Source organism: Myotis yumanensis, unplaced genomic scaffold (genome assembly GCF_028538775.1).
Source record: "Myotis yumanensis isolate MYYU_CA2020_CCGP unplaced genomic scaffold, mMyoYum1.0.hap1 SCAF_1, whole genome shotgun sequence".
NCBI lineage: Eukaryota > Metazoa > Chordata > Mammalia > Chiroptera > Vespertilionidae > Myotis > Myotis yumanensis.
In genome coordinates, this window is record NW_027223752.1 from 79,572,181 (window position 1) to 79,644,269 (window position 72,089).

Here is a 72,089-nt window from a genome sequence, read left to right on the forward strand (position 1 = left end):
CCATGGGGTCAGGACCTCGGCAGGCAATTGAGTGAGGGGACGGCCAGCAGGGCCATTCCTGCAGTGGCCAGTTCATGACCAACTGCCTGAGACTGGCTCGTTCCTGGGCTGGGGGGTTTCATGCATCTACTCCGTACTGCCCAGGAGTGTGCTGCACGTCAGGGCTGTGTGTAGCTTACAGGGAAGGCACAGACTAGGGAGTTGGAGCCTTGATCCCCTGCAGTAACCAGATCTGGGCATTGGGAATGAGGCCAGTTCTCTGCACCCTGAGTCACCCCACTGTTGCGTCCCTGGAGCAGTCATGGTGCCTTCTTCTGTCACGGTCCCCTAAACTCGCAGCGATGGAGGTGTGCTGTCATAGGTTTGGGTGAATGGAACATGGAAGACCCCTGGGTGATAGCAGGCGCAGGGTGCTGGCTGGGGAGGCGGTCGTGTGGGTTTGCGTGAAGTGCTCACAGTCACAGCTTTGGAAGCCTCTTAGTTTCTCAGAGAGCTTGGTGGTGAGGAAATGCAGGTCTCATCCTGTGTTGCGGTTTCCGTGGGAAACCATGCCATTGGGGGTGTCAGAGGGGTTGGCCAGGAGCACCTGTGGCAGAGACACCCTTCTCCAGTACCCTCTTTGCAGGCGACTCGTCGCCAGATGCCTGGGAACTGCTCAGCAGAGCCCTGCTGTTCCACAGAGTTCTCTGAGCAGCCTTCCATCTTCCGCGGGAAGAAAGGTGTGTGCTTGTGCACAGTCACTTCCCGGCCCTGGGTGGGCGGGGGCACCCCGGGCCCCGGACGTGTTCTCCCCCTGGGTTTGCAGAGGTCAGGCAATTGTTGTCCAGAATTCCCTTGTTTAACAAAGAAAGTTAAGTTCCCAGTGAGGCCCATGGTTAGGAAGGGAGGGGATTAGGGAGAGGAGGAGGAGCCGAGCTGCCTCTTCCCGCCTGCTGGGGAACACGTGATCTCCCAGTACATAGATCGATGTGTGACCACTGAGCTAGAATGTGCTTTCTTAAATCAGAACAAAACAAGCATAGTTAACAGAGCATGATTAATATTTCTTAGTGATATTTCTTATAACTAATATCTAGTCCCCAATATTCTATTTCTTCCCCTAATATAAGAGATTTTCAAAGAATATCTATATAGCACAAAATAGTTTCATAATCATTACACCTTTCACTATAAAATCCTATCTAATAAGGAGGGAATATGCTAATTGACTGCCACGCCCTCAAAGATGGCGGTGCCCAGAGCCACAAGATAGTGGCACCCAGTCCCCTCAGCCCCGCCAGGGCAGCAGGTGCTTGACACGGCCAGACCCACCCCCAAAAGGGTTTAGCCATTCTGTGTGCCTGCCTCCAGAGACACCCAGTCCCCTCATCCCCCCAGCCGCCCAGGGACAGCCCAAGGCACAGGCAAGCCGCCAATGGCAGCTGTCCAGCCACCCAGGGCCGCCCGAGGCTCAGATAACCAGGGTCAGCCGAGGCTTGTGCTGACAGCAGTGGCAGCAGCAGAGGTGTGATGAAGGCATTTCCTTCCCCTGATTGCCGGGTTGCATCCCGCCCCTGAGGGCTCCCGGACTGTGAGAGGGGGCAGGCTGGGCTGAGGGACCACCCTCCAGTGCATGAATTTTCATGCACTGGGCCTCTAGTATTACAATAAAGTTTCATTTTACAAGGTGTTGCTCTGGTGCACTTTGCATCACAGGCTTCAAAGTGCATTTCAATAACTTGGCAAGAAAGCATGTCATGAATAAATTTTAAGTTGGTTGACATCTCTGTCACTTAACTCCAAACCTTTTTAAAATTCCAGTCAAATTTACCACTTAACCCATAGATTGATGTGGATATTTTTCATAGATATTGCTTTTATTATGAATCATTACAGTTGATGAGAAAACATAGGCAGTAAAATCTCAGATATCTCTTGCAGCAATATCTTTGCTGATATATTTCCCAATGCAAAAGAAACAAAGGAGAAAATAAACAGATGGGATGACATCAAACTAAAAAGCTTCTCATAGCAAAGGAAATTATCCACAAAATGAAAAGGGAACCCACTGTATGGGATAAAATATCTGGCAATGATACATCTGATAAGGGGTTAATTGCCAAAATGTATAAAGAACTTATACAACTCAACACCAGGAAGACAAACAACCCAATTAAAATATGGGCAAAGGACCTGAATAGACACTTCTCCAAAGAGGACATACAGATGGCCAATAAACATACAAAAAATGTTCAAAGTCACTAATCATCAGAGAGATGCAAATTAAAACCACAATGAGATATAGCCTCACACTTGCCAGAATGACAACCATCAATAAGTGCTGGTGAGGATGTGCATAAAGGGAACCCTAGTACACTGATGCAAACACTGTGGAAAACAATATGAAGTTTCCTCAAGAAATTAAAAATGGAGCAGCCTTTTGACTCAGTAATCCTACTTCTGGGAATATAGCCTAAGAACCCTGAAACACCAATTCGAAAAAATATCTGCACCCCTACGTTCATAGCAGTGTTATTTACAACTAGAGGCCCGGTGCATGAAATTCTTGCACAGGGGGTGGCGGGGGAAGAGGGGTTGGGAGGGTCCCTCAGCCTAGCCTGCGCCCTCTTGCAATCCGGGACCCCTCAGGGGATGTCTGACTGCTGGACTTCCCTCTCGAAATCTGGGACTGCTGGCTTATAACCGCTGGCCAGCCTACCTTTCTGATCACCCCTAACCCGTCTGCCTGCCTGCCTGATCACCCCTAACCACTCTGCTTGTCTGCCTGATGGCTCCTAACCACTCTGCCTGCCTGCTCACCCCTATCCACCTCTGCCTGCTTGCCTGATCATATGTAACCGCCTCTGCCTGCCTGCCTGATCAGCCCTAACCATTTGCCTTCTTGCCTGATCGCCCCTAACTGCCTCTGCCTTGGTCCCATCACCACAGCTTTGTCTGGAAAGACGTCTGGAACGATGTCCGGAAGGTCATTTGGCTGTCTGGTCTAATTAGCATATTATGCTTTTATTATTATAGATAGCTAAGTTCTGTCAACAGCCAAAGTGCCCATTAGTAGGTGAATGGATAAAAAAAGCTGTGGAAACGGAGCAAAGATGGTTGCTGACAGGAAGGCAGACTGCAAGATAATGTATGAGTGAGAGAACGAAAGGAGAGTGTGTGGATGTGCGGAGAGTGTCTATTTGTGAGTGAGGGACATCTATATTCCAAGGGACTGATGGGGACTGCTGACCAGGCAGCCTCCACTGCTGCAGAAATCTCTCCTGGAGCAACCAGCTCTGCTGCAGATACTGTGCCATCTTGAAGGGGAGAGTGGCTGTGATCAGAAGCCTAGCCTTACCTTTAATTTGGAAGATTCGGATACCTCCTAGGACCCTACAACCACAACACTCAGGGACCAGTTGGGAACCCACAAACACCGGGTCTCAAGCAGCGCGAATACACAGACTCGGAGGAACTGTGCACCTTCTAAGGGAAAGGTCAGATTTCGCCCAGAGAAAGGTGAAGTCTGCGATCCAGGCTGAATGGAGAAACGCGCTCAGTGGAATCTGGAGGTTCAGAGGAAGTCTGTGCTCACAAAATCTGCGTACGTAGGGGCCAGCATAGTCTGCAAATGTGGAAGCGGGTGCACAGGGCTGCTGGAAGAAGGGAACTCTAGAAATCAGCCTATAGCTGGGCTGGGCACAAGAAGGCAGCCTGAAGCTTTATCAGGAAGCCGGCTGCTCTGTGCCAGGGGAAAAAGACTTGCACAGAGACATGAGCAGAGTCATGCTCAGTGCAGGGGCGGAAAAAGTCGCAAGTTCACGCACTTACTCTGGCTCTTTTTTCTCTTTAAATCCTTGCTTTTGATTACTAAGCCTAGTACATAGGATGGCCCAATTAAAAACAGTCTCAGAGACTGCAGGGGAAAGTTGTTTTTGTGAAACCTGGGGATCAGAGTGGGGAGAAACGATCAGAAAACCAGCTCTGAGGCAGTCCATACCCCCAAAACAGAATTTGTAAACAAATTCTAAATACTGGATAGAGAGGACTTATAGCCCCAGATGTCAAAACAGAAACACTGCCACCCAGGGGTTGAATCACAAACTGACTTTTGTGTAAATACAACCACAGGCAGGCTGAGTAACAAAGAAATACAGGGTGCTTGAAAACAAGATTGTGGCTTAAGACACAGAGGAGCTGTGGAATGCAGGGAACTTCAATACTGTCCTGACTACCTAAGAGGAAACAGGCGTGCCAAACAGAACAGTAGAGAAAGTTAATGACCTTCCCTTCTGCACATTTTTATTTTTTATCTTTTACTTAAGAAACTAAATTTTTTTTCTTTTTTCTCAATTGATTTTATCCTTTTAATTATTATATTTTTTATTTGTAATCAGTATTATTACTACTACTATTTTACCTTTTTTAAAAGTTTCATTTTATTTTCTCTTTATTTTATTTTATTTTATTTTATTTTGGAATTAGTGTTCTACATTCTATTATCATTTTTCCTTTAGTATCATTTTACTCTATCTCAACTTTACCTTTATTCCAACACTCTCTTCTTCACTTTTCCCTTTCTGTGGTCCTGTTTTTCTTACCCCATTCCTGCTTTAGATTTTCCTTATTCCTTCTTTTTACGCCCTGTTAAAAATTCATCATGGTTATATATCTAATTTCCGATACCCTGCTCCCAGTCCATACACACTTTTCTATTCTCTTCAACTATCCAAATTTTTTCTCTCTTCACTTTTTTGTTGTTGTTTTTATTTATTTATTTATTTTGTTTTATTTTGTTTTGTTTTACCCTTCTTTCTCTCTGTCCTATTGTTGTTGTTAGTTTGATTGTTGATTAGAATGTTTGTTTGTTTCTCTCTTTTTTTTTTTTTTGCTTCTGTTTTTCCTCTCCTCACTTGATATTAGTTGTTATTTGTAGTTTGCATTCATATCTGGGTATTAGTTGTTTGCATTGTTTTTTATTAGCTGTTCTATTGGAGTTTTTTCCCCATATATATAGTTTTTCTCCTTTCTTTCTTATCCTCTTTCTTTTCTCTCTTACTTTTTTTCCTTTTCTCAATATCATTTTTGAACTCTTTTTTTTAATCCCCAAATTCTCTTTTCTCTGGTGGTAACCTTTATTTGGGGTTATTAGTATCGTGAATACATGTGTGTTCAGTGCCATGTGCATTGTGCCTTGCTGTGTTGTATTTTGTACCTTTAAATCAATGCAGGAGAGAGAGAGCTACATAACCAGAAACCCAAAGAGGTACTGGTACTGGCACAAGAACAGACATATAGACCAATGGAACAGAATAGAGAACCCAGAAATTGACCCAAGCCATTATGCTCAATTAATATTTGACAAAGGAGGCAAGAGCATACAATGGAGTCAAAACAGTCTCTTTAATAAAATGGTGTTGGGAAAAAATGAAACTAGCCAGTTTCTTGGAAAATACAACCCACATTCATTAACTCAAAATTTTTACTAAGTATTTCCTCTGAATTCCAAGTTTCTGCCAGCTAACTCTTTGCTTTGCTCTCTGTGTTCTCTTAGTAATACTCTTATTGCCCTTCCTCTGCTATCATTGTATTACCCTAACTCCAAACTGATCATCAGGATTCCAACAATAACTCTACTTTTCACCTAACTTAGAGGTAGTAACCTATCTGTATCCCTGGTTAAGTACCACCAAGTAGCCATTTCATAACTTGTTCATGCAGCTTAATGGTCACTATCTGAATCTCAGTTATTCTGTACTCCAAATCTTTTTTCGCTGAGTCCCAGTATGGTACCCAAGGGAGAGTCTTTCAACAAACAATATAGTAGAATATAAAATTTTTCCAGTATAAAAATATTAAATTAATGATCTCAAATCATAAAAATTATAACATAAAAGAAGTGGAAGTAACAATAAAGCACCTGTAGTTTAATCCATTCCTTTAAAAAAAAAAGAAAACTAAAATGACTGTGGTTACATTATTTAAGTTTAGAATGAGATATTTTTCATTATATTGACCAGTAATAGAAGAATGCAGGTGTTTACTATTTAGTTTGAACAAATACAGAAATTATTTACACAGCTTTATTAATTGATGATTTTTGTGTATTTGGATAACTAAAAATAATATTTCTAGTTTAAAATCACTTCTTTACAGAGCTTAGAATTAGAAGTTGAACCGTGTCTGAAAAATAGAACACTAGTTATTGTAGGGAAAAATTCACATTTAAGGCTCAGTCTGTTTAGTGTTGGGAGCTAATTCCAGAAGGGCCACATGATTATCCATTGATGGGTTGAAAGAAATTAGTATCCTATCAAATAAAATAGTAATATGCAAATTAACCAGCACTCCATCACTCAATCACAAAGATGGTGGCGGCTACAAAGTTTCAATTATAGAAGATAAATAAATCCCAGAAAAAAAAGAGAGTCTGGGAGCTTGGGTCTCCCAGGGGCATGGCCAGCCTGGAAAAGGCCATCAGCCCCTCACCCAGGCTGGCCAGGCACCCCAGCGGGACCCATCCACCCTGAAGGGGCTGTGGCCATCCTGCAAACAGCCATCAGCCCCTCACCCAGGCTGGCCAGGCACCCCAGTGGGACACCCACCCTAATCCGGGACACCCTTCAGGGCAAACCAGCCGGCCCCCACCTGTGCACCAGGCCTCTATCCTATATAATAAAAGGTTAATATGAAAATTGACCCTAACAGCAAAATGACTGGGAATGACTGGTCACTATGACACACATTGACCACGAGGGGGCAGATGCTTAATGCAGGAGCTGCCCCCTGGTGATCAGTGCGCTCCCACAGGGGGAGCTCTACTCAGCCACAAGCCAGCCTGACAGCTGTCAGCACAATCGTGGTGGCCGGAGCCTCTCCTGCCTCCTCACCAGTGCTAAGGATGTCCGACTGCTGCTTAGGCCTGCTCCCCGCTAGCAAGTGGACATCCCCCGAGGGCTCCTGGGCTGCCAGAGGGATGTCTGACTGCCAGATTAGGCCCGATACCCCAGGGAGCAGGCCTAAGCCAGCAGGTGGACATCCCCCGAGGGGTTCCAGACTGTGAGAGGGCACAGGCCGGGCTGAGGGACGCCCCCCCCCCCCCAAGTGCACAAATTTTTGTGCACCGGGCCTCTAGTTTTATAAATATTTATTACATGTATATTGTTAATTACATATATGCAAATCAGTGCATTTTAATTTTATTCTTTTTAAATATTCATAATATATATTAGTTATAATGGTATATATACACTTTATAAGTAGGTATGGATATATTTTAGGTATATACTCAAAATATTTTTTGTTATGGGTATGAAATGTTCTTAAAGTTTGCAAATTGATAACCTACAGAAAAATACGATATAATGCATACCAATGTTCCCCATACTATTTAACTAAATAGTGCAGTTGTTTTAAGTAAATTCTATGGAACATAGGGTGCAAAGAGGAGGGAAATCTTTGACAGAACATGTTACTGAGTCAATACTTAGAAAATAAAGAAAAAAAGAAGGCTGAGAGTGAGAAAGAAAAGAAAAGAAATGTAAAAGAAAAAAACAGTAAGTCTGTACAATGCATTGTTAAAGTTACATCTTTTAGAAAACATTAAAAGTATCTACATTAACTATCCCTAGTTCTGAATAGAGTGGTTAACATATGTTTCCATGTACTACTACTAGCAACCAGAGGAACTTATGAAAGTCATACCTCAACATATCAACAGATATGAATATAAACACTACAGGCACGTGCACACACACACACACACACACACACACACACACACGAGGGGCTGGGGAATGAACCCTACACAAAATTTTAATTAAAAAATATTTTATTAGCTCTCCAATTAGCTTCTCTGTTTACTTCTTTTCTCCATTGAGACAGCCATTTTTCTCAACATTGTTCCATTATCTGCCTATAAAAATACACTCAAAATGATAATCAAGAGCCCTCTTCTTGTGAATTCTATAAGCTCACTCAGAGCGGTATTTCATGATGTGTTTTTGTTTAATAATATCTCTAAGACATCAGAGGATTTTTGAAGGGCTTTGCAATTGAAGGTTATAGGCTCTTCCACTCTTCCCTATCTTTCACCTGTTTTTTCCACTCCTATATAACCAATGGGATTCCATACTACCTAACATATTTGATCTATTTTCTTTCCACCTCCCATGCTCACCTTCTGTACCTGTGATTCTGAAATTGTGGTTGTCATAGAGAGAATTTTTCTAGGTAAAATAAAGTGTTTCTTTAAAAAAGTTGACAAATTACAGCCCTCTTCAGACTAAAATATACAATTTTTACCAAATTAGTGGGAAAAATGTCAGAAAAGGCTGAAACAGAAATTAAAATCCTTGATACTACATCTCTAAGTTTCGTTGCTGTTTAAGCTAATTCAGAGATTCATCTGACTCTGGCAATAATGATACAGTAGAGGAATAGAAAGGTGAGGGAGATGGGCTCTCCTTATTCTTAGGATGGAGACAAAAACATTTGCAGGCAAAACTGGGCATGCCTGGAGTACAAACAGTGGTCAGACCAGCTCCTGGAACCAGGTGTTTAGAAGAGACCCAAGGAGTACATTTCTCCATTTCTGTGAAACATTTCCTCATGCGTCCTTCCTAATTTTTCCTCTTCCCTTTCACTCATCAATAAGCCTATATTTTACCAATTTATTTTTATGTTTTTTGGTTATATTTTCCTGTTGATTTATTGTCTCTTATAGTCCCCTAATTTTCTTTCTCTATTTGTTTTGTTTTCTTTAAATCTAGCTCTATCATTTTCTCTTCCCTCTCCCTATCATTTAATCATGTTCTTGCACTCCGAAAGTTTTTCACTCCTTCTACTTGTCCTCATGTTCATTGTTACTCAATTATATCCCATGCCTATCTTGTCATCATTTCTAAAAACAGAAACAAAACAAACTTTACTGTTGATTGCTTTCAAGCAATATGTGTGCTTCCCACCATCTTCCATTCTAAACATTTGATGTATAAAATAAAAATGTTCAATTTATTCTTCAATACTAACTATTTTCTCTTGAATGGTATTTTTCCTGCATATAAGTGAAACTCATAAAATGAGATATTTTCCTTTTTTTGTTTTTGGACTTTACTACCATATTTAGAGTCTAGCTTATTATTTTTTGCATATATTTTAATGCATAAATTTCAAAACTATGACTATGTATGTAAGTTTTTTAATTATTATTTTTTATTTATTAAATTAATTAGGGTGACTTTGGTCAACATGAATACATAGGCTTCAGGTGTGGGTTTCTATATTGCACTGTATGTCCACCATCCAGAGTTATAAGTAAATTTTTATGTACATTTTCCCCCCACCATTTGAACATACCTTTAAATCATATTGACAAGAAAAAAGTCTGTGTTCTAAATTAAATTACAGCATCTGGAGAATGAGAGAGAGAGTGAGCAGTTAGCCTGTTAATACCTGAGGTCCAGCTGACAAAAAACTGCTCACATTCCTAAATGAGTGTTGGAGCTTTGAATCAACATCCAGGAGTCTAGTGGCTCACCACTAGACCACCACTGCATCCTGCATATGCATAAATTTTCAGGACTGTTGCCTGTAACCAATCAAAAGTAATAAATATTCCTTCCTTACAGGCGGTGCTGCTATTATAAAACTGACCCCATTTTACCTTATCCCATCTCGTCCTCTGTAGCAAATATAAATTCTTTCAAAGCAATTTACATGTTTCTTCCCCCAAAACATAATGTATAAAAAGCACTCCTCCGCCCTGGCCAGGTTGTTCAGTGGGTTAGAGTGTCATCCTGATACACCAAGGTTGTGGTTTGATTCCTAGTCAGGGCACATATAAAAACATGAATGCATGAATAAGTGGAACAACAAATTGATCTCTCTCTCCCTCTCTTTCTCTCAAAATCAATCAATCAATAAAAAATTTGAAGTGCTCCTCAACTCTTTCACAATGGACACATTGCCTTTTCTACCTACTGCTGCTGCTTCTGGTTTAGACTTCATGTCCCAGGACCTGGTCCTTCATGGCCCAATAAATCCTTTCTTTAAAAAAAGGCTTTGCCAGCAATTGTTTGTTGATTTATTGCTGGTAATCATTCTGGCAGGTGTGAGGTAATATCTCATTGTGGTTTTAATTTTCATCTCTGTGATGATTAGTGATGTTGAGCATTTTTTTCATAATGTCTATTGTCCATCTGTAAATCCTAGACACAGGCAACAGTGTGCTGATAACCAGAGGAAAGGGGGAGTTGGGGTTTGGTGGAGGTGGACAAAGGCAGGGAAAATAGGGACATCTGTAATAATGTCAATAAGAAAAATAAAATTAAAAAATTAAAAGACTTTCAGTCATGGAAGTTAAGATTTTGTTTAACAATATCTTGCACCTTATTTTTAACTTTCCATGTATCTTGGGGAATTTTCCATGTTAATGCTTACAGAGTTTCTTAACTCTATATGGTTGATTATTATTCAATCGATAGCAAATTATTATCAACATTTCTATTCCTGTCATGTCCTCCATGATTCAGGCTGGCTTATTGCTTTCTAGCATTCCAAAAGTTTCCTTCTCTTTCTTCTATTTTAAGTTCTTAAATCCATATGTTATTGTGAAATTAGTAAGATTTCATTACTCTAAAATTATGTTGTTCATGTTTAGTGCAAGTTGGAAGCAATTTTAAAATATATTTTTATTGATTGCAGAGAGGAAGGGAGAGGGAGAGAGAGATAAAAACATTAATGATGAGAAAGAATCATTGATTGGCTACCTCCTGCATGCCCACTACTGGGGATTGAGCGCGTAACCCGGACTGGGAATCAAACCAGTGGCCACTTGGTTCCTGGGTCATTGATCAACCACTGAGCCACACCAGGCTAGGCAAAAAATTTTAAGTCCAATTTCTCTGTAGTTATATACACTGGTGTTTGATAATTCAGTCAGACAATGGAATTTAATCCTAGTTAACTGAAATACAGGGTGACAAAATAAATAGTAGTCTATCTTCCTTATATATGGAGATGTGATATTAGGTAAAAAGACAAAGGCAGAGCCCAACATTTTTCAGGGGTCCTCAAACTTTTTATACCGCGGGCCAGTTCACCGTCCCTCAGACCGTTGGAGGACTGGACTATAGTTTAAAAAAAACCTATGAACAAATTCCTATGCACACTGCACATATCTTATTTTGAAGTAAGAAAACAAAACGGGAACAAATGCAATATTTGTATTTGCATGTGGCCCGCGGGCCATAGTTTGAGGACCCCTGATTTAGATGTATGCACTTATTTTTCCTTTTGTTCTTTCTCTTTGTTTAATTAGATGGATGTTTGAGCCTATGGCGAAGTCAATTACTTTTCCATTTCTAGGTAAGGAGAAGTCAGTACAATAATAATTCAATTTAATAATAAATAAGTTAATTAAATCATAAATCAAAACCAGCCTTCAAGTTCTTAAAACAAAAGTCACCTTAGTGTTGAAGAATGAAGCAAATCATCATAAAAAAAGAATAAACCTTAGCCTGGTACTAGCACAAGAGGAGGCATATAGATCAATGGAACAGAACAGAGGATGCAGAAATCAACCCAAGCCACTATGCTCAATTAATATTTGACAAAGGAAGCAGGAGCATACAATGCAGTAAAGACAGTCTCTTCAATAAATGGTGTTTGCATGAAAAATGAAACTAGACCACCGACTTACACCATACACAAGAATAAACTCACAATGGATAAATGTAAGCTGAAAAACTATAAAAATCCCTGAAGAAAACATAGGCAGCAAAATATCAGATATCTCATGTAGCAAAATGTTCACTGATACAATGCTGAGGGCAAAAGAAACAAAGAAAAAAGGAAACAAATGGGACTACATAAATAAAAAGCTTCTGCACAGCAAAATAAGCCAGCATCAAAATGAAAAGGAAAACCACTGTATGGGAGAACATATTTGTCAATGATACAGCTGATGAGGGGTTAATAGCCAAAATATATAAAGTACTCATACAACTCAACAATAGGAAGGCAGATAACCCAATAAAAAATAGGCATGAGATTTAAATAGACACTTCTCTGAAGAGGACATACAAATGGCCAAGAGACTTGAAAAAATACCCAAAGCCATTAATCATCAGAGAGATGCAAATTAAAACGACAATGAGGTACTGCCTCACACCTGTTAGAATAACTACCATCAATAAATCAACAAATGATAAGTGCTGGGAAGGATGTGGAAAAGGGAATCCTAGTACACTACCAGGTTGGAATACAGACTGATACAGCCACTATACAAAACAATGTAGAGTTTCCTAAAAATATTTAAAATGGAACTGCCATATTCCTAGTGATCCCACTTCTAGGAATATATCCTAAGAAACCCAAAACACCAATCAGAAAGAATGTATGCACCCTATGTTCAGAGCAGTGCAATTTATAGTGGCTAAGATCTGAAATTAGTTCAAGTGTCCATCAGTAGATGAGTGGGTAAAAACACTGTGGTAATTTATATCATGGGATACTATGCAGCTGTAAAAAGAAGGATCTGTTACTCTTTAAGGCAGCATGGAGGGACTGGGAGAGTATTACACTAAGTGAAACAAGCCAGTCAGAGAAAGACAAGTATCACATGATCTCACTTATATGTGGAATCTAATGAACATAATACCGACAAACAAAATAGATCCAGACACATGGAAGCAGGCAACAGTCTGAGGATCCTCAGAGGGAATGTGGTAGGAGAGAGAAGAGATCAACCTAATAATTTATATGCATATTCAATTAACCCATGGACACAGACAATAGTGGGGTGAAGGCCTAGAAAGGGGTAGGAGTGGGAAGGATGGAGGTCAATGGGGAGGAAAAAGAGGGACATCTGTAATGCTTTCAACAATAAAGAAAAATTTTTAAAAAGAAGAAATCTTGTCTACCACCATTCTACATTAGAACATGAGATACAAATTAAGTTCTCAATTAATATAATTAGAATATATTTAGGTAAATGGAACCTCTGGGATTCTTCTTGCTCAGCATTCATCTTTGTTTAAAATGAAACTAGAGGCCCAGTTCATGGGATTTGTGCACTAGGGGGCCCGCTGCAGGAACAGCCACTCATTCTGGTTAGCCAAGACATTTTGAACCTGCCCCCTGAGCAGCTTCTCCTGCTGTGGGAGCACACTGACCACCAGAGGCAGCTCCTGCGTTGAACATCTGCCCCCTGGTGGTCAGTGCCCAACATAGCGACTGGTCGTTCCACCATTCAGTTGCTGGGCTTTTATTATATAGAATTGTGACATGAATCTATTTTGCTCAAAAGTTTGACATATTACCTTGTCAAATAAGAAGACTGAAGCTCTAATTAGTCATATTTATTTCTTTATTAGTAAATATATATTGAATGCCTATGTAAAAGTGTCAATGATTTTATGTCTGTTTGCTGCAGGCTGCTAATTATCATTATATGCTATAACTGCATTGTGATCATGAAAAATATTTTATTATTAATTTTTTCTGTTCTGGTTATGATTTTAACATAAGAAGAGTTAAACCATGTGTTATGTATAATCTATTCAAGTTCTGTTAGCATAGCATTAGAAAGTAGTATTAATTTTATTGTGCTTAAATTTAGAAGTTCTGCATAGAGCTAACAAGAAGGAACCGTAATTTTCTCATGGCCACTTGCATTTTCTGGTTTCTCAGGGTATAAATAATCGGATTCAGGAAGGGTGTGATAACAGTGTAAAATACAGAAAGGATTTTATTGCCTGCAAAACTATTGAATGGCCAGGCATAGATAAAGATACAAGGTCCAAAGAACAGAGTGACTACAATGACATGTGCAGACAATGTGGACAGAGCCTTGGAGAGCCCTCCAGATGATCTTTGCCACACAGTGACCAGGATGACAGCGTAGGAGACAAGCAGGAGGATGAAACAGATAAGTGAGAGCAGCCCACTGTCAGCAATGACAAATAGTTCCAGGGTATATGTTTGGATACAAGCAAGCTTAATCACAAGGGGAAGGTCACAAAATATACTGTCTACAACATTGGGGCCACAGAAAGGCAAATTCACTATTAATACCATCTGGCTCATGGTGTGTATAAACCCAATTATCCACGAAAGTATCACAAACCCCTTCAGCAAGCGATAGCTCATGATTGTCCTGTAGTGCAGAGGTTTACATATGGCTACGTATCTGTCAAAGGCCATGACTATCAAAAGAGTCATCTCAGCACCCCCGAAGAAGTGCATAAAGAACATCTGGGTCATGCAGCCCCATATGGAGATGGTCTTGTGTTCAGCGAGCAAGTCTGTGATCATCTTGGGTGTGGTGACAGTGGAGACACACATGTCCAAAAAAGAGAGGTTTCCAAGGAGGAAGTACATGGGAGAATGAAGGGTGGCGCTAAATGTCACTGTGACTATAATGAGGATGTTTCCCAATGCAGTAGCACTGTAGACCAAGGAGAATGTCACCAAGAAGAAAATCTGAAGTCCCCATTGTCCAGAAAATCCTAGTAAAATAAATTCAGTCACTACAGATTCATTTTTGAGATCCATTTACTCAAATCAGAAAAGTCCCAGAAGTTCTTTCTACAAAAAGAATAAAGAAAAGTAAGCCACAGTTAGCACCAATGTTTTTCTATTTCTAGTTAATGAATAATAGTTGGTGATAGGAGAGCATCTGAAATATATCAGCACATCACTATTTATAATTAGAGATTAGTTTATGGGTCACATCACTTAGTAACAATATTCTTATAGTTACTAATTAAAGAGCATTTGAAATTGTGAAATTTTGTTTTCTACTGTATTCTATCAAATAATACTCATCAATTGATCATGACTTTGTCACTAATGTGTTCATGTGAAAAAATTAGATAAGTAACTAGATTAATATTTATTTTGCATTTTTATTATAATCTCATATATGTGTCACCCTTTGAGATTACGTTTCCTCAATAAATGATATTAGGATTTGGAGATGAGGGAACTGTATTGTCCTATATCTTTGAAGTAATTTGCTAAGGTTATTCTATCATTCTAAAATAAACAAGTGTACACACACAAAATTAGAAACTAATTTATACATGTAAATGAGTCTTTGGATTCATTAAAAATAATTTTGCTTCTTAGTTTCTGTTGTGTAGTATACTGAGAAACATGGGCTCAGTCTCAGATATTTTTCAGCTTGTTTTCAGTGAGGAGTGTGTGTATTATGTGTAAGTGTATATATAAGTGGTTTTTTAGGAATAAATAATGAAATAATTCAATCCTAACATATAGATTTTTCCAGGTTGTAATATACCATACTAAATTGTCTTTACTCAACTTTTTAGACATTGTTCATGAGATCTAGAGTGATCAGAATCGATTAGTAACATTAGATGAACCTATACATTAGGGAAAATAAAGATGAAGGTGACAACCTTCAGGGGTACAGGGAGTGGATGCTGAATGATGGACTGTGGGCCTGGAGGAGCACACGAGGACCGCCCTCACACCATGCCTTCTCTGAAGGGTTGTGCTGCATTATTATCATGTGAGTGAGCAGAAATTTTGATGTTGAGACTTTTGTGACAGTGGTTGCAATAATTAGAGAATGAAAGTCTTGATAATTATTAGATGGAATGAATATGCCAGTTATAATTTGGGAATGAATACTTTTGTTACATGGAATTTTATGCCCCATGATACAACAACAGAAAAACTCGGCTCAGTGCCTGGAGCATGGGCCCAAGCACCGAAGAGTTGTGGGTCATTTCCTGGTCAAGGGCACCTACCCAGGTTGCAGGTGCGAACCAGGCCCCAATTGGGGCATGTAGGGGAGGCAACCAATCAATTGGTATCTCAGATCAATGTCTCTCTTTCTCTCTCTTTCTCTCTTCCTCTTCCTACTTCTCCTCTCTCCCTCGCTCCCTCCCTTCCACTCTCTCTAAAAATCAATGTAAAAAATATTCTTGGGTGAAGATTAACAACAATTAATACAATTAAGTATAAATTGATTGAGAAATATTTTATTGTGTCATTTTACCTGGGAGGGAAAGCTGGCATTTATTTATGTGATGACTTTCCCAGCATTTGTTTCTCTTCTTCCTTTGTCAAGCAAGCTTTCTAAAAATATTTCTTTAGTTCTACACTCTATATGCCTATTCTTATACTATGAGTATACAAAGGCAATATAAATAAAAGGAAAGAAATAATCATACAGTTTAGACAAAAATTCTATTAGGGAAGAAAAATTTCTTTCTTTTGAATAATTAATTGTACATTTTATTTAATTACTTTTACTTGATTTTTGATGCACTTTGGATAATAATATTAGAGTTAGGAATGAAATTAGTAATATTTATTCTCCATCCCTTATTTAGTAATTAAAAATTTAAGATCCACATAATTAAGTAAATCCTCACAAGTCTTAGAGACAGGACTACCCCAAAGGGATGTGGTGAGTATAAGACAAGATAATACATGTATAAGCTCTTGGTCAGGCTCAGAATGAGTGCCTAGAGGGTTTGTGTTGAATTTGAGTCATTCATGCAAATCCAAGATTACAATCCTTGGAATTTTCCATATAAATCTCTTTTAGGAAAGGAATGAGCCAATACTTGTTTTATTAAGTACTTGGATATGAACATTTTTGTTCTTGCTCATGCATTAATATACAAGCAATTTATTCAAGTAATTATTTCCTTCCTCTTTCATTATAGGCAATTTAAGAAAATCAATACAATTTTGATCTTTATTTGATTTTATGGTTTTTAAAAATTATAAATAGTTATGCTAAGTTACAGATGGACTTCAAAAACATAACGCTCAGTAAAAGAAGCCTGGCATGATAGACCACATGTGGTGTAATTTCATTTATTGGCCTTGGTAACACAAATTCATAGAGACAGAGGTATAGTGGTGGTCACCTTGAGCTGGGGATTGAGTGAGTTGGGGATTGAGGGCACGATTTTTCTTTCTGTGATGATGAAAATTATTTAAAATAAGATTGCAGTCATAGTTGGATAGCTATGCAAATGTAAAAATCATTAAAATGTGTACTTAAAACAGGTAAAGTTTATACCATGTGAATTATATTCAATAAAACTTGAACTATTATTTTACTTTTGCTCTTATTCTTAAGTTGAAATTATTTATGCAAACCAGAGCTTGAGCTAGAAAAAAAATCTATGATAATATTAAAAAAATAAAACCTTAAAAATTTATTTTTAATATATTACTTTAGCATTTTAAATTCAGCGTTCTAGAATGGTCCAGCAGCTTGTACTCAAATATCTTGCAGTAGAAGACAATCAACAACATACTGCAAATCCCATCCAATCTAGTTTTAAAGTTTCTTAGTGTCCCCTATTTAAATTTATGTTTTTTACTGCCCTATGTATAAGGAAACTTGCTATTCTCTGGTTTTGTTTAGCAGTATTGTTAATACTTTCCCGACTAGTTAAAATACTCATAATAAGTGTCCTGAATTATTTTACGTTTCCCTAAATTTGAACATCTTGTAAGGACTTCTCTCTCTTTACTCATTTAAGATCACATTTATATTTATGGTCTAATGGTAAGTTTTATACAGAGATTTTTCCAAATATCTAGCTCTAGTCACTAATTCTCCCTCATCAGCTCCTTCTCTAATATGCTTACTTACATGTTCTGTCAACACCTGAAACTTGATAAAAAGAAAAATATTCCTATTCTGTAAATAATTATGAGTTTCTAGCTTTTGCATTATTTTTGATGATGGCATGAGTTATCTGGATGCTCAGGATTTACTTTCCTTAAATTTAGTCATCATTCCTAATAACTTACCACCTACTGTCAAATTTTACTCTGCTACGTCACTTTGAGAGCATATATCCTTTAAATTTTCATAAAAATTGTTGGTTATAGCTCATTGTGAAATAGAATGTGACCTCCCAGTGAGAAGATTTCATATCTCAAAATCACATCCTTTCCTTTCAGCAAACACAAAATTAACTAAAACAGCATCTTCAGTACATTAAACGTCTAATGAATTAACTCTCTAGAATATTTTCTCTTACCTGTTCTAAAGGCATAGTATGAGGCACGACATGTTCACAGGATTATTTAATATAAAAATCTACCTTTCACACTCTGCGGTGCACTGTATACTACTCTGCATACTATGATCTGCCTCTTTTGTAAAGATGTGAACCACTTTGGAGGCATATCTGTTGGAGCTCTGGGAATCCAAATTTCAGTGGGAGTTGTTAAAACACTGAAGCTGCTGCCCTAGCATGACCAGGAGAGAGGTTTATACTTAATTTCGGGCCCTGTAATATGCTGCTGTTGTCTCTGAGCATCGGCATGATTAAAATAGGCATGAGAGTATTGGATGATTCATTGCACTATAGTAAGTATAGACATTTTTTATTTAATGGATCCCTCCTTTCCCTCACATGACTCCCAAACTATCATCTCCCCTCCTTCTGACAACTTTGTGGGTAATTTATTAGATGAATAATATCCAAAATATTCTGAGCCTAACATCTCAATATAACAATTGATGTACATATGTTATAGATTCATTACTAAAAGCATATATTAAGTACAACATTAACATATGCAGAAATTAGAAGTTATAAAGAGAAAATTAAGATATGTTAAGTAATTTAAAATGTGATATACATTAATGGTACAATGAACAGTTTTATGCTCACTAAATTATTAATAATAATGTTTTTATTTAGGTATCCTGCTATTGAAATCAGACAACCAATGGGTCAGAGCTGCCTTTCACTATTTGAGCCAATTAAGCAGAGACAGGGTGGAATAATAGATGAATGGTTATCCCAATAATGCTGGCAGTATGAACGAGCAGCAGGTCATCCACAAAAATCTGCTCTCTATCCCTCCCCCCATAAACCAACTGCTTATATGGGGTACAAGGACAAAGATTACAGGGGGGAAATGGGCAAAAGGAATAAGAATGGATGTAATGGTTATACATTATAGGCAATGTGGGCTGAGAGTTTGCAAAGGGCCGGGGTGGCATCCAGGGACTCCATTGTTTCCTTTCCACAACAAAGTTGTTCATCTTTCCATGATAATAGGCAGCTCTCTTTTGGGGAAAATGGGACACATTTCCAGGTGAGCTTCCAGGTCCCATATAACTCGCAACCAGATTAGAATGTGCTTTCTTTTTCTTTAAAAAAAATTGATTTCAGAGAGGAAGGGAGAGGGAAAGAGATAGAAACATTAATGATGAAAGAGAATCATTGATTGGCTGCCTCCTGCATGACCCACACTGGGGATGGAGCCCTCCCCCGGGCATGTGCCCTGATGGTGAATCACGTGATCTCCCAGTTCACAGATCGATGTGCAACTGTTATATTGTAAATCAGAAGATGCCTTAATCAATAAGCCAAAATAGTTTGGAGTCTTTTATTATTACACTAACACTAGCAGGCTCAGAGTAGAATGTCTCTGTCAAATTCTGGGCCCCAACATGGTGGAAGTCTTCTCTATTTATACCTTTTTCAGCTCTTTGCCTCCAAATTGGGAATGAGACTTCCAGACCTTCTGAGAAAAAAGTCCTGTGTGCTGGGACTGGGCCGTGAGACCATATCTCAAGGCCTAGCCTGGCACCAGCATTGACAACTCTGTCTGGGGCATAGTTTATGGCCTCTCTGGAATGGGGAGTAGTCTTATTTTTCCCTATTATTTAAGCAAACAAGCATTTACAGAAGCTAAAATAGTAGGGTTAAAATTTCAAACAGCAGTTTTTACACAAGATGGAGGTTACTATGCTTCACAACCACTGAGAATATGGTGGCTGCGCTAGAATGTGCTTTCTAAAATCAGAACAAAACAATCACAGTTAATGGAGCATGATTAATATTTCTTAGTAATATTTCTTCTAACTAATATCTAGTCCCCAATATTCTATTTCTTTACCTAAAATTATGAGATTTTCAGAGATTATCTATATGGCACAAAATAGTAACATAATCATTACACCTTTCACTATAAAATATTATAATAAAGTTTCATTTTACAAGGTGGTGTTACTCTGCATCACAGGCTTCAAAGTGCATTTCAATCACTTGGCAAGAAAGCATGTCATGAATAAATTTTAAATTGGTTGACACCTCTGTCACTTAACTCCAAGCCTTTTTAAAATTCCAAATTCACCACTTAACCCATGGATTGATGTGGATTTTTTTCATAGACATTGCTTTTATTATGAATCATTATAGTTGATGAGAAAACATAGGCAGTAAAATCTCAGACATCTCTTGTAGTAATATCTTTGCTGATATATTTCCTAGGGCAAGGGAAACAAAGGAAAAAATAAACAGATGAGACTACATCAAACTAAAAAGCTTCTCATAGCAAAGGAAATTATCTACAAAATAAAAAGGGAACCCACTGTATGGGATAAAATATTTGGCAATGATACAACTGATAAGGGGCTAATTTCAAAAATGTATAAAGAACTTATACAACTCAACTCCAGGAAGACAAACAACCCAATTAAAATATGGACAAAGGACCTGAATAGACACTTCTCCAAAGAGGACATACAGATGGCCAATAAACATGCAAAAAATGTTCAACGTCACTAATCATCAGAAAGATGCAAATTAAAACCACAATGAGATATAGCCTCACACTTGCCAGAATGACTACCATCAATAAAGCAGCCAAGAATAAGTGCCGGTGAGGATGTGCAGAAAGGGAACCCTAGTGCACTGATGCAACCACTGTGGAAAACAACATAAAGTTTCCTCAAGAAATTGTGAGAATAAACAAGTCATCTTTTCTGTCAAAAAACAGTTTAGATAGCTGCCATTTTGAAATGCTTAACTTGGCAGCCACCATTTTGGCCGCATGGCGTGCAGCTCCCTGGGGGTCGCCATCTTGAAACGGCAAAGGCCAGTCCCTCCCTTTGAATTAGCAAACCGTGAAAGACTGTACGCCTGAGCTCCAATCAAGAGTAAGGGACAGGTCACATGCCTCAGAGATTATAAAGCTGACCAGACCGCCCAGCACATTGCCTACTTGGTGTGTGCGTGCTTCCAGACTATGTGTGCATGCCCTTCTACGTAGAAGTAAAGATATTTGCCTTGCTTCCTGGCTCCCCAGCATGTTTTGTGTTCTATCAAGACCCCTGAATTTGGGGGCTTGCCTTATTTCTAACAAAATTAAAAATGGAGCAGCCTTTTGACCCAGTAATCCTTCTTCTGGGAATATAGCCTAAGAATCCAGAAACACCAATTCAAAAGAATATCTGCACCCCTATGTTCATAGCAGTGTTCTTTACAACTAGAGGCCCGGTGCACAAAAATTTGTGCACTCGTGGGGGTCCCTCAGCCAGGCCTGTGCTCTCTCACAGTCTGGACACCTCAGGGGATGTCCACCTGCTGGCTTAGACCCACTCCCTGGGGATTGGGCATAAGCTGGCAGTCAGACATCCCTCTGGCAGCCCAGGAGCCCTTGGGGGATGTCCACTTGCCAGCGGAGAGCAGGCCTAAGCTGCTGAGGAGGCAGGAGAGGCTCCCACCACCACCACCACTGTGCTGGCAGCCGTCAGCCTGGCTTGTGGCTGAGCAGAGCTCCCCTTGTGGGAGCACACTGATCACCAGGGGGCAGCTTCTGCATTGAGCGTCTGCCCCCTGGTGGTCAGTGTGTGTCATAGGTGTTAGATCCCACAAGGTGTTTCTGACTTTTTATATCTACCCAGTGAGTTTATGTCACATCCCTAATTTCTTCTCAACTCTCCACCTTTCTTTGGCCAGATCCATGAAGATGGATGTGGCCCACTGCACTATCTGTTTAGGTACAGAAATCCTGGGGTTTAGCTGTCTAGACTGAACAATCTGAAAGCTTGATATGTTAGTGAAACTTGAGTGAGAGGAGCTGCCAGTTTCTGTTTTCCACAAACTATTGGCTTTTTCAGGAAGTCATAGATTCCAAATAGAATTTGGGGAATCATTTATGAAAGTCTTTTTCTTATTTAGAAATAAGATAAGTTAAATACAGAGTTTCCAAAATATAATTTGAAGACTGCCTGTATTAAAACCACCTAGGAAGCCTTTAAAGATGCAAATGATGTGATTGTATCATTGATCTGCTGAATTTGAATTCTAGAAACCAACAGAAATGATTTGGAGTTTATGATTGATGATGATGATATGTCTCCATTCCTGGAAGGTCTTGAAGGAAGGCTACAGAGAAAGACACAGCCCATTCAACCAGCTGATGAACCTGCAAAAAAAGCTGATGAAGCAATGGAGCATTAAATGATAATTCCCCAGTCTATATGTTTATTATCAAATGTGTAAGAATGCAGGAACATGTACCGATGACAATAATCTATACTTTGAACCAAAAGTTGCAGTGGTGGAATGGTATGTTTTAGGAATCAGTCCAAATGTGTGGTTTGGAATTCCAAGCATCTTCACTGAAACCATATAATGGGATTTTTTTTTTGGAGGGCGGGGAGGGTATATGTAATCATTTTCTAGGAAGTATAGTTATCTGTATCTATACTAATGTTTTTATATGAAGAACATTTGTGGTTTTAAAGACAACTGTGAAATAAAATTGTTTCATCTGCTTAAAAAGAAATGAAAGCAGCCTTCGAAAAGGATAAGAAAAAAGCAATTTAAAATTGCTAGTATGATTAACAATTTCTGAGTATTTTTATATATATGGAAGCAATACTTTTTTAATATGTCTGTTTTCTTGAGAATTTCTAGAGATATTTATTTCTATTTAAACACATATTTCATTTAGCCTGTAGAGTTTATATTTATATCTGTTTCTATATTTCTTACATTTCCTAAGAATAATGATTTTATATTACAGGCTTTTTGTCTTCTCCCTCTACTCCAAAATGTTGCATAATTTTTATAAAATTCCTAAGTATTACTTTTTTCATATATCATTGATTAGTGAGAAATGTCCAGCATCAATATTAATCTCTAGTGAAAAACCAACTGGATTATTTATGATTAGTTGCCTCAATTCTGCTGAATTTTGATCCTCAATTACCTCATCAGTTGGTAATATTGTTAATAAAGTTCTGACTGAGGATTCAAGTATAGACCTCTCTGATTCCATAGTCAAGTCTCTATAGATGAAGGCACATGAGTAATAGTTGCTTTATTATGAATTAAATTTCTTAATTATCTCTTTTATATTGAGATATCTACCTGACTTCACTAACAGTGGTGGTATATCCATAAGTGTTTTGATTTGTTCTTGCTTCTGTAATATCTCTCAAAATGTTTTCTAAGTCTCAATGAAATATTTACAAGTTACCTTTCCAAGTATGGGGAAAGAAAACAGCTGTGAAATATCTCTTTCCTAATCATTACCACATTGATCAGAGAATATATAAAAGCCTCCTTCATTTGTTCAATACATGTTTATTTTATTTTAAGCATTTAAAAAAGTGTTGGGAACATTAAGATAATAAAGACAAAACCTCAGTTTTCAATGGATTTACCTAACATTTGTGGCTTCTGTCTTCATCACCTAAATTAGTTGTTGAAATTGCTTCTATAATCCACCGACTAAAAAAAAAAGCTAAAGCAATGCAAATAATTTATAGTACATTAGTATTTTACATTCATATTTTATTTGTGTCTAGTTCATCATAAACTTGACTGCTAATTTAATTTTCTTACCCTTGATTATAAAATCTTAATAAGCAGTACACAAGCTTATGAATTAGTCTTACTATAACCCTGAAGACAACCTATGTCAATGAGAAAATTTTTTATGATAATGGTGACAGAATATAAATTGTGTTCAATAATTCATACAGGAAAAATATCATGACTCATTTTTATACACTTTCTAACATCCTTCACAAATTGCTTATAGACCATGCCATTGTTTCACTAAAGCAAATCAACCAGTTTCAAATATCACCATCTATATCTTCTGTCATCGAAAAAAAACAACTTTAATAAATAAATAATAGTGAAGCTCTGTTATGAGCTAGGCACCAAACTAGATAGAGTCATATCTATTGTAATTTTTACCCTCCAAAAGAGCACTGAGGGGTAGGCATCATTTTGTGAATACTACAGATAAGGAAATTATGGTTCCAATAATTTCATTAATTTGTCTAGATTCAATTGGCTTGTAACTCACAGATGGGTACTTGAACCTACACTATTAGGCGATTGATCTGTCAATTATACTACTACATGGTTGTTAGCAGTATGGAGAAGTGACAAAACTAATATATCCCATTAGTTTATTGTTCAACAGTCATATAAATTTGATTCACCCTAGTTCATCTAACTGATACCCTTTAAATATTTTGTGGGAATAAAAACATATATAAATTCCTTATTCAGTTCATCTAGTTTTATTAAGACATCTAATTTTTAAAAAGCTTAAAAATCAAGAAGAAAATAAAAACTGTGGCAAGGCAAAGAAAAAGTAGTGAGAGTTTGGAAAGGGTAGTTTGTACCACTGTGTAATAGCAAACTGAATAGAAAGAATGGAATAAAATTTGATCAAATGAAAGGATAGAATGAAAGAACACAGACTGATAAAAACAGAAAATAGATTTGCTTCGGGGAAGAAAAGGAAGCAGGAGATAGGAAAATTCAATATGAAAGGAGTTTTCCTGAGTTTAATGTAATTATAAAGCCATAACTAGAAGTATTACAAAAGAAAACAGAACAACTAGGCTCTCATCTCCTAACTCATTAATACAGAATGAATTATTTTAACCTCAGATTCTTTGCTTTCAGAAACTCACTTCAAATTCTTAGGGCCTCTGCTTTTTCCCAGGAAGTCCACTCCTACCCCACAGCTTCCGCATGGCTGACTTGACCTCTTTGTTCCGAAGTGTGTAGATGAGGGGATTCAGCATAGGGGTGATAACATTGTAGAGTACAGACACCACTTTGTCCACAGAAAAAATGGAGAAGGGACGAGCATAAATGAAAATACAGGGTCCGAAAAAGAGTGTGACCACCATGAGGTGGGAGGCACAAGTGGAGAGTGCCTTTTGTCTTCCCTCCTTGGAGCGAATCTTGACAAGGATAATGGTGTAGGAAGAAATCAGCACCACAAACGAGCTGGTAGAGATCAACCCACTGTTAGATACCATTAGTAATTCAATGACAAATGTGTCTGCACAGGCAAGTTTGATGACAGGGGGAACATCACAAAAGAAGTTGTCCACCTGGTTTGGCCCACAAAAGGGCAAACGGGTAGTGAGAATGGTCTGGACAGTAGAGTGCACAAATCCTCCCATCCAGGAGGCAGCTACCAACACACAGCATAATCCTCGACTCATGATTGTGGTATAGTGCAGGGGGCGACAAATTGCAACATAGCGATCATAGGCCATCACTGTGAGCAGGAACATCTCAGCTGCCCCTACAAAATGCAGGAAAAAGAGTTGCGCAATGCATTGGTCATAGAGAATGAGCTTTTTTTTATCAAGCAAGTCAGCCAGAAGCTTAGGAGTAGTTACTGTTGAATAGCAAAGGTCCAGAAAAGAGAGGTTGCCAAGAAGAAAATACATGGGTGATGAATTTAAATTGTTATCAGAAGCCACTGTGACCATGATGAGGACATTGCCTATCCACGTGGACACATAGAAGAAGAGAAATAGTACAAATAGCCCTGCCTCAATAGATGGTTTCTGTGAGAAGCCTGCCAGGGCAAATTCTTTCACCACTTCTGTTTGGTTTTCATCCATTTGAACTGGCTCCACCTAGATCCAAGAAATTAAACAAGGGACATTAGTAATAAAAATGCATGAGATGTTTTACACAAAATGCAAGAAACTTTTCATTTTCAAGAGATATGTTTCCCTAGAAAATTTTGATTAGCTGGAAGAAATTCTTCTCTCCTTAGCTAATATAAAAATATATTCTCCAACCAGCTCCAACTTTGAGACAGCCAAGATTTTCTCAGAGCATGAAGTTGCCTGGTCCCAGCCTTTAGCTTCAACTTGATGAATCTCTCTTCCATAATTCACAATTTTACTTCTCTTTTTTTACATTGTCTCTAAACATATGTTACATTTCCCTGAGATAGTAACATATACATATGTACATATGTATATATTAAGATTATTAAAATTTTAAGTGAGGCTTTTATTTGAAATTTTTAAAATGAACCAACAAATTATGAAAATAAAATGTTATCTTCTCCAATAGAACATAAATTGTAATTGCAAGTCTCATGTGGCAATATTGGCATAATTTAAATATATATATATTGTTGACAGTCTTACAGATGTCCCCCAATTTGCCTTCCTCTATTCAGCCCCTACCATACCCAGGCCTTCACCACACTATTGTCTGTGTCTATGGGCTATGCATATAAGTTATTTGGTTAATCTCTTCTTACCCCCCTAACCCCCAAAACCTTAGGAAAAAATAAAACTTGAAGGTAGAATTTAAGATTCGACTAAACAGGCATAAGCTCTGTAGAGGTTGTATTTGGGATAGGAAATCACACTATGTAGATGATCAGGCTACAATAATTACCCCGCACTCTTTTCTATCAAGATCACTCTTGTGGGTCTCGGCCCTGTGCAAATGGCTGGAGAAAGGATCCCATTCCACTTTGGGCTTCTTGCTAGTTCATTGACCCTCACCTAACTTTCCTAAATGCCTGTCCAGCCTATTATCGTCTATAACACATTTCTGTCCAGGTTATTATTGTCTACAATACATTTCTCTTCTTAAATCAGCTGTGAACATATAGGCATAGGTTATGCTTTTAATGACCTAAATAGAATCATAAAATAATTATTCATGCATTTAGGTGATTTTTTTCTTTTGACTATCCTATCAAATTTGGCAAAAGTAAATTATTTCTCCGTGGTAAAAAAAAATATTAGCAATCCAGGTAGTGTGTGTGTATGTGTATGTGTATTTTACCCATTCGTATGAGCAATGGCTAGAAGAAACTACTGCATTAAATTAAATGGGTGATAGTCTTTTGAAGACTTATGAAAGCTGCTATTGACTCAAGTTTTACAGTTCTAATACATACAGAGCAAATTTTGAAGTATTAGGATATAGTAATTTAAAATGAAAGACAATAAAATATTTATAAATTTTGACTCTGACAATTGGGACTTCTTTACTTATTGATAGTTTTTAATTTTTTTCAATAAACTCAATTATACTTATGATAAATATATAAACCTGTGAATTTCTGTGGTTATGCATATCCACTTATTTTATGACTTACTATTTTATTTTTATATGAAAAATAAATATTTGAAATTTGTTCTCTTTCTTCAATGTAGCTATTATTTACATATAGTTACTAAATTTCAGGTAAAAATCACCCTTAATTATAATCCATGCAACTTTTTTTGAGAATAATAGTTGTTGTCTAGAAAACATCAAACCCAGATTTTCAGAAGCAAGTTTTTAACAATGGATTTGTTTTGCAAGATGTATTTTACTATTTATTTTTTCATATTTTTTTCTGATTACAAAAATAATGAATGCTTACTGCTGAAATTTGGAAACATGGAAAACATGAAGAAAATAATTATTCCAATATCAAAGGTAAACACTGTTAACTTTAGCTAGTCCATATATATATATACTGAGTGGCCAGATTATTATGACTGGCCAGATTATTATGACCACCCCATCAGTACAATGAAGTGAATTAGTTATGCAAATAATAATAATAATAAAACCTTGAGAGTATTTGTTTAGGAAGTTTTCAATATTCAGTATTTTTGGAAGTGTCAATGAAGTACTGATGGGGTGGTCATAATAATATGGCCAGTCATAATAATCTGATTTCAGAGAGGAAAGGAGAGAGAGATAGAAGATAGAAACATCAATGATGAGAAAGAATCATTGATCGGCTGCCTCCTGCATGCCCCACACTGGGGATCAAGCCCGCAACCCAGGCATGTGCCCTTGACCAGAATCAAACCTGGGACCCTTCAGTCTGCAGGCCGATGTTCTATCCACTGAGCCAGACCAGCTAGGGCGCTAGTTATATAGTTTAAAAATCATGCTAAATGCTTTGTTTGATTTATATAATTAATACAATATTGCACTGAAAAATACCACAATGACAATTAATGTTGGTCCTAAAAATGAGTACAGATGATAGAAGCATGAAGAAACGCTTTCAGTAGAATAAATTTTAAGTCAATTTACACACCTTTTATCTGTAGAGTATAGATTCATAAGTCCTGCAATCACAGAATACTGGCACTCTAATACTATAAAACCATTCTAGACACAACAGATCCCAGAAGATAAATAAATTAGTTGGAACCCCATGGATACACTGGCCATCATTAGGCAAGTTTTATGTTTAGGGATTTAGAAACTCAGGTACTCACAGTCAAATCACAAAGGGAATTATTTTAACATGTTAATTACAACCTTTTGACAGAAATTACACAACATAGAAATATATGTGTTGGGGTCATTGCGGGATATGAGGGTAAGAGGCAATGGACAGAAAAAAGATAAAAGATGTGATAGTTGCAATAATGTCAGCTGGGTTACACTGAGAGGCAAGTGTTCCCAGGACTGAGGTTGATGGGAAAGATACTGAAACATTAAGGAAAGTTTGGCTGCAGCTGCCTTGCCAACACCTTTGTTTGTGCCACTTTCTCCATATCAAGTGCCTTCTCTGATCAGAATTTTCAGCTTTAGATTTTATATTATTTTATTTTTTTAAATTATAGAAATATGTAAAGTAAGAATGAAAATCTCCCCTTTCTTCCACTGCCGCCTCAATACCAGTGGGGGCTGTGGGGAGGGGCAAAGAACGAAAGGAGAGAGGGGAAAAAAAGAAAGAATAGAGAAAGAGAGAAGACAGAAGAGACAAAAAGGGAGAGACCTTAGTAGGCACACTTCCATGAACTGCATACAGTTCTAATTATTTTTTAATTGATACATATTATTTTAAAAAATGGGTATGTTATAATGAAATAAATACTCTATTGGTGGACATGTAGATCATTTATTATTTTATCACTATTACAAGTAATGCTATAATGAGCAGTTTTGAATTTTCTCATAGTTTTTTAGACACTTATTGAGTATTTGTAAGGAATTGAGGCCTGAAAGTAAAATTTCTGAGACAATGTTGTCAACAATTTTTTTTCTTTCAAAAGCTAGACTAATTAAACTCCCATGAACAATATACGTGGAGCTATTTCACACACTTTCCAACACTGAGTAATATCAACTTGTATTGTTATTTAGTTTTAATTTTGCAAATGTGATGGATAAAAATGATAGCTTGTTATCCTAACTTGCATTTGCCTCATCAGCAGTATGTATGACCATTTCAGGTCTTCATTAATTACATATTTTTGCTTTTGGAAATGTCATCCTTGTGTTGTCACTTTATATAGTTTATTATGTTTTTACTAGAGGCCCAGTGCACAAAATTTGTGCATGGGGGTGGGGGGTCCCTCAGCCCAGCCTGCACCCTCTCGAAATCCGGGACACCTCAGGGGATGTCCAACTGCTGGTTTAAACTAGCAGTTGGACATCCCTCTCTCAGTCTGGGACCACTGGCTCCTAACTGCTCACCTGCCTGTCTGCCTGATTGCCCCTAACCATTCCCCTGCCTGCCTGATCACCCCTAACCACTCACCTGCCTACCTGATCGCCCTTAACCCCTCTGCCTGCCTGCCTGATCACCCCTAACCACTCTGCTGCCTGATCATCCCTAACCACTCGCCTGCCTGCCTGATAACCCCTAACTGCCTCTGCCTCGGCCCCACTGCCGCAGTTTCATCTGGAAGGACATCTGGAATGGCAGCCAGAGGTCATTCGGCTGTCTGGTCTAATTAGCATATTACACTTTTATTATTATAGATTATTAATATATAGAGGTTATCTAGACCTAAAGGATATTACAGGATGCAAATATTTGAAATATTTAATCCTAGCCTAAATTTACAATTTGAGTCAAATCTCTTTCCATCACCATATATTTCATCCCCTTTACCTTCCCACCTTCTCTTTCCCTCTGGTAACCACCACACTATTGTCTGTGTCTATGAGTTTTTGTTTGTTTGTCTTAGTTTTTCATTTGTTGCTTTCAGTTTTATATCCCACATATGAATGAAACCATACAGTTCTTGACTTTTTCTGTCTAACTTATTTCACTTAGCATGATATGCTCACGATCTACTTATGTCGTTGCAAATGGTAGTATTTCATCTTTTCTGATGGCTAAGTAGTTTTCCATTGTATAATATATGTACCACCTCTTCTTTATTTAATCATCTATCAGAGAACATTGTTTCTATGCTTTGGCCACTGTAAATAATGTTGCAGTAAACATATATCTTTGTAAATAAATGTTTTCAAATTTTTCATGTAGATACCCAGAGGAGGGATTTCTGGGTCATATAATAACTCTATTTTGAATTTTTCTCCATACTGTTTCCATAGTGGCTGTACCATTTTACATTCCCACCAGCAATGAGTGAGAGCACCCTTTTCTCCACAACCTCTCCAACACTTGTTATTATTTATCTTGTTAATTATAGCCAAAAAGTATGTAGTGAATAAGAAAAATCAAAGGTGAAATGTAAAGAAGCATGAGCATTTAAAGACTCTTTCTGTACATCTAACTCAGGTCTTGGGAGAGAGTGTCTTTTATTTTACTGATTTATAATCATCCACAATTGCTTATATGAATGTTTTAAATCTTAACTTGAAAATTATCTAGGGTCTCCTTGAATTCCATTTGAGCGTTTACACATAAGGTCAGGGCATGTGCTAAATAATTTTAACTTTCAGGAACCAAATTCGGGGACTCACCTTATAGCTTAAATCTCCAATTCTCCAGAAAACCGGCCAAAGAATTAATTGACATATAATCACAGATTATATCTAATCTATGACTCCAGAACTTTCAGAAGAGGCCAGTGATGGAATCCTAAACCAGAGAAGGCTGCAGGTAGAGTTATACAATGGAACGAGTTGGATTTGAGGAGCCACCACAAACGTGAGTATTATTTCTTAGGAGCCTCTTGTGTTCAAGTTTACTTCAGGCATCCACCTTGGCCTGTCCTCCTGATTCTTAGAATACTTGACATAATATTGTATTGAATTCCTAGATACAGGAATGATTTAATGATTGGCACTCAAGGGCTGGTATAAACCGATGACAGATGACAGGCCATGTGTAAAGAACTGAGATGCCTTAGCTGATAGCTAATTCCTATTGCCTATCTGCCAACCACCAGATATGTGGCTGAAATAATTGTTGATATTTCAATTTCCAGGCTCATCAAGCAGTTCAGCAGAGAGCAGATATTCTGGCCCAGACCAAAGAAGGTATATAAAATCAGTGTTGCTTTAAAACAACAAATTTTGAGGTGGCTTGACATGCAGCAAAATCTATTAGATAAAATTGTCTATTATTTTATTCCAGATTATCATAATCATTTCTTAAATAATATAAACAAATGAATTATTTATTTAAAACTGGAATATATAGGTTGCAATAGCAGAAATATAAACTACCTGTTAATATTAGCTTCCCATTTCAGTTGACATTTCCTTGTTTCATTTCTCCATCCTATTTTACTGTGGCTTTTTTGAAGCATGTAGGTACAAAAAAGTCTCACACAAGTTTTCTGTACTAAAATAAGTTAATTTTGATGGTCAGAGTTCAGCCAAAGTTCCTAAAATAAAGCCAAATATTTGAAATATGAAGATTTAGAGATGTCCTATTCCTCTTGCCTTCTTTTAAGACAAAACAATTTAAATCAGTCCATATACCAGAACCTGGTGGCAAAATAGGATTTAACTTTCTTTAATTAAATTTTTATGCCAGATTTGCATAAAAGTGAATAAAAATAGACCCCCCCCCCAAGTTAGATCTCTTCTTGTACAGTTGTTTAATGAAGATATTTAACCATCGTGAGCCTATACAGTAGAAAAGGAAAAGTGCAGAAAATGTCCTTGACCATCATCTTCACCCTCAAAACAGGCCGTTTGAATGTTCTTCTTTATATGGGTTTTTAGGATACGGTATGTACTGAGTAAACTCATTCTCTCCTATCTAAAACCAGTCCTATTACCCAAGGTCTAGATTCCTTCCATTTATTCTGTTAAGTACCTTGCTTTCTTAGGGTACCTTCTTCCAACCACAAACTTATCTCTTCCCATTTATGCTCACAATTCTTGCAGAGATACTCTCATAGCTGTCCCTGCTCCATTTTCCCTGCCCACTTCTCTTACTGCTTTGTTTTTCTACATTTGCTCCATTTTGTACTCTTTGTGTATACTGTGACCCTGTGGGAGGACCACCAAGAACTACATTATCTGGGTTCTTTTTTTTTTTTTCTGGCATCTATTGAGATTAGAGAGAAGAAAAAGAGAGAGAGACCTGGGTATTTCTTTACTTCTCGTCCCTGCCACATGCCTAAAATTCTGGCATACTTACTGACTTGGCTACTCAGTATCTTGTAGTCCTTTTGTGGCTCTAGATCTGACCTATTATCATTCCCTTCTCTTGTCCTTTCAGGCTAAGGATGATAAGGTTCCTGATGCTGCTGTTGGTTCCAGAGTGCCTCATTTAATTCTGCCAAGACTGAATTTATTTATTTATTTGTTTGCTTGTTTATTTATTGTTTACAGTATTACAGATTTTCTCTCCCTGGGCTCCTCTCTACCCAGCCCCTGCCCTCCCTCCCGCCAGGGCTTCACCCCACTCTTGTCCATGTCCATGGGCTATGCATATATGTGTATAAATTCTTTGGTTAATCTCTTCCTATCCCCTCACATCCTCCCTCCCTTCTGATATCTGTCAGTCTGTTCCATGAATTCAGCCTCTGGACCTATTTTGTTTGTTAGTTTATTTTGTTTATTAGATTCCACATATAAGTGAGATCATGTGATATTTTTCTTTCTCAAGCTGGCTTATTTTGCTTAGATTAAACCTATAATGAAGTATCACCTCACACCTGCCAGGATAAGTCAACAATAAGTGCTGGCAACAAAAGGAAACCCTAGTACACTGCTGGTGGGAATGCAGACTGGTGCTGCCATTATGGAAAACAGTATAGAGTTTCCCCCAAAACTTAAAATGAATTCCACTTGACCCAATGATCCCAATCTCAGGAATATATCCTAAGAATCCTGAAACACCAACCAGAAAGGATATATGCACCCCTATGTGTATAGCAGTGTTATTTACAATAGCTAAGATCTGGAAACAGCCCAAGGGCCCATCAGCAGATGAGTGAAAATGCTGTGGTGCATTTACACAATGGAACACTATGTGGCTGTAAAAAAGAAGGATCTCTTACCCTTTGTGACAACATGAATGGACCTGGAGATTATTCTTCCAAGATTTTTATAAATAGTTGCTTCTTATGCTCAAAAGCTCTGCTGAATGTACTTTCAGTTTCCTCCTGTGACTGTAATTAATACACTTCTTGACCTATTCTAATCTGATCTTGGACCTCATCATTCTATTAAAATGACTCTTATTTGTCTCTTGTTTTAGCAATCTGCTAAAGCATGCAAAAAAAGTGGCCTGCTGAGATAGTTCACTAAAAATAAAAAGGCCTCTGATCTCAAGAGGAATTATATTATTCACTTGTGAGAAGAAAGTGCTAAAGATAGTTATGAATTTAAATAGCAGGTTTTCTCTCTTATATATATCCAATTACCTATTAAGCATCTCCACTTCAAAGCCATTATGTACAATACTGAATTCATCATCTTCCCCATATGTGACACATAATGAATGTGTTGAAAATGAATGAATAAACTGCTCTTGAGTATGTATCTTCTTGCTAGTTCCCCAAACAAGAAATCTGAGAGGTAATTTTTATTGTCCCTTACCTTCTAATGTAGCCAATCAATAGTACTTATCCTATATAATAAAAGCTTAATATGCTAAGTGTCCAGTAATCCATTCAACCAATCAAAGTATAATATACTAATGATATGCTAAGGCCGCTCAACCGCTCACTATGATGTGCACTGACCACCAGGGTGCAGATGCTCCGACTGTTAGGTTAGCTTGCTGCTGGGGTTCAGCTGATCGGGGCTGAGCGAGATGGGCTGGACATGCCCTGGAGCCCTCCCATGGTCCCTCGATGGCTGGCCAACCTCCCGCATCCCTCTCTGGCTCCACTCGTGCACCAGTGGGGTCCCTCGGCCTGGCCTGCACCCTCTCACAATCTGGGACCCCTCGAGGGATGTCGGAGAGCCAGTTTTGGCCCCATCCCACAGGCCAGGCCTAGGGACCCCACTGGTGCACGAATTCGTGCACTGGGCCTCTAGTCTTTAAATATCTTTGAATCTGTTCAATTCTATCTATTCTGCCCTCATCTTCAGGTAGCCCAACATCACCTTACACTAGATTGATGCAATAGATTTCCAGCTTAGCTCTTTGTCTTTAAGGTTTTCTATTTCTAACCCATTTTCTTAATCATTCAGATTGATCTTCCTAAATGCTTAACAACAAAGCATCAAAAACACTTCAAAGGCTTTCCATTGATTGCCCTTTCAAAAGGTCAGATTCTTCAATACGACTTATAAAGTCTTTCCAAAATTGTTTTCTTTCCCCAGACTTCTCACTCTCCCTACTTTTAGTATTAGTTTGGGTAACTCTAACTTCTGTAATACATCATGAAAATCCAGACACTTAATTATGAAATTATATTTATGCTTATGTAACTATGCACAGTGGTGTTTCTGGCTGGTCATCCACACATGATTAAGCAGCTCAGGTCCCTTCCATCTTCTTGATCTAACATCCCTTAGGGCCTCAGAATCGTCTGTATTCACTTGGCAGGGGAGAGTAGAGTATTAAGGCATACTCAAGTATTTATTACCTTCTTCAAACTATTTCATGTTTGTACATTTTATTGGCAAGTGTAAGACACATGACCCTATGTGGCTGGGAACTATATTCCCTACTGGACAGCCATTTTTCTAATGATAACTAGAGGAGGAAGCATGACATTTGGTGGATATTTAGTTGTCTCTGACTCACTCCATCTTATCCATTTGCCAACACTTAATTCTCCATCAGAGCAATTCAGTCTTGATAGTTAGTATTTGTTTAATCTGACCTTCCCACTAGGCCTGGGGTCTTTCCCATCTTGCTCTTCATTGTATTCCCAGTAAGTGTAGTGCCTAGGATATGAGAGATGAGGCATTTCATTAATGTTTGTTGAATAAATTCATGCTTTACTTAAGTTTAGTCTTCATGCTTTTAATTTTTATTAAACTATTCTGAGGTGTAGCATACACATAAAATTGGTAAGTCATAAGTATATAGCTTGATTAATTAATTACCATGTATGTTCATTTCCTTTAGCTGCTGTAAAAAATTATTACAAACTTGATGGTTCAAAAGAGCAGACATTTATTGTCTCACAGTTCTGGAGGTCAGAAATCCAAAATCAGTATCATTGGGTCAAAATCGAAATATCAGCAGGGCCACCCTCCTCCCAGTGGCTCTAGAGGGGCTTCCACGCCTTGTCTCTTCCAGCTCTCTGTCTGCCAGCATTCCTTGGCTTGCTGGTACATCATGCCAATCTTCAAGGCCAACATTTCTAATCTTTCTGTGCTCCTTCTTGCATCACCTTCTCTTCTGCATGTTTTAAATCTTTCTCTGCCTCTACTTTATAGTAATAAATGTGATTGAATTTGGGGCCTATTTGGATAATCCAGGATAATCTCTCCATTTCAAGATTTTTAATATACTCCTATCTACAAAGATCCATCTTTTCAAATAGATAGTAATATCTGAATATTCCAGGGATTAGCACATAGATACCTTTTGAGGAACCATCCTCAGCCTTTCACACTATAACATAAACACATTCACATGGCTATTTCATAGATCAAGATAAAATATTACCAAAAAACCAAACATGCACTCCTTTTTGCTTTTCTACCAGTGACTACCTTGGTTGATTTTTTGCTCAATATCCATGCATGTTTTTGTGTACAATTATAGTTCTTTTGTTTTCTTTGCTACATAGTATTTTATTTTATTAACTAGAGGCCCAGTGCATGGAATCATGCATGGGTGGGCTCCCTCGGCATGGCCTGCAGGGATCGGCCAAAACCAGCAGTCCAACATTGCCTACCCCTCCTGCCTGCTGCTCCTGCTCATCCCGACCCCACTGTGCCTGCCACCACCGCTGCTTGGTAGGCTTGCTGCTGCTCTGCTGTGGTCTCCAGCTGCAGCGGACAGTTGTGAGCCTTGCTTCTGGCACCCGTCAGTCAGCTGAGTGGCGCTCCCACTGTGGGAGCACATTGACCACCAGGGGGCAGCTCCTGTGTTGAGCGAATGCCCCCTGGTGGTCTTTGTGCATCATAGCTACCAGTTGACTGGTTAAGCAGTCAAGTAGTCGACCGGTCGCTTAGGCTTTTATATAGATAGCTATACCTCAATTTATTTCTTCATCCTATTGTTAGTGGGTATATGGCTTGTTTATAGTATGGTACTACTAAAATGGGACTGCTATAAACATTTTTGTAGATATTTTTTAGTAAGGATCTGTTATATATATTGGGTAAATACGAAAGAATTAATAGAATTAGTGAGTGATAAAGTATGTGTATGTTCAACTTTAGTAGATACTGACAACAGTTTTCAAAAATGGTTGTATAAATGTATGCCTTCAACAGTAGTGTCTGAGAGTTTCTGTTGCTCTACATTCTTACTAATACCCAGAACAGTAATGCTTTCTTTCACATTGTAGTTTCAGTGATCATATCCCTAATTATTAATGAAATTAAGCAAACTTTCATAGGCTATTTAGCATTTGAATATCTTCCTCTGTAAAGTAGCTGATCAAGTTTTTGCCCATTTTTCTTATTAGTCTGCTTTTTAAAAATTAACTTGTATTCAGTTAATAAAAATATTCTAGATACTAGAGGCCCGGTGCACAAAAATTTGTGCACTCGGGTGGGTCCCTCAGCCCGGCCTTTGCCCTCTCGCAGTCTGGGGCCCCTCGGGGGCGCCTTCCCCTGGTAGCAGGCACCGCGCCCAGAACCCAGGCCTTCGCTCTTTGACGGGAGGGGCTGGTGTGGTGGGCTTCACGCTTTGCTGTGGCTAATTTGCATATGTAGGCGCCAAGCGACAGAGCGAAGCCCACCGGCCCTGGGCAGGAGCAGTGAGCGAAGGCTGGCATGGCTTCCCTCTTAGCTCTTTGCTCGCCACTTGGGCCCCGGGGTGGGGTCGGTGCGGCGGGCTTAGCTCTTCGCTCACCATGCAGGCCTTTGCTCGCTGCTCCTGCCTGGGGCCGGTGGGCTTCGCTCCGTTGCTTGGTGCCTACATATGCAAATTAGCTGCCATATTTGTTGGCGGTTAATTTATATATTGTGCTGATTAGCCAATGGGAGGTATGGTCAATTACCATGTTTGTCTATTATTAGATATGATAAGTTGCATATATGCATAGTACATACCTTTTCCAAATTATGATTTGTGTTTTACTCTCTTAATGTCTTTCAATGACTATTGATGATGTACTTTAATAAAGTCTGGTTTGTCATGCTTTTTTTAAATTTAAAGTAATTTGCTTCCTATCTTAAAAATCCTTGCCTAGGATTTCATGTTCTCTATGCAACATAAAAACATCCTCCTATACCATGGTCTAAAATATTTATTTTTTACAATTGATACAAAATCCTATATAATAAAAAGCTAATATGCAAATCAACCGAACAGCAGAATGACTGGTTGCTATGATGCACACTGACCACCAAGGGGCAGACACTCAATGAAAGAGCTGCCCCCTAGTGGTCAGTGCGTTCCCACAGGGGGAACGCCACTCAGCCAGAAGCTGGACTCACAGCTGGCCAATGCAGCAACATTGACAGGAGCCTCTCCCGCCTCCACAGCAGTCGGACATCCCTGAGGGCTCCCAGACTGTGAGAGGGCGCAGGCTGGGCTGAGGGACACCCCCACCCCCGCCTAAGTGCACAAATGTCATGCACCAGGCCTCTAGTATATACATAAAAATCTGGAATTAATATTTGTTAACTGTGAGGTTAAAACAAAGTTTTTAAAAAATATAAATATACAATTTGACCAAACACCATCATTTTGCCCCTGCTCTGATTATCATCTCTTTTTGTAAACCAGATGATTGTATATATGCTTTTTGTTCCTGAATTCTCAATTAGATTCCATTAGCATGTTTCTCTTTTCTTTTACCAATACCACTAAATCTTAATATACAGTCTTAATACTAGTTTTAATACAACATTAACATTAAAAGTCTCAATATATGGCAGTATGTCTTCCTTCAAGAGTCCGTTGGTTATTCTTGTCTTTCTGCATTTCTATGTAAGTTGGATAATTAGCATGCCAATTTCCTTGAGTATATTAGTTGGATTGCATTGAATCATAAATCAATTTGAGGAAAACAAAACTTTATTAAGCAACACTGCTAAATACACAATAATTTTCCAAACATTGAAAAAATTATAAATCCAAAAGTCTCAGAAGTTCAACTAACCCAGTCAAAGTAATTTAAAGAGAAACACACCACCTGGATGGCATGGCTCAGTGTTTGAGAGTCAACTTATGAACCAGGAGGTCGATTCCTGGTCAGGCCACATGCCCAGGTTGCGGACTCCATCCCTGCTGTGGGATATGCAAGAGGCGGCTTCTCATGATTCTCTCTCATCATTGGTGTTTCAATCTCTCTCTTTCTCTCTGAAATCAATAAAAAGTGTTTTGTTTTTTTAAAAAGAGAGAAACACACCAAAGTACATCATAACCTAGTTGCTGAATATCAGCAAAATAAGAACATGTTATAATCATTCAGGAAAAAAGAAACACAAATTATGTACAGGGTCTGATCTCTTCTGTGTATTTGCATTCAGGCATTGCCATTTTCTTCTCTAGAAATTTTATTTAGAGCTGTTTTATCTTTTTTCATCTTTTACATAACATATTCAACTTTGCCTCTACCTTCTTGAGCATAAGAAGCATATTTATTAACTATTTCAAGAGTCTTGCTTGATAATTTTATTGCATATGTTATTTCTCAGTCTCCTTTTATTGATTGTATTATCTTCTGCTTAGGTCACACCTTTTTCCTATTGTGCATGTTGTAATTTTTCATTGTGAATGCACTGTGAATTTTGCAATGTTAGTTCCTTTTTCCCTTCTCTACTCATTCCTGTAAATGTTATTGGATTTAACAGTGAAGTTACTTGGGATCCATTTGAAGTGTTCAGGGCTTCTCTCTTAGCCTTGTTTGTGAAGATCCAGATTAGTCTTTAGTCTATGGCAATTCTTTCAGCACTACAAAAGCAAAACATTTCCAAAACTCTAATTGGGAGCCCTAACCGGTTTGGCTCAGTGGATAGAGCCTTGGACTGCAGACTGAAGGGCCCCAGGTTCGATTCTGGTCAAGGACATGTACCTTGGTTGCGGGCATATCCCCAGTAGGGAGTGTGCAGGAGGCAGCTGAATCGATGTTTCTCTCTCATCGATGTTTCTAATTCTATATCCCTCTCTCTCTCCCTTCCTCACTGTAAAATATAAATAAAATGTATTTTTAAAAAAACACAAAAAAAACTCAACTCTGGATAGAGGAAACATAAACATAAACTTTCCCTTGGCCTGTGAGAGGATTGTTTAGCCCACCTCTTTTCTGCTGGTCTTTTCCCTGGTTCCAGATAACTTCCTCCCACATATGCACTGATGAATATGTAGTCAAATACTTGAGAGGAGCCCCCTATGACTTTCTGTTGCTATATATCTTTGTAGTTCTTTCTTTTCCAGTATTTTTACCTGGAAATTCCAGCCATCCCTAACACTCTGGACTAAAGAATATGAGATTTAGTGGTTAACCTTTATGGTATTTATTTTAGTTTTCAGAGACTCTTTCTGACTTATGCACTTCTGGTTGCTGCTATAATTTTGTTGATCTCAGAACAAGTTCTCAGATGCTAAGACTGCTTTCACTTGTGATGTTGTAATGAATAGGAAATGGCATTAAAATACTGACTTTCACTTAGCCTCTCCATTTCATCATCTATAAAATGGCATAAGCTATGTTACCTACCATACAACGCCACTATGATCAATGTCAAATGTAAAACTGAAAGTCATCGGCACTTATTAGATATTTAAAAAGTGGCCATTATTAATTTAGGATCATTCTATATCAGAAAGAAAGCATTGTTTTGCTCAATATAGAGGATGTGATTGAATACATACTAAGTGGAATAAGATCAGTAATGATTTATTCTCTGCCCAAGAGTATTTAAGAAAACAACACCACCTGGATCAGAGCTATTAACTTATGAGAGTATATTTTCTTGGACTATAAAATCAAAACACAATTTATTATGTTATAAAGAGAAAAAAATCTTTAAATAATTATTACACAAATATCAAAGCATGCATATCTAGAGTAACCCATCATCAAATTACAAAAAAATTGTTCTCCAGAAATATTTAAATATAGTTAGAAAAATCATTGAGTCTAATAATTATAATACTTCCTCAACTTGAATAGCCCCATTAAAGTCCCCATATTCATGAAATGCCTACTAAAACTGCAACCCATACACAGGTCTATAATTCTATAACCTTGCAACTTGGTAGAAGGAAAGATTGAGGTATATTAATCTTGTCTGTGTCACTAGTTTACGGAAATATTTGGACAGATCATTTGTTTTTCTGGTCTTGAATTTCCTCAGTGAATGAGGAGTCTAGCTTAAATTATCTCTAACACCACTTCCTAACCCAAAAGTCCACGATAAAGTATTCTCTAGTCCTCCCTTAATCTGGAACACTTCTTTTATTTGTAAATTGATGAAAGGCTTGCATGATCACTAATTAATCTTAATAGCTGCACAGCTTTCTATTAAATGGACATGCCAATAATACAGTTGAGGTGTCTACATTAATAAACATTTAGGTTTTGTATATTTATATTTTTCCACAGTTTGTTCCTAAAAGTCATGCTTGTAATAGATACCATGCATATATTTTATTTTACATATGCATGGGAATATCTGTAAGATAAAATATTATAAGTATAATTACCAATTCAGATTTTTAAAATGTTGATGATATTGAAAAATTTCCTTCATATATTTGTACAATTTTAGAGATTTAATAACAATGTTTGAGGTTTCCTGTTTTATCAAAGCCTTATCAGCACAATAAACTATCAGACTTTTGGATCTTGTTCAATCATACAAAAGAACAAGGGAATCTCTGCACTTATACTTACATTCTCTTATATGTTAGTTTTAGCATTTATTCATATATTGATGAGTAACTTGCATTACATTAATAATATACTACCTATTCATATACTTTGCTAATTTTTTATTGGATTTTTTGGTAATTTATTTATTGTTTTGTAAGTGCTCTTGACAAATTAAAGACGTTACCTCTAAGAACAATACTGCTTTTCACCTATTTTTCCTTTTGACTTTATTTGTGATAGGCTTTAAAACAAAAAACAAACATAAAAAATAGAAACCTCTGTGGAAAATTATATGATGGTGGAAGGAGATTTGATTTAGGTAATAAACACACAATGCAATATAGAGATGATATATTACAAAATTGTACACTTCATACCTACATAATTTTATTAATCACTCTCACCCAAATAAACTTAATTTAAAAATAAAAATGCATGACAGAAAAAATAAAATAAAATTATATAGTTAGATATATCAACTTCTTTTACTTTATGATTTTTGGATATTTGCCAAACTTAATGTGATAGGTTATGGCTATGTCTGATCAGTAAAAACCCAAATAGAACAGTGGTAAATTAAGAATCAGAAAATTGAAGAATATCTCTGGCATGACAAGTAATTGACCAAATTAAACAGCCCCTCATAAATTCTAATTTCCCTCCTCTTTCTTCTGCTGATTCCTATCTCTTCCCTTCATTTTCCCCTTATTCCTCTGCCCCTCCTCTCCTTCATTATGGAATTTTGAGAATCAGAGAAGTGAAATGACTCAATTTTGCAAGGGTACTACAACCTCTCCATTTATACCGGCAGGACAGAGTTAAAAGGGAATAAAAATACTAACAACAATACCATGGCTGCTTTAATTTTTATTGTATAATTAAAATATTTTGGCACTGCATAAAAATATATAAAAGGTATTCAAATTTAAAAGATCATTATCATGTTTGACATTGTACAAATGAAGTTGACCTAAAATCTAAGTTCTAAGAAAACTTAACTAAATAGTATCATGGTTCAAACAGACTGTCCTTATCTAAAACTCAGCTTGTACTAAGGCTTAGCATGCAGAGTTAATACCTATGCACATAGCACTAACATATGTCTTACAGTATATTTAAAAACTGAATCGAGAGTACTAAATGCAGGCTTTCTATTTTCTGTTGAGCTAGTCTCTTTTTCATTGTTAGAATACATTTAGCCTCTCTTTTACAAGGCCTTTTTCATAATATAAATCCAGAAAGAAGTACATAGTAAAACTTTTGACCAGCAAATAAAACAATTAATAGATTTTAAAATTCTTATTATTAGAGGTACATGAATTTTACCTTCTCTTTCTGTTTTCCAAGAAATATGAAAATAGATTTCAGATTTGATCTTTAGTTTCAAATAATTTTTTGTCACTTTGTGCATTTGTATGTTTTAGAAACATATAAAATTAATGTTTTCTTTGAATTTAATAATTCAACAGCTGCCATATTTAAATCAATTTCAAAGATATTTGCAATTTTCTATGGATAACAGAATTTATTGTAACAAATTATTCTACTTTAAAATAAGTAGACTTAAAAATATATATGCCACTTATAGCAACAAATATCTAGAAAAAGTTTTATAATGAGTACAGACGAATATCAATCTAAAAGAAAACAAAATTTTTTTTTATTGGAACAGAGTAGTAGTAAGGAAAATTATATATAACCAAATGTATAGCAACCAAATTAGAAATAACCAAATATTCAATACAAAGGAAAAGATAAGCTAGTAAATGTATATCAATTAGGTAAAGTCCATGTTGTAAAATACAATATTTCTTCTACTATGTCTATATATTTTAAAATGTTATGAATAAGTTGAATGAAGATATCAGAAACTCGATTTGCTTAAACAGTGTGATTGCAAGGTATAAAATATCACTGCAATTGAAGATAATCACAGGTTAGTAACATAAGTAGCATTTTATGTAGATTAGACTCTAAATTTTTATAAAATATTTAAAGGAATTATTAAATATTTTAAGAGAATTTGTACATTAGAATTATAAAAAAATGCTTTAAATTCTCTTTAAATACTATTAAACCAAAAACTGATTTTATGCAATTTCATTGCACTTAGGACAAAAATCCAATTCTATGTCTCAATAACCCATGTCATTAGCAACAGTAATTGGCATGATGCTGTGATCCAGTGGAGGCTCTTCATTCTCATTCAGGATTACATGCCTTCATGGTGATCTCTAGTTTTTCCAGTTCACGTGACGATTTCTCAACCTTCGCACGGCTGATTTAACATCCTCATTCCTCAGAGAGTAGATGATGGGGTTCAACATGGGCGTACAGACAGTGTAGAACACCGAAAGGAACTTATCCACGGACAGTCTGCTAAAAGGCCATATATAGAAATAGATGCAAGGCCCGAAGAAAAGAACCACCACTATGATGTGAGCTGTTAACGTAGAAAGTGCCTTGGATGACCCACTGGAGGACCGGCGCCAGACAGTGATCAAAATGATGACGTAGGAAACAATTAAAGCCAGGAAACAGCCCAACGATATCAGGCCACTGTTAGTTAGTGTCATAATTTCCATCTCATAAGTATCCATGCAAGCCAGCTCTATCACTAGGGGAAGGTCACAAAAGAAGCTGTCTACTTCATTTGGGCCACAGAATGGCAGATCCACGGTAAAAGCCAAGTGGCTCACAGAATGAAGAATACCCACAGCCCAGGAAATAAACACAAAGATGATACATAGTCTCCGATTCATAATTGTGCTGTAGTGTAGGGGCTTACAGATGGCTATAAATCTGTCATATGCCATAGCTACGAGCAACATCATCTCACTCCCAACAAAACTATGAAGAAGAAATATCTGGGCCATGCAACCCTCGAAGGAGATAGTCTTGTGCTCAACAAAAAAGTCCGCAAGCATCTTGGGGGTTGCAAAGTTAGATTGGCAGATATCAATGAAAGAAAGGTTACTGAGCAGGAAGTACATAGGAGAATTCAAATGGGAGTCGGAGGAAATGATAACAATAATCATGAGGTTGCCCAGCACTGATGTCACATACACCATAGAGAAGATGGCAAACAAGAAAAGCTGAAGATCCCAAGAATTCGAGAGTCCCAGGAGCACAAACTCAGACACCACTGATTCATTTATGTGAGCCATGTATCCAATCTACAGTTACCTAAATTTAAAAAACATCAGGGAAATATTACACAATGATTACGACTATATCTGGGAAAGATACAAAAGAAACATAACCAGCTTTCAATTAAAAGTTAATTTAATTTAATGTAGTAATATAAAATTTGACTAATATTTAACATCCAACTGCTGTGAAAAGAGGGATAGTGTGAAAAAAAGGATTAGATATGGATCCTATCATAACTAGGAACATAAGATACACACGTTAAAAATAAAAATATAAAATTGGAAATGAGTAAATGTACGTGGTACATTAATACCATAAATATTATCAAGATGAAAGAAATTATGCAAAGTGATAAAGTAAGGTATCATAGAGTAGGTATTATTTTAATTTAAAACTTTTTAAAAATACAGAATTTGCTAGCCAAAACTGAAGGAAAGGCTATTTCTGGTAGGGGAATAATGAGAATAAAAGTACGAAGGTAAAAATGTGAAAGATATACTCAGGGAACTATAGTTGAGTGGCCTGTCTGGAGAAGAGGTCATCCTGAGGAGCAATGACAGTGAAGTTGGGAATGGTAGATCAGGAGCAAATTGTGGATGCAATTAGGCTTGAATGCAAGGCTATGTGGACTAGATTAATGTTCTTGAAATTAAAAATCGTAAATTGCTTGATAGTTTTAAGAACTTAATAGAAGCAATTTGTTTAGGAAGAAAGGGCAGTGGTGTCTCCTTGTAAACACTCCTGACACACCTGGATTTATAAAAATCTGCAACACCTTTCAGAAACAGTCCTTACATGATGCATTTTAAACACATGATAGCTTTTAAAAAGAGAAAAGTTAAGTAGTGTGTAAATTGCCTCTTGAATGTTTTTTGAAAGTTTACTTAGCACATTGGACACCATATGGCCACTTAGTCCCAGAAAAAATCCCTATACAACCTCCAATGTTTCAGAAAACATTTTTGGCTTTAGCCCTGTATACCCAACAATGTATGATAGTCATTTATTTGTCCTTATACTGATTAAAGATATGCACCCTCTATTTTTTCAATAGCTGTATGATTGACCTTGGAAGATAGAACTAAATTATCTCCAAAGCTATTTTTATCTCTAAACTTCTAAGTGCAGAGTTGCCTTAGAACTCCCAAACCATTGCTCCTCAGGATGACCTCTTCTCCAGACAGGCCACTCAACTATAGTTCCCTGAGTATATCTTTCACATTTTTACCTTCGTACTTTTATTCTCATTATTCCCCTACCAGAAATAGCCTTTCCTTCAGTTTTGGCTAGCAAATTCTGTATTTTTAAAAAGTTTTAAATTAAAATAATACCTACTCTATGATACCTTACTTTATCACTTTGCATAATTTCTTTCAACTGCCTGGCTGCCGGAGTTGCTCAGTTGGTTGAGCATCATCCTGTGCACCAAAAGGTTGCCAGTCTGTTTCCCAGTCAGATCATATACCTTGGTTTTGTGTTTGATCCTCTCTCTCTCTCTCTCCCTCTCTCTCTCTCTCTCTCTCTCTCTCTCTCTCTCTCTCTCTCTCTCTCATCTCTCTCTTCCTCTCTCTAAGCATGTCCTCAGGTGAGGATTTTTAAAAAATTCTTTAAAGTACAAAGGTAGTTATGTTACAAAAAAATATGTATTTTTTAAAAGTCACTCAGAATTCCTTGGATTATACACAGAGCATCCAGAAGCTTCTTCATTAATAAATCATTAACTTTTTTATTGTTAGTGTACCTCAAAAAGAAGTGTTTTTAAATTGTAAAATAAAGCATAAGAGAATTTCCCTATTCCTGGTGTAAGACCAACTTTGATACTTAGAAGGTGATGTTATATTAATATCCATCTATAAAGTATATCAACAGAACTCCCAAACCATAAACAAGCATACTTTTATTTTTATTATTTTGTCTTATAAGCCTAATAGTAAAAAGCAATAAAGGATATCCTTGTTGACCATGACACTACCTTGTGTAGCTGCTCCTTCTTTATTCCAGGCAAATTTTGATAGTCAACAAATATTTGCTTAACAGATGGCTAAGTATTCCCTGACTAAAAAGCATAAAAGGGGCAGAGAAGGAAGAGATAATCCTATAGCATACTTCCCTTTCTTTGTCAGATACTGATCCTATTCTTATCAGGGCTGCCCTAAACCAATGCAGTGGGAGAGTCACATAGACAGAGAAGTGGAGAACAGATATTCACTTCTACCAAATGGAGTTTCCTATTTGACTGAGACAAGAATACTTTCTCTTTTGCTATCTTCTAGTTTCTGATTTTGCATCTAGAAGGCACTTTACCCATCATATCTAGTTCAAACAATATCGTCATATGCATGGATAATACTTACATTTATATTACTTTTAGTAATTTCTCCCAGTCTTTCAGTTCTTCCTTATTTTCTCCAAATTTGGTCTCCTTCAGTTTGTTTCTAAGCTTCCCACTTTCTGCTATGAGTTTTCATACCAGAAATATTTGCAATATGTTCTTGACTTGATGCATTTTAACTTGGTCCCTGCACTAAGCTGTGCAGAAACAAGCCCTTCAGGTTCTTCCCTGAGGTAGTGACGGCTCTGGTCTTGTTGTCCATAACCATCAAATTACAATTTCCTAAGGGAAGGCAATATAAAGTCTTCCATCCTCATTCCAAGCAAATGATTTCATTGGAGAAGTGAGAAATCACCCTTTAGAGATCTGAGGTCACACTGCAGTGAGAGTAATTATATTTTTAAAAATAATTTTTCCAGAAATAGACAAGAAAAAAGTTGTGTGTGTGTTTTTTTTAAACCAATTTGTTGGTACATATGAGAACAATAGATTATTTGATTTTCATAGATTCCCAGTCAGTGAAATAATTTTTTGGCACCCACATTCCTATCAATAAAACGATTACACAATCTTACAAAATGATCAAAGCCTCAGGATGCTTACTTCCAATCATAAGGAACCACTACTTCACAAATCAGATGAATCTAGTTAGAGTGCTCAACAAGTTCTGCCATCTGTGGTTTAATAGAATAAATTTATTCTCATTTTAGCATAATGATTTCTCAAATTTTAAAGGTGCTCTCACTTTTTCTCTATGATAAATCTCCTATTTCTCCCTCAAAATATGTCAACAGTCTTTTCAACTCTATTTTATACAATAAATTTTCTAGATTTCCAAAGGTTGTAATGTAGATGTAATTTTCAAATGGTCACCTTTAAAGAAGAAAACTGAAAATAAAATTCTCTAGCCACTTATGTATATGTATATCTCCTAGTAAATATTCATATAACAATGGCATATGCTTGAAAGTGATAGATACTGAAAAAATTATTTATAAATTTGAGAGTGAAAAACATTTTACTGATGGAATACATTCCATGTTTAAAATTATTAATTTTATATATGAATATGTGTGTAAGATTAAAAATATAATATCAAAGGAAAAATGGAAGATTGGTAAAATTATATTGTGCAAATTTTTATAAGCCTAAAAACATTTATTAAAGAAAAGTTTTAAAATATACAGAGGAGTAGTAGACATTCTGCATAGTGTAAGAAAAATACAAAGGAAGGAGTCAAAAATTGTATAAAAGGGACTTAAACTGAATTAATGATATTGCATATTTTTAAAATTTTATTTTTATTGTTGAAAGTATTACAAATGTTCCCTTTGTTTGTTTGTTTTTTCCCCATGGACCCCCTACACCCTGCATCTGCCTCCCCCAGGCCTTCACCACTCTATTGTCTGTGTCCATGGGATATGCATATCCTATCTAATAAAGAGGAAATATGCTAATTGACCATCATGCCATTGCAAAGATGGTGGCACCCACAGCCACAAGATGGCAGTGCCCAGTTCCCTCAGCCCACCAGCCGCCCAGGGCTGGCTTGAGGCACAGGCAAGCCTCCAATGGCGACTGCCTAGCTGACACCTGAGGCGCAGGCAAGCCTCAGATGTCAGCTGCCCAGCCACCCAGGGCCAGCCCAAGGCACAGGCAAGCCTCGAATGGCGGCTGCCCAGCTGCCCAGGGCCGCCCAACGCTCAGGTAACCAGGGCCGGCCGAGGCTTGCACTGCCAGCAATGGCAACAGCAGAGGTGTGATGGGGGCGTCGCCTTCCCCTGATTGCCAGGTCGCCTCCCGCCCCTGAGGGCTCCCGGACTGTGAGAGGGTGCAGGCTGGGCTGAGGGACCCCCTCTCCAGTGCATGAATTTTCATGCACTGGGCCTCTATAATGAATAAAAGTTTTTGGGTTAAACCAGCCGTGGGCAAACTACGGCCCACGGGCCGAATCCGGCCCATTTGAAATGAATAAAACTAAAAAAAAAAAAAAAAAGGCCGTACCCTTTTATGTAATGATGTTTACTTTGAATTTATATTAGTTCACACAAACACTCCATCCACGCTTTTGTTCCGGCCCTCCGGTCCAGTTTAAGAACCCATTGTGGCCCTCAAGTCAAAAAGTTTGCCCACCCGTGGGTTAAACACTCCCCTCCCACCTGTCTACCCTCCCCCACCTTCCCTCTGAAATTCGTTATTCTGTTCCATGCTTCCATGTCTCTGGATCTATTTTGTTCATTGGTTTATTTTTCATTGCCAGTTTTTTTTCTTTAATTCTTTAATCTTTAAAGTATTATATATGTCTCCTTTTTCCCCACTGACCTCTCCCCAGCACTCCCACCCCCAGCAAATGCCCTCACCCCCCTAGTGTCTGTGTTCATTGGTTATGCTTATATGCATGCATACAAGTCCTTTGTTTGATCTCTCACCTCCCCCTGTTTTGCCTCTGAGGTCAGATGGTCTGTTTGATGCTTCTCTGTCTCTGGGACTATTTTTGTTCATCAGTTTATGTTGTTCACTATATTCCACAAATGAGTGAGATCATGTGATGTTTATCTTTCTCTGACTGGCTTATTTTGCTTAGCATAATGTACTCCAGGTCCATCCATGCTATTGCGAATGGCAAGAGTTCTTTCTTTTTCACAGCAGTGTAGTATTCCATTGTGTAGATGTAACACCGTTTTGGTGGGGTTTTTTTGTTTCAAACTTTAAGGTATTTATTTATTTTATTTATTTATTTATTTAGATTTGAATGTATTTTTTTATTTATTGTCTAAAGCTTTGTATATGTCTCCTCCCCCCCCCCCCCCACCCAGCCATTCCCACCCCAGGCAAGCCCCCACCGCCCCAGTGTATGTGTCCATTGGCTATGCTTATATGCATCCATACAAATCCTTTGGTTGCTCTCTAACCTCCCCCCTCCCCTGCCATTTGCCTCTGGATCTATTCTTGTTCATCAAATTATGTTGATCATTATATCCCACATATGAGTGAGGTCATTTGATATTTATCTTTCTCCGACTGACTTATTTTGCTTAGTATAATGCTCTCCAGTTCCATCCATGCTGTTGCAAATGGTAAAAGTTCCTTCTTTTTTACAGCAGCATAGTATTCCATTGTGTAGATGTAGCACAGTTTTTTTAATCCACTGATCTGCTGATGGGCACTTAGGCTGTTTCCAAATCTTAGCTATTGTAAATTGTGCTGATACGAACATAGGGGTGCATATATCCTTTCTGAATGGTTCCTGATTTCTTGGGATATATTCCTAGAAGTGGGATTACTGGGTCAAATGGGCATTCTATTTCTAATTTCTTGAGGAAATGCCATACTGTTTTCCACAGTGGCTGCACCAGTCTGCATTCCCACCAGCACTGCACAGGGGTCCTTTTTCTTCACTTCCTTGCCAGCACTTGTCATTTGTTGATTTTTTGATGATGGTCATTCTGACAGTTGTGAAATGGCACCTCATTGTTGTTTTGATTTGCATCTCTCAGGTGTTTAGTGACTTTGAGCATATTTTCATGTCTCTTGTCCTTCTGTATGTCCACTTTCGAAAAGTGTCTATTTAGGTCCTTTGCCCATTTTTTTTTATTAGATCATTCATCTTCCTTCTGTTAAGATGTATGCGTTCCCTGTAAATTTTGGAGATTAGGCCTTATCAGAGATAACATTGGCAAATATGTTCTCCCATGCAGTGGGCTTTCTTGTTGTTTTATTGATGATTTATTTTGCTGTGAAGAAGCATTTTATTTTGATGTAGTCCCATTAGTTTATTTTCCCCTTAGTTTCCATTGCCCTTGGGACTGTATCAGTGAGAATATTGCTTTGACAAATGTCTGCTATTTTGCTGCCTATCGCTTCTTCTAAGATTTTTATGGTTTCCTGTCTTACATTTATGTCCTTTATCCATTTTGAGTTTATTTTTGTGTATGGTGTAAGTTGGTGGTCTAGTTTCACTTTCTGCATATATCTGTCCAATTTCTCCAACAGCATTTATTGAAGAGACTGTCTTGACTCCATTGTATGCTCTTGCCTCCTTTGTCAAATATTAATTGAGCATAATGGCTTGGGTCGATTTCTGGGTTCGTTGTTCTGTTCCATTGGTCTATATGTCTGTTCTTGTGCCAGTACCAAGCAGTTTTGAGAATAATGCTTTGTAGTATAGCTTGATATCTGGTATTGTGATTCGTCCAATTTTGTTCTTCTTTCTCAGGATTGCTGCAGCTATTCAGGGTCTTTTTATTATTATTATTATTATTATTATTATTCCATATGAACTTTTGGAAAGTTTGTTCTAGGTCTGTGAAATATGCCATTGGTATTTTAATAGAGATTGCATTGTCCTTCTGCCACCCCAATTATACATATGTTACTTCATTTCATGTTGTCCCAAAGCTCTCTTAGTCTCTCCTCCTACTTTCTAATTGCTGTTCAGATTGGGTGTATTTTTGTGCCCTGTCTTATAACTCACTAATTCAGCCCTCTGCTTCTTCTAGTCTACTGTTGAAACCTTCCATTGTGCTTTTTACTGTAGCTATAAAATTTTTGATTCCACTTGATTCTTACATAAGTTGTTGATTTTCTCATCCAGCCGGTTTAGGAATTGTATGACCCTTACTCTGAATTATTTTTCTGACTTATTGCATCCCTCCATTTCATTTTCTGGCCATTCCTCCTTTTCTTTCATTTTGGGGTTGTTTCTTTGTCTCCCCATTTTTGCTCTCACCAAAAGGTCCAGGCACTGAGTCGCACAGGATCTGTGTCTGAAGTGGCGGGCTTGGATGGAGGGTTGCGCACTCTGAGACTCACTGGAGGGCCCAGTTGCCAGGTCACATGGGGCCTGTGGCTGAAGCAGCGAGGTTGGCAGGAGGAGAGCACCTCTGGGTCTCACAGGAGCCTGCAGCCAGGGAGGCTGGATTTCCGGTATCTGTGGGTCTGCAGATGAGGTAGCAGGTCTTTGGCCGAAATGGCTGTAGTGTTTGGCATGGTGTCTGAGGCCAGTCTGGGTGGTGTTGAGGCTGGGCTCCTAGACAAAGCCTCTCCTTCAAGGTGGTATGGTTTCTGTGCCAGAGCTGGTCACCCTGGGAGTGCTTGCAGTGGTAGCAAGGGCTCCCCATCTTGTAGAGCCCAGTCTGCCAGCTTTTGAGACTCCTGCAGGATCTAACTGTCCCTCATTCACACACACACACACACACACACACACACACCATGTACTCACACATACACCACACACGTACACACTCCTTCACTCACTCACACTCTCTTTTTACTCCTTCACTCACTCACACTCTCTTTTTACTCCTTCACTCACTCACGCACTCTCCCTCACTATGGTCTTGCCAGCCGCCATCTTGGAAAAATCTACCATAGCTTTTTTATTTGCTGATGGGCACTTGGGCTGTTTCCAAATCTTATCTTTATAAATAATGCTGCTATGAACATAAGGGTGCATATATTCTTTCTCATTGGTGTTTTTGATTTCTTAAGATATATTCCTAGAGGTGTAATCACTGGGTCAAATGGGAGTTCCATTTTTCATATCTGAGGAAACTCCATACTGTTTTCCACAGTGACTGCACCAGTCTGCATTCCTACCAGCAGTGCACCAGGGTTTCTTTTTCTCCACATCCTCTCCAACACCTGTCATTTGTTGATTTTTTAATGATAGCCATTCTGACAGGGGTGAGGTGATATCTCATTGTCATTTTGATTTGCATCTCTCGAATGATTAGTGACTTTAAACATTTTTTAATATATATATATATATTTTATTGATTTCTTACAGAGAGGAAGGGAGAGAGATAGTTAGAAACATCGATGAGAGAGAACCATCGATCAGCTGCCTCCTGCACATCCCTCAGGGGGGTGTGCCCGCAACCCAGGTACATGCCCCTAACCAGAATTGAACCCGGGACCCTTCCGTCCGCAGGCCGATGCTCTATCCACTGAGCCAAACCGGTTTCGGCTTAAACATTTTTTCCTATGTCTCTTGGTTTTCTGTATGTCAACTTTGGAGAAGTGTCTATTTAGGTCCTTTGCCCCTTTTTTAATTGGATTGTTTGTCTTCCTTTTCTTAAGTTGTATAAGTTCCCTATATATTTTGGAAATTAACCCCTTACTGGATGTATCATTGGGAAATATGTTCTCCCATGCAGTGCGCTCTCTTTTTAATTTATGGATGGTTTCTTTTGCTGTGCAGGAGCTATTTGTTTATTTTCTCCTTAGTTTCCTTTGCCCTAGGAGATGTATCCATAGACATATTGCTATGAGATCTGTCTGGCTATAATTTCTTCTAAGATTTTTATGGTTTCATGACTTACATTTAAGTATTTTATCCATTTTTATTTTATTTATTTTTTGTATGGTGTAATTTGGTGGTCTAGTATCAGTTTTTTGCATGTACCTATCCAATTTTCCCAACACCATTTATTGAAGAGACTATCTTGACTCCATTGTATGTTCTTGCCTCTTTTGTCAAATATTAATTGAGCAAAATGGCTTGGGTTGATTTCTGGAGTCTCTGTTATGTTCTGTTGATTGATATGCCTGTTCTTGTGCCAGTACTAAGCTGTTTTGAACACAGTGTCTTTGTAGTATAACTTGATTCGTGGCATTGTGATTCCTCCAACTTTATTCTTCTTTCTCAAAATTGCTGTGGCTATCTGTGGTCTTTTTTCATTCCATATAAATTTTGGAGTGTTTTTTCTAGATCTGTGAAATATGCAATTGATATGTTATTTTATTTTTTAAAATATTTTTATTAAGTTCAGAGAGGAAGGGAGATGGAGAGAAAGAGATAGAAACATGATGAGAGAGAATCATTGATTGGTTGTCTCCAGCACACCCCCTACTGAGGATGGAGCCTACAACACAGGCATGTGCCCTTGACCAGAATTGAACCTGGGACCCTTCAGTCCCCAGGTTGACACTCTATCCACTGAACCAAACTAGCTAGGACCCATTGATATTTTTATAGGGATTGCATTGAATCTTTATCTTGCTTTGGGTAGTATATACATTTTAATGATGTTGATTCTACCAATCCATGAACATGTTATATTCTTCCACTTGTTTATATCTTCCTCTATCTCTTTTTTCATCTTCCTGTAGTTTTCTGAGTACAGGTCTTTAACCCACTTTGTTAAGTTTATTCCTAAATATCTTAATTTTTTTGTTGATGGTAAATGTGATTTTTCTTCTTAGTTCATTATTGGTGTATAAAGATGGCATCAATTTCTGGGTATTAATTTTGTATTCTGCTACATTGCCAAATTATTTATTAATTCTAGTAGTCTTCTAGTTTTTGATGAAATCTTTAGGATTTTCTATGTACAATATCATTTCATGTGTGAATAATGACAGTTTACTTTCTCTTTTCCAATTTGGTTGCCTTTTGTTTTTTCCTCTTGTCTGATTGCTATGGCTAGCACTTCCATTATTATGTGAAACAAGAATGATGAACATGAATATCCCTCTCTTGTTCCTGTTCTTAGGGAAAAATGGTCTTGGTTTTTGTCAATAGAATATGATATTGGCTGCAGGTTTGTCATATATGGCTTTATAACTAATATAGTAAATATAAAAGTCTTAAACAATCTTTTTTAAATGGTTCATTTAAAAAAGATTGTTTAAGACTTTTATTCCCTACGCTTTTATATCTTGAATACTTGTAATTAAAATGGTCTCCAAGACATTAAAAAAATACATTTTAAAGAGCATAATTTTACAAATTACAAAGAAAATATAATGGAAGAAAGTATTCTATTCGCTGAAGATTAAAACAAAATTTAAAAAATATATAAAGTATCTGGAAATTTTTAATCATAAATATTCAGGTCTTATAGAATGAAACATTTAAAGTGGTGAAAATATTAAAGAGGACTGAAAATATTGGGAAGCATGCATTTTTTATTGGTTACAGAGAATTAGTTTTGCAAAAAAATAAATATTTCCAAATTAAACTTCAAATACAATATAGGGTAGTTTCTTCCATAAAATAGAATTATTTTTAGAAGTTGAAAAATTATGCTTTAGTATATATTTGTAACATTAGAGTTAGCCATGTGGCAACTGTAAATTTTGACCTTTTATGTTTAGGAGGAATCTTCATCTCTATTGTGAGAGCCTGTGTGGTATATGCACTAAGCCTCCTTTGTTGAAATGCTCCCCACAATCCGGGCAGACAGAGTGTGAGCAAATATGCACAACAGGAAGGTACTGCTTAGGACTTTGAATGTTGGGTTCCAGCAGTAGTGGTTCAGGGAAGACCCAGTGTTGGTAAACAGTTGTTTTTACTAGGCAAACATGGTCTTGGCTATGTTTCATGCTGCATAACTTCTAGTGCTTTCTTGTTCATTTCTGAGACTGCTTCCACACACTTCCCATCAAAAATGTTGAAAAAGTTAAATGCTTCTAATTGTTACTTTTGGCTCAGGTTGGCCAAAATTAGTTTTTCTGGCTGGCAAAAAAAGTATCATCACAAAAGTTGTCTATAAAGGTTACTAGAAGAATGAATTGTGTGAGAATATACAAGAAATATTTTCAAGAGAAAAATAATCAGAAGTAGCTCTATCAAACAAAATATATTCAAATACTTAAAAATTAAAATACCTGGATATTTAAAAAAAATATGTAGAGATACAGAATGGTGATTGCCAGAGGGAAAGGAGTGGAGATGAGGAGAGGTCAAAGAGGATAAAGGGGAGATAAATGGTGACAGAAGGAGACTTGACTTTGGATGGTGAACACACAATACAATATACAGATGATTGTTATTAAATTGTACACTTGAAGCCTATATCATTTTGTTAACCAATGTCACCCCAATAAATTCAATTGAAAATTTAAAAACTAAAAGAAGTAAAAGTTATATATAAACAGTAAATGAAACAAAATAGCATGTAGTAATAGCTGCATTACTAAATGCCATAAATAATATCATTTGTAATGGTAGAGCTATTTATTTTAAGGAAATACAGATTATTAAATCTGTGGAATTGGTTGGAAAAGATGAATTTCTATCTGTATGCCAGTTCTGACACCTTAGTAAATTTCAGTTGGGCCAAACATTCAATTTAAAAAGATTAGGGGGGAACTAAAAAAACTTGAAATATTTTTATGATTTGGAGTTGGAGAGTTCTTCCTAAGCATGATGCCATAATGGATAGATTTATTGAATAAAAAATGTTTAGCTCCAGCTGGTTTGGCTCAGTGAATTGAGCATCGGCCTTGGGACTGAAAGGTCCCAGGTTCGATTCCAGTCAAGGGCATATGCCCAGGTTGTGGGCTTGATCCCCAGTTGGAGGCATGCAGGAGGCAGCTGATCAATGATTATCTCTCATCATTGGTGTTTCTATCTCTCTCTCCCTCTCCCTTCCTCTCTGAAATCAATAAAAATATATTTTTAAAAAATGTTTAGAGTTGATACAGCAAAGAAAAACCACACTAAGCATTAAATTAAAATTCCAAAATGGAAAATATGTATAACAACTATGACAATAAAAGACTAATTTCTTACTAATCAAAATATTGTTAGAAATAAAAATAAAGATATATTAATAACCAAGCAGAAAAATAAGCAAAGACATACACAAGTAGTTTAAGGAATGGAAATATTCTGCAACAACTCTACAATAGTAATGAGACACCTTACAGATTGGAAAAGTTTCAAAGTAATTAGGGTGGCAGGTGACATAATACTGTGTATAGAGAACCCTAAAGATTCCACCAAAAAAACTATTAGAATTAATAGGTGAATTCAGTAAAGTGGCAGGATACAAAACTAATATTCAGAAATTGGTTGTATTTTTAGACATTAATAACCAATTACCAGAGAGATTAATAAAGTAATACCATCTACAATTGCATTAAAAAATACAGTACCTACAAATAAATTTAACCAAAGAAGTGAGTTGTACCCAGAAAACTATAAAAAATTGAAGAAAGAATTTGAAGAAGATACAAATAAATTAAAGCATGCACAGTGCTCATAGATAGGAAGAATTGACATTGTTAAAATGTCCATACTACCCAAAGCAAACTACAGATTCAATGCATTCCCTATCAAAATACCAATGTCACATTTCACAGAACTATAACAAACAATCCTAAAACCTATATGGAACCATAAAAGACGGCAAATAGCCAAAGAAATCTTGAGAAAGAAGAGCAAAGTTGAAGGTATTATGCTACCTGATAGCAAATTATACTACAAGGCTATAAAGCAGCATGGTACTGGCATAAAAACAGATCAACAGAACAGAAGAAGCTCAAAAATAAACACACACCTACTGTATAGTCAATTAATCTATGACTAAGGAGGCAACAATATACAACAGGGTAAAGACAATCTTCAATTAATGGTGTTGGAAAAACTGGGCAGATAAATGCAAAAAAATTAAACTAGACCACAAGAATGAACTAAATGAATTAAAGTCTTAAATGCAAGACTTAAAACCATAAAACTCCTAGAAGAAAACAGGAAGTGAATTCTTCAAATCATTCTTAGTAATATTTTTTTAATATGTCTTCTTGGGCAAGGGAAACAAACAAGCAAAATAAACAAATGGGACTATATTTAACTAAAAAGTTTTTGCCCAGCTAAAGAAACCATCAAAAAAATAAAAAGACAATACACTGAATGGGAGAACATGTTCATCAATCATATATTTGATAAGGGATTGATATACAAATACATAAGAAACTTGTACAGCTCAACACTAAAAAAATATAAAATAACACACACACACAATCTGATTTTAAAAAATGGGCAGAGGACCTGAATAGATATTTCTCCAAAGAGGACATACAGATGGCCAATAGGCATATGAAAAGATGCTCAATATGACTATTCATCAGGGAAATGTAAATTAAAACAACAATGAGATATCATCTCATACCTGTAAGAATGTCTATTATCAATAAATCAAGAAACAACTGTTGGTGAGGATGTGAAAAAAGTGAACCCTCATTTGCTATTGGTGGAATTGTAAATTGGTAAAACAGTATGGAGGTTTCTCAGAAAAGTAAATATAGAACTACCATATGACCAAGCAATTCCACTTCTGGGTATTTATCTTAAGAAATTTAAAACACAATGGGGGGGAGGGGACATATTAAATACTTTCAACAATAAAGATTTATAAAATTAAATTAAATTAAAAAATAAAAGCAATGGGGAAAAAAAAGAAGGATCTCTTACCCTTTGAGACAACATGGAGGCACCTAGACAGTATTATGCTAAGCGAAATAAACCAGTAGAGAAAGACAAGTATCGTATGATCTCACTCATATGTGGAATCTAATGAACAAAATACTGTTGAACAAAATAGATCCAGAGATATAGAAGTATGGAACAGACTGCTGAATCTCAGAGGGAAGGCCAGGGTAGGTGGATGGTGGAAAGAGATCAACCAAAAACCTTGTATGCATATATACATAACCCATGGACACAGACATTGCGATGGTAGAAGCCTGGGGTGTGGTGTGGGGGCGGGCTATAAGGGGTCAATGGGAACAAAAAGGGGACATAGGTAATAATTTCAACAATAAAGATTTTTAAAAGAAGTTATATGCATATTCATACTCATTGCAGCATAATTTAAAATAGCCAAGATATGGAAACAATCTATTGACAGATGAATAAAGAAGTGGTACATATATACAATGAAATGTTATTTGGCCATAAAAATAACCAAAATATTGCCATTTGTGACAACATGGATGGACTATGCTAAGTGAAATATTTGTCAGACAGAGTAAGCCAAATACCATATGATTTCACTTATATGTGGAATCTAAAAATGAAAATAAACAAACAGAAGAACAAATTGATGGTTTGCAGACTGAAGGGAGGTTGGGGAACTGGGTGAAAAAGTTGAAGAGATTAAGAAGTACAAATTGGCAGTTATAAAATAGTCATGGGGATGTAAATGTGCATAGTGAATATAGTCAATAATATAATAACTATGTCTGGTGTAAGGTGGGTATTAGACTTATTGGGACGATCACTTTCTAAGTTATATAAATGTGTAATCACTATGTTGTACACTCAAAATGAATATAACATTGTATGTCAAACATAATTGAAAAATAAAAAACAAATAAATACATTTCAAAATAATTAGGGTGGATTTAGGAGAAACATACTTTTTATTTTTTTTGCCAATGAGTGTCTAATTAGAAGAATACATTTCACATATTGTAGAATACATTTAAAGCAGAGAAAACCACCATATTTTTAATTCAAAAAAGTTGTAAAATCATCAATTAATAAAGTATTTTATTATTATTTATATAAACACAAAACAAAAAAAAAGGAAGATTTAAAAACAAGCTTCAATTAATATACAACCTAGTATAGTATTCTAGTGGAAGTTACTTTTAATTTTCCAAATTAATCCTGATACATCTTAATTTCATGCAAATATATACAGATACAAATAATTAAAATTTATAAAATAAAAATTTACCTTTAAAATTAAACATGTCAATTGTTAGCTCAGGAAAATATCAACCCCTTTAAACAAAGATGTCCAGAGTTGATCAGAATGCTATTAAAACAATGAATATTTATTAAGCATATATATTATGTCCTTCATATGATTTTCTGTGGTATAAGTATCACTATTATCTCCCTTTACAGGTTATGAGACATTAAGTGCTTTGCCAAGTTCACACCACTAACAATCTGTAGGACTGGCATTAAAAACTGGTAAAAAGATACATGGGCCTAAGATTTTACTACACTCTGTGTGGGGTGAGGTTCTGAAGAACCTAAAACTTATAAATTATGAGGGAACTTCTGTAAGAAAAGAAAAAGAGTAAAAATAATGAATAAAAGGTTGTGAGGGCCATTCCATGATCCTGGGGGAAACTCATGCAAAGAAGAGAATATGAAACGTATAGCTTTTTTTTCCCTCAAACATTTTTGGAAGTATACATCATTTATAGTTTTTATTTCCATTGTATTTACATAATTCCATCACATAATTTCAATTATATTTTATCTGTTTTTATGAAATACCTGATTTTTAAAATATTTATCTTTATTGTTGAAAGTATTACAGATGTCCCTTTATTTCCCCATTGGTCCCCTCCTCCCCACACCCACCCCAAGCCTGATTTTTCCTATCTGCATCAATTCTTCTGCTTAATTTTACAGGACAGTTTTTCACAATTTTTAAAAGCTCATAGGTTTGGCATTACCAAACTTCATGGCTCCCAAAAATTTAAAAGAAGCTGAAGTTGCTTATCAACATAGTTTTTTTGTAAATTCTTAGTATCTCAATACTCCTTCAATAGTGTTATTGGAAATTTAGACCATTTAAAGCTTTCCTCTACCTGGTATGTTCATCTGGCATGCTTTGCAAAACATTATTCTACCTTCAGATGCCCTGGTGGCAATTAACACCATCTTTACCACAGTTTAAGTAGCTGATGGCCATGTCACTGCATTTATCCTTAGTAAGAGGATCAGCAGCATGTTGAGATGACATAGTGATAAAATCATCCATCTGTACCTCCTGATTAGGTAAGTTTTAGGTGTCTATTTAAAACTAGAGGCCTGGTGCACAAATTCATGCACAGATGGGGTCCCTCAGCCTGGCTGGCGATTGGGGCCGTCTTACCCAGTCCCAATGGGGGCCAATTGGGGCTGGCTGGAGAGAGAGACAGCAGGGAGCTCACTGACCACCAGGGGGCAGGTCCTGCATTGAGCATCTGCCCCTTGGTGGTCAGTGCATATCGTAGCATCTGGTCAACCGGTCATTCAGTCGACTGGTTGTAGCAGTTGCTTAGGCTTTTGTATATATAGACTAGAGGCCTGGTACATGAAAATCATGCACAGGTGGGGTCCCGAGGCCTGGCCAGCAATCAGGGCTTATCCGGGCCTGCTGGCTCCTGGACGGGGCCTGGTGGACAGGGAGAGGATTAAAGGGGAGGGACCGAAGGAGGTTTGCCAGCCAGGGGAAGGGACCAGGGTAGGTTGGCTGGCCATGGGAGGTTGGCAGTGGAAGCACACAGACCACCATTGAGCATTTGCCTCCTGGTGGTCAGTGCACGTCATAGCGACTGGTCGACTGGTTGTTCCAGTTATTCTGGTCGTTCGGTTGTAATCGTCACTTAGGTTTTTATATATAGATGTGGTGCTGTCTTGTGTGTTGACTCTCATCCTGAGCCATTGGCAAAGCTGGTAGGTAGTTTGCTTTATAAATGGAAGTGTTCCAAAGACTGTCCATGGTCCTTTTCGTTCTCAGATACACACCTCACTATGATTCTAAACACTTAGTCTCATTGCTGACTACTTAGTCTCATTGCTGACTTGCTTCACAGAGTTGTCTGCTGTTCGGTCATACCTTTGAGGGTTTTGGCAAACATGTCCTTGACTTTTATAAATCTCCACACAAGCACTGGAGACCGATGATATCCCTTTAAAAAGACTCCAGTTTTATATTGCAAAACAAACAAACAAAAACCCACATACCTCAATTCATTAAAGAATACATTTCCTTTTCAAATAAATGTTATTTGAAATAATTACTGGAGGCATTTATAACACAGCAGTTCAACATTTCTACATAAATGATCTTGAACATTTTTGCACATGTAACTAAAATTGAGATAAAATCCATACACACAACCTAAATTGGTCCATTAATATCACTATTTCCAGAAGAATTATACTTTTATTTTGAGGATATAAACACGTTTCATTCTCAAATTAATACTGTAGACATTTTACCCAACAATTTCAAACACGACTAATTTTTTTTATTGTTTCAAGTATTACATATGTCTCCTTTTTCCCTGATTGAAGACATCTGCCCCCCAGGACAAGCCCCTGCTGTCCCAGTGTCCACGTCCATTGGTTATGCTAATATGCATACATACAAGTCCTTTGGTAGATCTCTTACCCCCCTCTCCTGCCTTCTCTCTGAGGTTGGATGGTCTGTTCAGTCAAACATGATTAGTTTTGAAATACAGTGTCAAAACTTTTAAACTGTAAAGTTGTTTCCTTGTTTGCTTAACACATTAATGAAGAAAAGAAAAACACTGTTTAAGAAAAAACACATTTTTTCTCATATAGTTTAAAATGAAAAGTAAGGAATTTCTTTAACTTCTTTCTCATCAGTGATGATTAGTGCGTATATACTTCTTGGTTTTCTCTTTTTATTCAATTATGCCAAAAAAATAACAATTTGATATTTATCAAATACTATGGTTGCAACAGATCCTCACTCTTATGGATATGAGTTGGATAATATACTGGACCTCATACTTTATAAATATAACTTACCAAATTCTAAATAACAGTTAATTCTTTAATGGTTACCATCATTTAAAGAAGATAATCTGTGAAACAAGGCATCCAGAATTATTTCTGACCTTCAATGCTTGCAATTCCAGTACTAAACAGCAGGTGGTAGTAATACCTTGTGTACCTTAAAGCTAATCTTGAACCTAGCATTTAAAATAATAACAAACAACAAAAATAACAAAAAAACCTGATTGTATATAGAAACATGCTTACTACAATAACTGTGTATTACTAAGCACAAAATTCTTATTTTTGCATCCAAATATTAAAATGAAAATGTGGTTTAATCAAAGTGTAAAGCAATATAATACTTTTGAATGAAAGCATAGGCTCCCCATAATTTTACTTATTATCATAAATGGTATCTCTTAATTTAATTCTAGCTTTAACTGCCCAGACATTAAGCAACCATGGTTTTTGTATAAAACAAATTGTACTGCTTTGAAACTCATTTCAAAATATTTTCTGATTTGCTGAATTCTCCAGGCTCTTTATGCATTCTGCATTATTAGAAGGAGTTATGGCTGTTTATTTCCTTGCTAACTAAAAGTGAGCGGTGGAGATTCCTCTACTTATAGAATTTCCTTTGGAACTCATCAACATTTGTAATGAAATAAAGCAAGGACTTTCTTTAATAGAAGATATCACAAAATGATTTAAATGTTAAGTAGTAACACAGATATATGTAGAAAAATCACAATTTGTCAGAAGCTACTCCTATGGCAGTATTGAGTTTCTAAGGCTTATAGATATAGAAATTTTACTAATTTTACTCAATTCTCTGAGTAACTCAATTGTTAGTGTTATGTAAATGTTATCTCCTAGTTTCCTTTTAATCTATACTTCCTCTTCTCATTTTCTTTCCTTTTATCAGTGAACAGGATATTAATCTTGAATTTCCTAATTGGAAAAGTCACTCTTGGAATTTTTTAATCCTCACCCAAGGATATGTTTATTGATTTTAGAGAGAGGAAGGAAGGGAGATGAGAGAGAGAGAGAGAGAGAGAGAGAGAGAGAGAGAAGAAAGGAGTGGAACATTGATGTGAGAGAGAAACATTGATTGGTTGCCTCTTGTAAAATGTGGTTACTTCAACCAGGGACAGAATGTGAAACCTAGGCATATGGCCAGTAGGAATTGAACCTGTGACTTTTTGGTGTATGGATAATGCTCCAACTAACTGGGTCACTCTGGCCAGAGCACTCTTAGCATTTTTATAAATATTCTTTGCTTCTAGAAGAATTTGCTTTTGTCAACTTGCTTTTCTAAAATTTAAAATGTATTTTAAACATATTCATATTTAAATATGAACTTACCTTGCACTTTCACAAATTTTGGCAATTACGGTTTAATAAGAAGTAAGAGCATAGCACATGCTGTGTATACACAAATTGTGGTACTTAATGCCTAAGATGCTAAAACTAAAAGATAACCAAACTAGAAGTTAACTAAAAAGAATGCAAAGGAGCTGCCTTGTTGGAATTTAGAAGTCTATTTTTCAATTTTCTCATGGCTGCCTTCACTTCTTGGTTTCTTAATGTATAGATTATTGGATTCAGAATGGGAGTAAAGATGGTATAAAACACAGACAAGATCTTATCTACTAAAAAACTGCTTAGTGGCCACATATAGATGAAGATGCATGGCCCAAAGAACATGAAGACAACAATGAAATGAGCTGTGCAGGTAGAAAGAGCCTTAGATGACCCTCTTGAAGAATGATTCTTGATGGTAACCAGGACAATAACATAAGAATTAAATAAAAGAATAAAGCAGGACAAGGCAATTATGCCACTTGTTGAGATCATAAAGAGGCCTAGGACATAAGTATCCACACAAGACAACTGAAACACCACAGGAAGGTCACAGAAAAAACTCTCTACATCATTGGGACCACAGAATGGTAAAGTGAGAGCAAATATGACCTGACTCATTGAATGCATGACTCCCACAACCCAGGAAGCCACCACGAGGGCAACACATACCTGGGGACTTATGATTGAAGCATAGCGGAGAGGCTTACATATTGCAATATATCTATCAAAGGACATAGCCATAAGTAAAATGATCTCTGTACCTGTAAAAAGGTGTAGAAAAAAAATCTGAGTGATGCAGCCATCAAAAGAGATGGTTTTGTGTCCAGTAATGTAGTCTATAATCATCTTAGGGGTGGCAAAGGAAGCAAGAGACATATCAATGATGGAAAGGTTGGTAAGCAGGACATACATGGGAGAGTGTAGGTGAGCGTCAGCTATAACTGTGATGACTATGAGGCTATTACCCACCATTGTTGCCACATAAAACAATGAAAACACCACGAAGAAAAACATCTGTAGTTCCCAGGAATCAGAGAGTCCCAGCAAAACAAATTCAGAAACAGTAGATTTATTGGCCACATCCATTGTCCTGAATGATAGGTGGAAGCCTGTAGTAAAAAAAAAAAAAAAAGTCAAGAGAAAGTATGGGTCTATTGCAGCAAAATATACACTTCTAAGAATTCACTTTCATAGCTTTATTTCCTCTATGAAAACTTATATTTAATATTCTTTCCAACTTCATTTGGTATATTGATTTGAAAGATAATTTTAGGGCAGCGGTTCTCAACCTGTGGGTCACGACCCCCTTTCACAGGGGTCGTCTAAGACCATCGGAAAATACATATATAATTACATATTGTTTTTGTGATTAATCACTATGCTTTAATTATGTTCAATTTGTAACAATAAAAATACATCCTGCATATCAGATATTTACATTATGATTCATAACAGTAGCAAAATTACAGTTATGAAGTAGCAATGAAAATAATTTTATGGTTGGGGGTCACCACAACATGAGGAACTGTATTAAAAGGTCTCAGCATTAGGAAGGTTGAGAACCACTGTTCTAGGGCAGTGGTCGGCAAACTCATTAGTCAACAGAGCCAAATATCAACAGTACAACGATTGAAATTTATTTTGAGAGCCAAATTTTTTAAACTTAAACTATATAGGTAGGTACATTGTTATTAACTTAATTAGGGTACTCCTAAGGCTTAGGAAGAGCCACACTCAAGGGGCCAAAGAACCGCATGTGGCTCGAGAGCCGCAGTTTGCCGATCACGGTTCTAGGGTATTAGGGATCATAGTGTGATACCATTTAAGTCATGGGTGCTGAAAATCACACTCTTTTCTGGTAGTAATGGGCAATCAAATTGAGATAATATCATCTTGAACAGATCTACTTATCTACATATGTGCCCATCCATTTGTTTATACAATCCTGAATCACTTACACATTAAGTGAGCCCTTACTCTGGGCTGATGAAGTGTTAAACACACACATTTAATTATTTAGATTTTATCCATAACAATATCTTTATTAAAAGAACATATAAAAATTATATCACATACAAATGACATAGGCTCTTAAGCAACATTACAGAAAGACTTCAAACAGTTGCAAGAACTCATAAATTTCCAGAGAAGAAATGTTAATATATACACAGATAGAAGATTCCTGGCTGAAACCGAACAGAAATACAGAAAAAATTAGTTTTGCTGACATTTATCCAGCAGAAGAAGATTGTTATTGTCAACTATACTATAATATAACCAACCATATAGTCCAGGGAATGGCATTTAATGTTTTTTCTTCTCAATTTTTGTTTTGTTAAAATAGAAATCTGTTCCTTTTACAAATATTTATAATTCTATGACTTAAAATTTTACCTTGTCTCCTAGAAAATATAGCATAAGTTTTATGGGAACAAGCTCTTTAGTCTCACACCTGTTTGAATTCTCCTTTCATATATACCAACACATGCAAGCTATATATTGATCTTAGCTCCATGGAATAAGGGTTAGGAGATGGAAGTAGGAAGGGCAGGCACACAAAAATTTTTAATAGAAACCATTGGTGAAACATCTTTGCTTACCAGATCTATAGCAGAATCAGTGTTTTAGATTATTCAGAGTGTTAAGCAGGTTCTGACAGAGCACATATAGGAGACAATTTTAAATATAAATAAATGACCTAGATGAATCATTAGTTGTTTAGTAGCTGTAGATAAAATGGATATGCCAGGGACTTGGGAATTGACCAAGAAATAGTCCTGCAATGGGATTTATTAAACAACTAAGATGGTATTATTTGTTTCACAACAGAAAGGTATTTCAAGAGTCTTATGGGAATTTGCAATGATTGTTTTCACCTGGACCTGAGTGATTCAGGAAACAGAAGTTTGGAAAGCCATCATTTAAGAAGCATCATGAAGTATTAAATCAAAAAATTTTATCTTGGTTATCTAACCTTGTTCTAGAGGCAGTGGAGAATAAAATCCAGAAACGTTCACTTCTGCTTCAAGGAATTTATAGTTTCTTAGGAGACATTGATTACCTATAAATAAAACAATTAGTAAAAAAAATAAACTCACACTGTGACATCACTCAAGTGTCTGACCAATTGTCAGAGATAATGAGTGAACTGGATTTTAGATAAAGAAAAATGTATAATATGCTTAATCAAGAAAGTGCTCTTGCAAGACAAATGTCATGAACTTGACCTGCAAGGAAAACGAAAGTTTTTATTGGTAGGGGAAAATGTATGTATGTAATAAAATAGTGGAACTTCTTTGCATGAGTAAGTTATTCAGTTAGAAGGTTAGAAGAACAAGAATGCCACTCTAAAATATAACTTGATGTGAAGGCTACCTAAGACCCATTGTAAGATTGTAGGCAGGGTTGTGATGATATAAAATAGGTATTTTGTACGGATACAGATTGTTTGGAGAAAAGTTAAGACAATATATTATTTTTAAATAGGTATAAGGAGATCACATTGACTCTTTAAGTATTAGTAATGTGAATGTAATTAATAAGATTAAAATTTCAGAAAGTTTAACATCCCATTGACATCACTGAATAGATCTTCCAGACAAAAAAAAATCAACAAGGAAACAATGACCTTAAATGACACACTAGAACAGTTGGATCTAATGTTATATACAGAACGTTTCATCCAAAAGTGGCAGAATGTTTATTCTTCTCAAGAGCACATGGATCATTTTCAAAGATAGACTATATATTAGAATATAAAATAAACCTTAATAAATTCAAAAAGATTGAAATCATATCAAACATCTTCTCAGATCACAATGGCATGAAACTAGAAATCAACTATAATTAAAAAACTCAAAAACTTTCATACTCATGGAGGGTAAGTACCATGTTATTAAACAATGAATGAAAGCAAAGAGAGAAGACCCAAATAAATAATAACAGAAATGAAAGAGGTGAAGTAACAACTGATCCCATAGAAATACAAAGGATTATGGAAAAATACTATGAAAACTCTATTCCAACAAAATGGACAGCCTAGATGAAATGGACATATTATTAGAAAAATACAAGCTCCCAAAACTCATTCAAGAAGAATAAAAAAACCTGAATAGGCAGAAAACTACCAAAGAAATTGAAACAGGGATAAAAAAATCTTCCAGCAAACAAAAGCCCTGGTCCAGACGGCTTTACAGGGGAGTTCTCCCAAACATTCAAAGAAGAACTAAACCCTATCCTCCTCAGACTATTCCAAAAAAATTCAAGAGGAAGGCACACTTCAAGCTCTTTCTATGAAGTCAGCATCACCCTAATCCCAAAACCAGATAAAGACACCACAAAAAAAGAGAACTACAAGCCAATATCCTTGATGAACATAGATGCTAAAATCCTCAACAAAATTCTAGCAAATCAGATTCAGCAATACATTAGAAAGATCATACACCATGACCAAGTGGGATTTATTCCGAGGAGCAAGGATGGTACAATATCCGCAAATCAATAAATGTGATACATCACATAAACAAACTGAGAGACAAAAATCACATACTCATATCAATTGATGCAGAAAATGCATTCGACAAAATCCAACACCCTTTCTTGATAAAAACTCTCAGCAAAGTGGGAATAGAGAGATCATATCTCAACATACTAAAAGCCTTATATGACAAACCTACAGCCAACATCATACTCAATGGGCAAAAACTAAATTCATTTCCCCTGGGAACGAGAACAAGACAGGGATGCCCACTTTCACCACTCCTGTTCGATATAGTACTGGAAGTGCTAGCCATAGTGATCAGAAAAGAAGAGGAAATAAAAGGCATCCAATTGGAAAAGAAGAAGTAAAACTGTCCTTATTCACAGATGACGTTACTATACATAGAAAAACCCAAAGACTCCATCAAAAAACTACGAGACCTAATAAATGAATTTGGTAATGTAGCAGAATACAAAATTAACACCCAGAAATCTATGGCCTTTTTATACACCAATAATGAACTCACAGAAAGAGAAACAAACAAACAAAAAAACAATCCCATTTACCACTGCACCAAAAAAAATTAAGATACCTAGGAATAAACTTAACTAAGGAGGTAAAAGACCTGTACTCAGAAAATTATAGGACATTGAAAAAAGAGATAGAGGAAGATATAAACAAATGGAAGAACATACCATACTCATGGATTGGTAGAACCAACATCATTAAAATGTCCATACTCACAAAGAAATCTACAGATTTAATGCAATCCCCATTAAAATATAACAGCATACTTCAAAGATCTAGAACAAACTCTTCAAAAATTTATCTGGAATAATTTCTCTGAATAGCCACAGCAATCCTGAGAAAGAAGAACAAAGTTGGAGGGATCACAATACCAGATATCAAGGTATATTACCAAGTCATGGTTCTCAAAATTGCTTGGTACTGGCACAAGAACAGACATATAGACCAATGGAACAGAACAGAGAACCCAGAAACCTACCCAAGCCATTATGCTCAATTAATATTTGACAAAGGAGGCAAGAGCACACAATGGAGTCAAGACAGTATCTTCAATAAATGGTGCTGGGGAATTTGGTAAGATGCATGCAAAAAAATGAAACTAGATCACCAATTTACACCATACACACACACACACACAAAAAAAAAAAAACCCTCAAAATGACTAAAGGACTTAAATGTAAGACGGAAACCCATAAAAATTTTACAAGACTCCATAGGCAGCAAAATATCAGACATATGTCGTAGCAATATCTTTACAGACACAGCTCCTAGGGCAATGGAGGCTAAGGAAAAATAAACAAATGGGACTACATCAAAATAAAAAGTTTCTGCACAGCAAAAGAAACCATCAACAAAACAACAAGAAAGCCCACTGCATGGGAGAACATATCTGCCAATGATATTTCAGGTAAATATTTAATCTCCAAATTTTGCAGAGGACTCATACAACTTAACAAAAGGGAGATAAATGATCCAATCAAAAGATGGGCAAAGGACCTAAATATACACTTTTCCAAAGAGGACATACAGAAGGCCGAGAGACATATAAAAACATGGTCAAGGTCACTAATCATCTGAGAGATGCAAATCAAAACAACAATGAGGTACCATCTCACACCTGTCAGACTGACTATCATCAACAAATCAACAAATAACAAGTGTTGGAGAGGATGTGGAGAAAAAGGAAACCTCATGCACTGCTGGTGGGAATGCAGACTCGTGCAGCCACTGTGGAAGACAGTATGGAGTTCCCTCAAAAAGTTAAAAATGGAGCTCCCATTCAACCCAGCAATCCCACTTCCAGGAATATATCCCAAGAAACCAGAAACAACAATCAGAAAGGATATATGCACCCCTGTGTTCATAGCAGCACAATTCACCATAGCTAAGATCTGGAAACGGCCTAAGTGCCCATCAGAAGATGAGTGGATTAAAAAACGGTGGTACATCTACACAATGGAATACTCCGCTGCTCTAAAAATGCTTTTACCATTTGCAACAGCATGGATGGAACTGGAGAGCATTATGCTAAGCTTAATAAGCCAGTCGGAGAAAGATAAATATCACATGATCTCACTCATATGTGGGATATAATAATCAACATAATTTGATGAACAAGAATAGATCCAGAGACAAATGGCAGGTGCGGGGAAGGGTTAGAGAGCAATAAAAGGACTTGTATGCATGCATATTATCATAACCAATGGACACAGACACTGGGGCAGTGAGGGCTTGCCCTGAGTGGCAATGGCTGGGGGTGGGGTATCAAGCAGGGAAAAGGGAGACATATGTAAAACTTTAGACAATAAATAAATAAAAATGCAACAGCAAAAAAAAAAAAAAAAGAAATAGAGAAAAGTGTTAGAGAAAATAGGGCTAACAGTCCATTTACAAAAGGACTCCTTAATGCTTTGTCTGAAAATTATCACATGACTCCTTGGGACTGGCAGATTTTAGCCAAAACAACTATAGACACCAGTCAATATCTTTTATGGAGAGCAGAATATAATGAGATCTGTGAACAACAGGCTGTTTGTGGGTGTTCACTGGCCACCCCACCTGGGAGCCCTCTGGGCCGCAACTCGCTATAAGTCCCAGGCACTATAAGACATCTTCTGAACGATTCATGGGAAGGACTGATTTATTAAGTCTTGTCTGGCAGTTGTGTGTGCCTATAGATATTATGCATAGAGTGTCTCTTTGATTGCTGTTTTATGTCTTTGTTGTTTAGTTTAATTTGTTTACAAATGGGGCATGTTTCACTTTGCTAGAGGCCCCAGCTACTTATACTGGGCAGAACTCGAGGCAGGGATTACAGGAACTTCCCAGCAGCTGCCAAGAACTCTTAATCTTGGCGATCTGCCTGGTCTCCCTCTCAAGACATCAGTCACTAGAAACTCTCAGCTAGTAGAAGTTCTTGTCTGTCTTTAATGTAACTTGGTTATCGATTGATGTTTTTTACTTGCTTTTTTATCTTTAAGGGAGTTAGTTTGCACTTCACCATTTTATGAATATAGGAAATCCTCTGTCTCTACTGTTTGGGCTTTGTGCCACTCAAAATCCATTTGCTGTTTGAAATAAGATTCTAAGGCTAATGTCCCAGTCCACCTTTCGTGAGTACTCATTCATTTACTGTAGGGGTTTGTTTGTTTCTGTTTTTAAGATCTCTTCTTATATACAAGATTTCATATTATTAGTCTACTCAAAAAGAAAAATATGGGAAATAATTATTTAAACTCCCCAAGTACTTATCCTAGAGGGCTGGAGCTACAGAAGAACCCTTGAATAGCTGCAGAAGTAGCAGCAACAGGAGAAGGGGAGGGGAGCATTCTCCTCAAAAACAAATAAAAATGGTACTTTTACACTAAGAGCCATTAAAGGCCCAGAAGTTACTGCAGTCCTGGGAACAAACCCCAGGACCTTCTGTCTCCCCACATACACACCCACCCTTTCTCCAACCTCCTGAGAGTTGTCAAGGTCATGTTATCTCTATTATGCTTCTTAAGAATGTAAGTATATTTTCCATTAGAAAAATAAGCCTATTTATAAAAGTAAAGGAAAAAAAAAGTTTTTCCTGTGTTTGCCTAAGAAGCAAAGGTTTTATATACATACTAGTAGCCCTACGCATGAATCCGTGCGCTCGTAGCTCACTGCCCCGCCCTCCTGTAGCTCTCTGCTGCTTGTAGATCAGTCATGACATTACAGCACCACAGCTAATTTGCTTATTCTTCTATTATTATATTAGATTATTAAAATAATCATATTAATCAGGAAATTAATTACTTTAAATAAATAAATTACTTAATATTGTTTAATAATAATAATAATATAATGTATTTGACTACCTTCCCAGGGTTTGAATTTTAAGATTTGCTTTCTCTCCTCATAAAGGAAAATTTTATACTTAAGGTGTATGGGAAGCTCTCTGTCAAATAAGGAAATAATAATTATATTTTATTTATATATGCATATTAAATAGATTATAATATGCTTTCATTTGTAACTAATTGTTATAAGTTATAATATTGTAGAATATTGTGTTTTACAGAAAGGACAAGATTTCATATCATTTACATTACTCTATAAAGTATTTGAATTTATAGAAATACTACTGGAAAAATCAAAATAAACAACAATATTATTATAGAGCTGAATAAACAGAAAATAATTATATAGTTTTTGTAACTTTTATTGAAAGTATTGCTAATTCTTAAACTTTTTATTTTTCAGATATAAGGAAGCATTTTTAAAGCAATTTGGTAAATTATATATTTCTCTTCCTACCTGTCCCTCCCAA

The 72,089-nt window shown here is 36.8% G+C and overlaps 4 protein-coding genes across 4 annotated transcripts; all 4 read right to left on the reverse strand.

Moving 5' to 3' along the window:
- Window positions 1–13,596: 13,596 nt before the first annotated feature.
- LOC139003566 (olfactory receptor 4L1-like) lies at window positions 13,597–14,535 on the reverse strand. Its single transcript, XM_070405599.1, has one exon. The coding sequence runs from the start codon at window positions 14,533–14,535 to the stop codon at window positions 13,597–13,599; it is 939 nt and encodes a 312-aa protein (XP_070261700.1).
- Window positions 14,536–24,739: 10,204 nt separating this feature from the next.
- On the reverse strand, window positions 24,740–25,681 carry LOC139005920 (olfactory receptor 4Q2). Its single transcript, XM_070408275.1, has one exon. It carries the CDS (start codon window positions 25,679–25,681, stop codon window positions 24,740–24,742), a length of 942 nt encoding a protein of 313 aa, XP_070264376.1.
- A 17,720-nt stretch (window positions 25,682–43,401) lies between these two features.
- Window positions 43,402–44,334, reverse strand: LOC139003570 (olfactory receptor 4K1). The gene has a single exon (XM_070405613.1). The coding sequence runs from the start codon at window positions 44,332–44,334 to the stop codon at window positions 43,402–43,404; it is 933 nt and encodes a 310-aa protein (XP_070261714.1).
- A 19,083-nt stretch (window positions 44,335–63,417) lies between these two features.
- LOC139003575 (olfactory receptor 4K2) lies at window positions 63,418–64,371 on the reverse strand. The gene has a single exon (XM_070405627.1). It carries the CDS (start codon window positions 64,369–64,371, stop codon window positions 63,418–63,420), a length of 954 nt encoding a protein of 317 aa, XP_070261728.1.
- Between the last annotated feature and the right edge of the window lie 7,718 nt (window positions 64,372–72,089).

Coding starts and splice junctions, on each gene's coding strand:
- LOC139003570 (XM_070405613.1), bottom strand. CDS start 44,334: ATGGCTCACATAAATGAATCAGTGGTGTCTGAGTTTGTGCTCCTGGGA.
- LOC139003566 (XM_070405599.1), bottom strand. CDS start 14,535: ATGGATCTCAAAAATGAATCTGTAGTGACTGAATTTATTTTACTAGGA.
- LOC139003575 (XM_070405627.1), bottom strand. CDS start 64,371: ATGGATGTGGCCAATAAATCTACTGTTTCTGAATTTGTTTTGCTGGGA.
- LOC139005920 (XM_070408275.1), bottom strand. CDS start 25,681: ATGGATGAAAACCAAACAGAAGTGGTGAAAGAATTTGCCCTGGCAGGC.